Below are 72089 nucleotides of genomic sequence, written 5' to 3' on the forward strand. Positions count from 1 at the left end.
TGTAAAAATATTTCTATTTACGGAGTATGTAGGATTAAAGAAAGTTCTTATAAAATTTCTTTTTGTGCCAGACACTAATGACAAGGAACTATGAGAGAAAGGGGTGTTGGTGGTGAGAGGGAGAAAAAGAGAGGAATTTAAGATTTAGTAGAGTTTGATAAGGCCTTTCAAATGTGTGAAGGAATGGTATCCAGCGCAAAGTGAAGCAACACTACAATTATAACAGAAAGGAAGGAGGAACATTGGATGGAAATTAGGCATGTTTTCATTTTTGTGAGAGGTGTTTGATAGTATGTCCTCTGATGTTTCTTTTCTCAGTGTTAGGAGGACATGTTAAGAGGAAGGTCATCTTTAAGAAACTGAGGGATGAGACAGAAAAATTGGACTCTAAAGGTGTGAGAAAAAGTTTTGATATATTAACATGTAGAAGGTGAGCAAGAACAAACCACGAAAACGAAGACAAATTAATTAGCAGCACTGAGGACTCAATCGAAGTCATAAAGACATTGGTGTACTTTCTTTTATCATTTTTTTCATTAGAATTCTGCAACCTGGATATAGCCATGAGTATGGCACAGAGTTGGCTTAATCTATTACTATGCAGCCATGACTGGGGTAAATTCTACAATGTCACATGATTTGCTTTAGAATAGATGTAATTGGAAAAAACGTCAAAATTTCAAGTTAAAGGTCAATCAAAGAAAGAGGGCTTGTGCCTCCTGATCTTTCCTTCAACCCAAGTAAAGTGTTCCGGGATCCATTTGCTGGACAAACACAGTTGGTTTGCATGCCAGGGTAGCGACCCTGAGTCCCTCCCAGGTGTTCTCTCTTCTAACGATTTTACCAAGAACTTTCCTGACCCTAACATTTACTGGGTCTTCAACAAGAGTAGTAATGGAGGCCTACATACAATATGTCAGATATTTAAAAGTTGTAAGTCAATCTAACGATTGTTAAATGAAATATATGCTATTCTTTTACTGTACTGAAATGCCTTTGTAATAGCAAATTGAAAAATACGTGCAAAATTATAGTGTTCATGACTCAAGTCAACAAAATGTCAAAGATGTCTGATAAAAACAATGAATATCAACAAAAAATTTTTTCCGATAAAATCCACAACTCAAGAAGGTGAGATTAAATCCTATTTTTAATCAGTGATTATTCTTTGCCATAAATGACTTTTAAATGTATTAACAAATTTCATCATGGAAATCTTTCACAGATACCTGAAATTACTTCCTATTTTTAAAAATGTGAGCATACTGGAGCCAGCCTGGTGGTGCAGGGGTTAAATTTCTACACCCAGCTTCAGCAGCCTGGGATTCGCTGGCCCGGATGCTGGGTGCAGACCTACACACGGATTGGCGAGCCATGCTGTGACAGGAGTCCCACATATAGAGTGGAGGAGGATGGGCACAGATATTACTGCATGGCCACTCTTCCTCAGCAAAAAGAGGAGGATTGGCAGTGGATGTTAGCTCAGGGCTAATCTTCCTCAAAAAAATAAAGTAAGCATATTATCTCCATAAATATTATCTATATTTTCTTGTCTTTTTCCAGAGCTCCATCTTTACATATTTTATTTCTATCATCATCTCAGTGATGTTCCAGTTATTCCATCCGAGGAAAAAAGTGATGAGGTAGCGGTCCGGCACAGGTGCATGGCGTCAAGCTCACTGACCCTGAAGCTGGCGCCTGCGTCCTTCACGAAGTCTTCCACGACGAGGCACAGGAGGGCGAAGCCTGGTGCCCTGATGAGCTCATACTCCGAAGGCTCCGTCATGCTGTTAGCCTTGGAACACCCAGGCTCTGTCCTCATTGGTGGCACAGCTAGGGGCGGTGACGCGGCGGCCAGCAGCGCAGATGGGCTCGCTCTCAGAGTGGCAGTGCCGCCCGACTCGCGCCAGGTCAGCCAGGCCCTGGGACAGCTGGGACTCAGGAGGGCGAGGTCTCCGGCACCGGAGATGGACTTCAACTTGGTGGGGCTGGTGGAGGCCTTGAGGCACAAGTCCTGAGCCCAGCGCGCATTGCTTCCGTTCAGGTCCGCGAAGACCACGGTCTTACCACGAGGCTGGCCATGTGCAGGCTGCAGGCGGCGCACGTCAGTGGGAAGCAGGGCAGGAAGGACTGAGCAGACACACCTTCGGCTGCGCCACAGGCTGCGCGGAGGCGGGTGGGCCAGCTTCAGAGCGGGTGGGAAAGACGCCGTCATCCTCTGCCTGCAGCCGCTGAGAAAACCAATAAAGAAATTGAAAAACATGAGACAAGTCGTTAGAGAAACTAAGTGTGGATTTAGTCCTTCGTGTTGGGAGAAGGCAACTCCCCACTAAAAGCCATTTTGCTGTCCAGGTTCCCTGGGTCACTTTCAGACAGTCCTGCTCTTCCCACCACAACCATGATAGGACTTCATCCTTTAAGGGGCACAAGGAGAAAGGGACAAAGAGTACACATGTTAAAAGGCAAGGAAGACAAGAATTTGAGTGTGGTGGAAAGTGACTGAAAGAACTATAGCGGAAGCGGATGGTAGGGTGAATACAGGCGGGCAGGAGACTTCGATGAGGTAGGCAAAGAAATGCGTTTGGGCTTTCTGTGAGAGAGCTAAAAGGACTGATGGACATATGCGGAGAGTGAGAAATCTTTAGTTTGTCGGTGGAAGCGCCACTTTACGATTATTTTTTTTCCATCAGCTCCTTTCTATCTTCATTTCATTCTTGACCCAAGTTATGGATAAGGCTGGGAGGTGGAGAGAGAAACCTTATCAAGAGGCTGAGCATGTAAAGCAGTAAATTGTTGTAACTGAGTGGAAGTACACACAACATGGGAATGAAACTAGCGTGAGGACTGATACTACAGGGCTATACGTCTTGGGCAGTGAGCTTATGAACTATGGTGAGTTTAACTGGTCGAGTCTTTGGCAGCTTATTCCCTGTAGAACTTGCATCTCAAGATGCTCAGGCTCGCAAAAGCAGAGGACTCCAGGCCAAGGTTTCTAGACTGGAGGCTAGACAGGTTCCACTGGAATCATCAATTCATTTATTAAAAATGCTGTGTGTAGGCCACACTCACAGGCTACTGAAGCAGAACCATTAGCGTTGAGATCAGGAAATGCACGCTGAAAAAATATCTCAATGGACACCACACTCCTGATAGTAAGGCAACCTTTTATAAATCAAGATTTTGAAAAATTCTTCTGTAGATTTTCTGTGGTTTAGGAAGAGGTTATCAGATCAGACTTTAGACACAAGACAGGCTACAGCATAGGGAGAGACAGGGAGACAGACTGACTTACATTTAGTTTCCTAGACATTTCCACATGCATTTTAATTCGACACTCAAATGTAACTAGGATTTATTTTGTTGTGTGTGCTTCTGATGCTTTGGGGGAGAAATGAAACATTAAAAAAAATCAAGTTTATGTAAAACTTTTTTTTTCTGGTTAAGGCTATTAGATCATTGCCATGATTACTGAAGGATGATAAAACTGAAGATATGTCAGTTTTGAGCTGTATTATTTTAGTACACATTTCGCATGCAACCTATTTATAGACTTTAGATATATGGAATCTTTAAGAAAATTATGTCTATGCTATTAATTTCAGCATGATTTGTTTTCCCAAATTATGTTTTTAATGAAAAGGAACCAAAGAGTCAGGTTGCCTAGAGTTTGCCTTAATTGGTGATCATAGGGTCAGTAGTTATTTTTGTAATTGCTAATCAGCAACAAAGTAAAATTCAAAGAATATGCTTAGAACCCAAGAGCAAAGAGAAGTAAAATGTGCAAAAAGGAGAATGGTTTATTATAATTCTAAATATTTAGTTTAGATTTAAACATATAGTCTGTGCTGTTTCCCATTCTGACCTAGGTGGGTAACTGCAAGTTTATTAAGAAAATTTTTTCTATGAAATTCTGATATTAAATGTATTACATATTTGCTGATGTGTCTAGATAATATTAACTCTTGTATTATTCATCTTCATCACACTGGTGCCAATCCTAAGGAACAGCGAGGTTAAGTTGACAGCCCAGGGTGAAGAGAAAAACTATTAATAAAATTCACCTTTTCTGATCTTATTCTGGGTTCCTATATCACACCTCACACCCTGGATTCTCTGTGGATAGACAGACGTTATGTTCAATCATTTGAAATCATTCCATCTTGAAGTTAAGGGTTGCAGAAGTACCAACAGACATTTTCATCACTCATCTGAACAACACAAACACTGAGGAATAAACAACTGAAGAATGTCTCAGAACATCCTGATTTTTAAAAACTTATGTACAAAATGAGTATTAAAAATTATATATTTAAAAATACTTTTATGTTTGCATATTAGACTATATCTATAATTCAGCAGTAAAATCTGGAAGGACTGTGATGGAAATATAATTTTCAATTGAACATAGGCTACCTACATGAGTGTTCTAATTTTACCTAATATATGACAGAAAAATCAGATACTGTAATTACATCGCTATACAGACTTCATCTAAGATTTAAACAGAAAATTGAAGAGATATGATGAATGGCATCTATGTTAAAGTTTGGGTCATTTATTTTATTGTTTTCAAAACAAATGTATATTGGAGTAAACTGGTAAAATTTTTAAAAAAACTAATTGGTATCATGGTTTTGCTTTTTTATTTCAGTAGTTGGTTGTGTTTTTCAGACTCATTCAAGGGAACTGAGTTTCTTAGTCAGAGATGGTTGGGCAAAATTGATCTTCAACAAGTACGTGTGGATACTGGGTATTAAATTCTGGAAGCATTTCCATGGGTGTTGTTAATAGTCACTACTACAAATGCCCTGGGTGCCTCTCCCCTGCCCAGTTTTCCCAGGACTCCATGGCCTTCCCCATATTCCATCAAACAGAGGGATCTTACAGGGCTTTGGCACTGCAGGTGACTTGTAGGACTCTGCACCATATTGTGGCCCTGATCCATCTGACAGGTCAGTCTCCCTGAACTATGATTATAAATATCCATCACTCTAGGATTGAGGACTTAAGGGTAATTGGTACTGTGTGTTGAATAAGGGGAAAGCAGCCCCTGGTTGAGAAAGAAAAATTTAGCTTCCCTGAGACTAAGAAGGGAAGTTTTGGATTTAGGAAATTTGAGGCCCATTCTCATGGTACAACTGTGTGTTTTGTGTAAGGAGGCTGGATATATGGCAAAATACCTCCCAGGCAAGCTTAGAATGAAGGAGTAGAGCTACCCTTCTTTGAAAGGGCATGCAAAACGTTGAACAAGGAATCTCAGTAGTTAACAAGAAAAACAGAATAGCAGAATGACTTTCCCCAATTTTCTCTAGTCTCAACTAGATTTCAGAGACCAAAGTTCTCCCACATATGAACTGATATTGAACATCTTTCCACTCTGTGAATGAGAAATTTGATTTGGGAAATATTATCATTTTTTTACACCAAGTAGTATTGGACAAATTTATACCTACTGGATTTTTTTTTCTGATTTAAAAAGAGACATATGTTCATTACTAAAAATCTGGAAAGCACTAAAAATTAACACTAGAACAACAAAAACATTGACTGTATGTTACTTTATTGCAAGTAGTAAAGTGTCATTCCAAGTTGTGCCACGGTAAGACATGTGATTAGTTATTACACACACCCTTGTAACTGGCTTTTAATTTTTCTAAGCCTTCGTTTTGAGTCTTGGTATGATTCTCCACCTTTTTTCTTTTCTTTGAGGTTTTATTTATATGTGTAGGAAGAGTTAACTGACTCCTGAGTACTGAGATATCACCAGTGTATATTTATTTTAGTTGATATATTTGTTCATATTTCCAATAGCTTATTTTATGCCTTCTCTTCTTCATATTTCCATTATTTTCTCTCTCTCTGTCTCTTCTGTTTGTTTTCCTCTTTTTTTAGGGATTAGGAATTGTAAATCCTGTGGAGTTTTTGTGTGAAATAATGCTTAATATTTCTCAAATTGTCACTGTTTAGAGTAAAAGTGTGTCCAAATTCCAAACATGCAAAGGTGATATTATACCTTTATTTTCTATGAATATTATCTAATAAATTTCCCGGTTTATTTATATCATAACATACTGTTCCCTCTCTTCCTTCTCTTATCTACATTTTTTAAATAAATTCACTAATGCCAATAAATAGCCTTTTAAAACATTGATTTCGTTGATTATGCATAACAACTGATTTAACCACTCTTTATTTATTTATTTATTTGTGGTACATTTAGATGTTTTCCCAACACTGCGGGAACATTCTGGAATATAAATCCCTTTCAGTTTCTTTAAACAACTTTTAAAATCAATTATAGAATGGAAGATTGAACCAAAAAAATTATACCTAATTCAGGGTTCTTTATATACCATGTGTAATTGCTTTTCAGAATGTTATGTTTTAGAATCCTAGTGTCTGCATGTAAGAGTATGTGTTATATCATGCCTTCTGTAGCACAGAGTATTTTCATAAAAACAACAAAAAAAAGTCCCTAAAAAAAGTTACCTTTATTTTGTCTTACTTTGGAATGATTCTAATGCTAGCAACCTAATACTAGCTTGAATATTTCATGTTTGCTAGCAATTTGCATTCCTGTTCAGATTATCATCTAACCACGTTCTTTGCCTGTTTTTCTATGTCAAAGACTTTTATTGATTTTTTTGAATTTAAATAAATATGTTAAGTATAAAAACACTTTGTTGAATTTGAGACAAATACATGTGATTTTTTAACATCCAACTCTTCACCTTATGGAAGATGTTCTTACATTCTATGAAGAACTTAAAATATGGATGAAGACAAAAATCCTTCTTTCTCCTTGCCTGTTCACCTACTAAATGGCAAGGCACCATCTTTCCTTGGAAGGTAGAAAGTCCACAAGAAATCAGGAAGATTTATAGTGATATTTCTAGTTTTCAAAGCTATATCAATTTCCACCTCATTATGGCCTTTAAAAGCATTTCAATAGGAAGTGAAAGAATCTGTAACCTACAATCTTACCTGAAATTTGATTTACTTAATTTAAATGATCTTTGGAGGGGAAACTCTGAAGTATATTAGAGATTAAATAGGATATCAAGTGATAGAAAACTAAAAGTAAATTTTGAAATGCAGTTTTATCATTCAGTTATTTTTGTGATAATTCAAATAGAAGTATTTTGGAAACTGCTATATGTTAATTACTAAGAAGTTTAAAAATATAAGCAAATATGTACTTGTGGATTATTATTTTAAATAAAAAGGCTATAATAGAACATATTTAACTCCCAAAATATATACAACTCCACAAGTTACATCTATCTGTACATTGACAATTTTTTAAATAATCAGTGAAATTACTGGCTTTAAAATTTTATAAATTAACTTCAAAGAGTTAAATTAACTTTTAATAATCCATCTAAGACAAATATAAAGTTTTCCCAAAAAACTTAGATTTCTTTTGAATTTTATAAAGGTTCTAACCTATTCATGTTAAAATATAATGCTGTTACAACATTTATCTGTAATTCATATTTTATGAAATCTTGATATGTGTCCAAATTTCTGTCTATATTGCATGTAGCACTACTGAGAAGTATTATACGGTGCCTCCATTCATTCAATAAATATTTGTTAGGTAGCTTTTATTATGCATAATCTCTTTTTTCAATTTTGTGAATTCAAATAATGGTGGATCTTTAGAATTCAAAAGTGTTCAGTTTAGAATTTATGTGGTATCATTGTATATATAGTATGTACACGTACACATATATAATAATTTGAGTTATTTTGAAAATTAGTCTGTGGCATTATATTTGCATTACCAGTAACTAGGATATAATGGGGAAAATGGAACAATTATTAACTAAAACTCAAAAGACTCATTTCCAGACTTTCCACTCAGTAGCTGTGACCTTGATTTCTCACTAACCATTCAGAAGCTGTAGTTGCCTAATCTTGGGGGCTGCAGTTTTCTCATTTAAAATATGATAGTTTCAAATTATGTAGTCTCCAAAGTATCTGAATTCTTTAATACTTTTTTCTGCATGAGTCATTTGGAGTTAGAGCCAGCAAGAATCGCCGCGAATATCTTATTCCCTTTTTTATTCTTAGTGCATTTGATCAGATAAAAGGTACATTTTCTAGTTTCAGAGATAGAACCAAATCAATGTCTGCCACCTCCACAGATGTTTGCAGACATAAAAATCACAGAGTTTAGATGAAACACAACTGAACTCCTGCCCTCTCAAGTAGAAGAGAAGAAAAAAGGAGAAAAACAGGAATTCCAAAAGAGGGAGAAGTAAAGGCTTTGTTCCCATTTCAAGTAGGGTTATTTCTTTAATGATTTAGAGAAATTGACGAGAAGTAGAAAGTCTAGAAAATGGGCTTCTGACTTTTAGTTAGGTGTTGGTCCACTTTTGCAGTGTAGCACAGTGACTCTTGGTATGAACATGATTTTATAGGCTAAACTTAAAACTAATTATTCAAGCTTTCTTCCTTTTATGTCGGGCGGAGGTCTCAAAGACAATGAATAAGTTGTAAATGTTTACAGGGTCTTGTTTTTCCTAATAAGGCTCAGACAAGTCACCTGAGTGCTTCAGCTGGGTTGATGCTTTCAAGAATTAGGAACTTTAGGCAGAAAAAGTAAAGTGACTTGGACAGTGTTGCAGAAATAATATATGTCAGAGCTTTATTCAAACCTAGTCCTTCGTAATTCAAGAACCTATATTCTTAACATTGTATTAAGTTGGGTTCAGTGATACGCTTCCATCATAATAGTAGTTATTTTTTATCATTATTTTCATGAGCAGGATGATTGCTAGACATGCCAGGAATACTTGAGGCTGGATCTGGATCCCTGAGTTGACTGTAGTCCCTAATTCCTAGGCCCCTTTCCCACTGATCCGAATGCATATCTACTTTACACTGGGATTTTCATTGTTGAACTACAGAAAGAGGATTCTTTCTGTCCTTGACTAATTCCCTGGAATTTCTATTTTTATTTCCTTTTTATTCTTAACATGGTAAATATATTGCATGCCCAACCAGTGACTTATCAAAGCCGTACCCTTCAACGCCAGTGATCCAGAAAATAAGTACTTACTTAACAGGTAGCTATAGATTTATTTCCTTGCTTTTTATTGAAAAAAGAAATTTTATGTATTTCTAATCTTGTTAGTTTTTCTATTTAACTGAATTCCTATAGCACGCATTGAGCAGCAATTTGGTTTTTATTTTAGATATATCACATTCTCTCCATCAGTAAAATATGAATTAATTTGATAATTTCTAATACTATTTTTTGACTGACAGATTTGTTTTCTTCATAATTTAATTAGTTGGTGGGTAAAATCACCTCCACTGTGAACTCAGATTGTCCAAGTTTGACTTTTCACTCCAGTTCCATATTGGGAAGCTGACACTATCTGCTTCCCATGTCTAAGGCCTAGTTTCCTCATCTCGAAACCCATGATGATAATCATACCTTCCTTACAGTGGCATAAAAATAAATGATATAAAAAATTAATTTTGTCATTTTTGATAGATACTTCTTAGTAAATATAGGCTTTTTGCTATTAATAATAAAGGATTACCAAAATAAAGACATTTCAAATTAATTTAAGTAAAAGTTTATTTGTATTGTCAGGGGTGAGAGTCATTTTGAAAAGTGTTCTTTAGCCCTGGAAAATAAGGGATTTTCTTTTCCTGTGTATGTGCCGCTATTGCCGGGAGGTGTCTTTAGAAGTGACTGTCTCCTAGTAGCAGTCTTAGTGAAGGTTTTCTTGACTCTAATTTGCTCTGAAAGATTCATGTGGTTTTTAAAAGTTGCTGTAAGCGACTTTGCAACTGAAATTGAAAGTTTGGCTGACCATATGTCATTTCAGATTTAGTTCCAGAGAAAGATAAGATCATCAGGACGAACGAGGAGCTGGCTACTGAAATGTATGACAATAAACAAATGTGAAAATATAACCAAAGAAAAGAGCTACATTCTCTTTGCGCCAAAATTTGAAGTTCTCCTGAAACGGACACTAATTTCGTTAGTTCACTTAGTTAACTCGAAGACATTTTTAGTGACGAAAATTTCGGCCTCCAAATTGACCTAAACGTTTGTTGGAAAAAGAGAACTCTGGCTTAAGGCAAGACTGTACCTTTAACCTCACCTGCTTTTTTTGTACAGAATGCCATTGGTCTCAAAATATACGTAGAAAAAGCTCAGAGGTGATCTTTACTACATCTAACACATTCTGCCTTGTATTATCATAGTGATCTTTGTATATGCATTATTTCTCCAATTACCTAGCATGTCATTTTAAATATGTTAATTATCATGTTATAAACAGCTTTATATTTATGTGCATAGAAATGTGTATATAGGAAGGAGTGAAGTAATGAATAAGCCCAACTATTGGAGGAAAAAAGGACAAGACTCAGAATAAATGTCATCATTATTTGATAGGATACCTACAGGTTCAACTTCATATTTAAAACATTAGTCTATATAGTCCATTATATTTACATTGATCATCTTACAATAGGTTTTTCATTTGACATACATGTCTCTAGATTCTTTATTTCTCATTCTTTGAAATCAATTATTCTTTATTTGTAATATTTCCCTCTATGTTTTCCAATTTGTTCTAGTGGTTAACTTAGAGATTGCATCTGCATCCTTGCATTAGGACAATAAGACAAATTTTGAGAGTATTAAAAATGTAACGCAAGCATTTCTTTTCCCTTTTCCAAAAATGCTAGGAACTTAAAACACTTTATCCCCATGGGCTCTACTCTATTATACTCCTTCTTGCCATATATTTTAATTACATATATTTGAGACCGTATAAAACATTACTACTAATGTTATAAACAGTCAATATTCATTTATATTTACCCATTTATTTAAGCTTTACAATGCTCTTCATCCTTGACGCACTTCCATGTTTTTATCTGGAATCATTTTACTTCTGCTGAAGAATGTGCTGCATATTTCTTTCAACACTTTAAATATACCAATCCCCTGTTTTCTGGTTTCTTTCATATTGTTTCTCCAGTGAAGTTTTTTTCTATTTTCAAGATTTTCTCTTTGTCTTTGATTTTTGACAATTATTCCAAAGTGACTAATGCTTGATGTTATGAAATGAATGCATAGAGGCGAGATCCGTTCAAAGTGCAAGTTGGGTCAATGGATTTGAATGTACCACAACACAAAAAGTTTGGTGATATTCTTTCATATCCCATATTATGACTATCTTTATAAAACTACCATTTATCAATTTTTTTATATATCAAAGAAAAATAGCCCCAGTTATCTGAAAAGATTATCCTTATCCAATTCTCTTCCATTTTCTTACTACATAATTGTTAAAAATGTAAAGTTTGAAAAAAAACCTCTTTTATACGTATCTGCATGTGGTCTTTGTATTTATCTTGGTTGGGACCCACAGAACTTCTTGATATTCTTCATCTATTTTGGAAACTTCTCAGAAGTTAACTATTCTAATATTGTTCTGCTCAATTCTCTTTCATCTTCTTTCTGTGCTTCTAATTAAACATATGTTAGACCTTTTACTCTGTTGTACATGTCTTCCATGCTCTTTTCTGTATATTCTACTCTTTTTTGTCTCTGTACTTCAGTTTGTATTTTTTCTATTGACTTGTCTTCCATTTCAGTAACCCTATCATTGGCTGTCTATTCTATTTTTATATCCCTCTACTGAGTTCATAATCTTATGCATTACATTGTTCACTTTTAGAATTTCCATTTGAATCTTTTTTATATGCAGACATATCTCACTTTGGACAGTATTGTTCACTGAAACTCTTGCCTATTGTAACTGTGTCTTTGCTTTGTGCAGCTCTCTAGTCTCTGGAACTATGCAAAGCAGGGACATGGTTTCAACATGCACACGTTTCAGTTAGTACAGTGTCATGCAAGGTAAGGACTCCTAGTATTCTAACTATATACTGATATTCTACACCTTTTCCTTTCTTTTCTTTTTTTTTATTGAGTTCATAATAGTTTACATCAATGTGATTTTAGTTGTGCGTTGTTTTTTGTCTGTCACCACCTAAGTGCTCCCCTTCATCCCCTGTGCCCCCCAACCCCTTTCCCCTAGTAATCACTGAACTGTTTTCTTTGTCTATGTATTTGTTTAGATTCCACATATGAGTGAAATCATCTGTGTTTGTCTTTCTCAGAGGGACTTATTTCGCTTAGCATAATTCCCTCCAGGTCCTTCCATGTTATTGCAAATGGGATGAATTTGTTTTTTTCTGGCTGAGTAGTATTCCATCGTGTATATATACTACATCTTCTTTATCCATCATCAGTTGATGGGCACTTGGATTGTTTCCATGTCTTGGCTGTTGTGAATAGTGCTGCACCAAACATAGGGATGCATATGCTACTTTGGATAGTTGATTACAAATTGTTTGGGTAAATACCCAGTAGTGGGTTAGCTGGGTCATATGGTAGCTCTATTTTTAGTTTTTTGAGGAAGCTCCATACTGTTTTCCGTAGTGGCTGCACCAGTTTGCATTGCCACCAGCAGTGTATGAGGGTTCCCTTCTCTCCACATCCTCTCCAACATTTGTTATTTTTAGTCTTAGTCTTAGTGATTATAGCCATTTTAACAGGTGTTAGGTGGTATCTAGTGTAGTTTTGATTTGCATTTACCTGATGATTAGTGATGTTGAACATCTTTTCACGTGTTTATTGGCCATTTGTATATCTTTGGAAAAATGTCTGTTCATTTACTCTGACCATTTTTTGATCGGGTTCTTTTGTTTTTTATTGTTCATCTGTGTTAGTTCTTTATATATTATGGAGATTAACCCCTTGTCAGATAGATGATTTGCAAATATTTTCTCCCAATTGGTGGATTGTCTCTTTGTTTTGATCCTCATTTCTTTTGCCTTGCAGAAGCTCTTTGGTCTGATGAACTCTCACTTGTTTATTTTTTATTTTGTTTCCCTTGTCTGAGAAGACATGGTATTTGAAAAGATACTTTTCACTTCGATGTCAAAGAATCTACTACCTATATTATCTTCCAGGAGTTTTATAGTTTCCAGGCATATCTTCAAGTCTGTGATCCATTTTGAATTTATTTTTGTGTATGGTGTGAGATAGTGGTCTACCTTCATTCATTTGCATGTGACTGTCCAGTTTTCCCAATACCATTTATTGAAGAAACTGTATTTTCTCCATTGTATGTTCTTGGCAGCTTTGTTGAAGATTAGCTGTCCATATAGTGTGGTTTTATTTCTGGGCTTTCAGTTCTGTTCCATTGATCTATGTGCCTGTTTTTGTACCAGTACCATGCCATTTTGATCACTATGGCTTTGTAGTACATTTTATTTTGTATTGTGATGCATCCAGCTTTGTTCTTTTTTTCTCAGGATTGCCTTAGCAATTGGGGATCTTTGGTTGCCCCATACGAATTTAGGATTCTTTGTTCTGTTTCTGTGAAGCATGTCACTGGGATTCTGATTGGGATTGCATTGAATCTGTAGGTTACTTTGGGTAGTATGGACATTTTAACTATTTTTATTCTTCCAATCCATGAGCAAAGAATCTGTCTCCATCTGTTTATGTCATTATCTGTTTCTTTTAGTAGTGGCTTATAGTTTTCATTGCATAAGTCCTTCACCTCCTTGGTTAAATTTATTCCTGGGTACTTTATTCTTTTAGTTGTGATTGCAAATGGAATTGTATTCTTGAGTTCTCTTTCCGTAAGTTTGTTATTGAAGTACAGAAAAGCAACTGATTTTTTAACTTGATTCTGTACCCTGCAAATTTACTATAGTTGTTAATTATTTCTATTAGTTTTGTGATGGAGTTTTTGGGGTTTTATATATATTAGATCATATCATCTGCAAACAGTGAGAGTTTCACTTCTTCACTCCCTATTTAGATTCCTTTTATTCCTCTCTCTTCCTAACTGATCTGGCCAAAACCTCCGGTACTATGTTGAATAAGAGTGGTGATAGTTGCATCCTTGTCTTTTGTTGCATTCCTGTTCTCAGAGGGGTGGCATTCAGTTTTTGCCCATTGAGTATGATGTTGGCTGTGGGTTTGTCATATATAATCTTTATTATGTGGCGGTAACTTCCTTCTATACCCGTTTTGTTAAGAGTTTTTATCATAAATGGCTGTTGGATCTTGTCAAATGCTTTCTCTGCATCTATTGAGGTGATCATGTGGTTTTTATTCCTCAACTTGTTAATGTGGTGTATCACGTTGATTGATTTGCAGATGTTGAACCATCCCTGTGTCCCTGGTACGAATCCTTCTTGATCATGGTGTATAATCCTTTTGATGTATTGCTGAATTCAGGTTGCCCAAATTTTGTTGAGGATTTTTGCATCTATGTTCATAAGCGATGCTGGCCTGTAGTTTTCCTTTTTTGTGCAGTCCTTACCAGGCTTTGGTATCAGTGTGATGTTGGCCTCATAGAATGTGTTAGGAAGTTTACCATCTTCCCTAATTTTTTGGAATAGCTTGAGAAGAATAGGTATTAAACCCACTCTGAAAGTTTGGTAAAATTCCCCAGGAAAGCCATCTGGTCCTGGAGTTTTATTCTTTGGGATGCTTTTGATTAATGTTTCAATCTCTTTCCTTGTGATTGGTCTGTTCAGATTGTCTGTTTCTTCTTGACTTAGCTTTGGAAGGTTGTAAGAGTCTAAGAATTTATCCATTTCCTCTAGGTTATCTATTTTGTTGGCATATGGTTTTTCATAGTATTCTCTTATAATTCATTGTATTTCTGTGGAGTCTGTTGTTTTTTCTCCTCTTTCATTTCTGATTTGGTTTATCTGAGCTTTCTCTCTTTTCTTCTTTGTAAGTCTTGCTAGGGGTTTATCAATTTTGTTTATTTTCTCAAAGAAACAGCTCTTTGTTTCATTGATCCTTTCTACTGCCTTTTTTGTTTCAATAGCATTTATTTCTGCTCTGATTTTTATTATTTCTCTCCTTCTGACTTTGGGCTTTGTTTGTTCTTCCTTTTCTTATTCAGTTAGGTGTAGTTTGAGATTGCTTATTTGGTATTTTTCTTGGTTGTTAAGGTGAGCCTGTATTGGGATGAATTTTCCTCTTACTACCGCTTTTGCTGCGTCCCATATGAGTTGGTATGGTATTTTTAAATTTTCATTTGTCTCCAGATATTTTTTGATTTCTCCTTTAATTTCTTCAATGATCCATTGCTTGTTCAGTAGCACGTTTTTTAGTCTCCACATCTTTGTCCCTTTCTCAGCTTTTTTCTTGTAGTTAATGTCTAGCTTTATAGCATTATGATAGGAAACTATGGTTGCTATTATTTCAATTTTCTTAAATTTATTGAAGCTTGCCTTTTTCCCAACATATGGTCTATCCTTGAGAATGTTCCATGCACACTTGAGAAGAATGTGTATTCTGCTGTTTTTGGATGGAGTGTTCTATATTTGTCTCTAAGTCCAACTGGTTTAGCTTTTCACTTAATTCCACTGTTTCCTTGTTGATTTTCTGTCTGGATGATCTGTCCATTGATGTGAGCGGGGTGTTGATGTCCCCTAGTATTATTGTGTTATTATTAATATCTTCTTTTTAGGTTTGTTAATAGTTGCTTTAGAAATTTTAGTGCTCCTGTGTTGGGTGCATAGATATTTATAAGTGTTATTTCTTCCTGATGGAGTGTCCCTTTAATCATTATATACTACCCCTCTTTGTCTCGCTTTACCTGTTTTATCTTGAAGTCTACTTTGTCTGATATAAGTATTGTGACACCAGCTTTCTTTTGTCTGCCATTAGCTTGACGTATTGTCTTCCACCCTTTCACTCTGGGCCTGTGGTTGTCATTGTAGCTGAGATGTGTTTCCTGGAGGCAGCAAATTGTTGGGTCTTATTCTTTAATCCATCTCAGCACTCTCTGTCTTTTTATTGGAGAATTCAATCCATTTACGTTTAGGGTGATTATTGATGTATGAGGGCTTAATGCTCTCATTATCGCTTGTTTTCCTGCATTTCCTTTTTTTCTCATCCTGTGTGTTTTGCTCTACACATTGAATTGCATGGTTTTTTATGATGTGTTCCTTTGTATTTTCCTTATTTATTTTTTGCGTCTCTGTTCTGCTTTTGTTTAGTGGTTACCCTGGGGTTTGTATTCAGAATCTTGTGTGTAAGATAGTCTGTTTTCTGATGACCTCTTATGTCCTAGTCTAAACTGATTCGGTCCATTTCCTCCTCACCTCCTAAAGTGTTTTTCTCATATGTTATTCCAACTTGTATTGTGAGTTCATGGTTAAAGTGACAAGATTTTCTTTGTTTTTGGTGTTTTCTTTCCCTTTAGCCTAATGCTGTAGTTGAATATTTTCTATCTTATTCTGATTCTGTCTACCTATTTATCTCCTTACTCTGTGTTTTGTGATCCCTTTCTCACTTTTTTTCTTTTTTCAGGTATGAGGGCCTTCTTGAGGATTTCTTGTGGGGGGGTCTCATGGCTACAAAGTCCCTTAGCATTTTGTTTATCTGGGAAAGATTTAATTTCTCCCTCATATCTGAAGGATTTTTTTGCTGGATAGAGTATTCTTGGTGAAGATTCTTGTCCTTTAAAGTTTTGAATATGTCATTCCATTCTCTCCTAGCTTGTAAGGTTTCTGCCAAGAAATCTGCTGAAAGCCCGATGGGGGTTCCTTTGTAGGTTATTTCCTTCTGCATTGCTGCCCTTAGTATTCTTTCTTTATCATTCATTTTTGCCAGTTTTACTACTATATGCCTTGTGGTAGGTCTTTTTACATTGACAAATCTAGGAGATCTGGAAGACTCTTCCACACGTATTTCCCTCTTTGCTTAGATTTGGGAGTTCTCTGCTATCATATCTTTGTGCACACCTTCTGCTCCATTCTGCTTCTCTTCACCTTCTTGAATACTTATAATTCTTACATTGCATTTCCTAATTGAGTTGGATATTTCTCAGAGACTTTCTTCATTTCTCCCTAGTCTTAATTCTCTCTCCTCCTCTGTCTGGAGCATTTCACCGTGTCTATCTTCAATTATGCTGATTCATTCCTCTATGATATCCACTTGAGCATTCAGGGAATTTATATTTTGTTTTATCTCTTCCATTGTGCGTTTCATCTCTAATATTTCTGATGGATTCTTCTTTATAGTTTCAATCTCTTTTGTGAAGTAGCTCCTGAAGTCTTTGAATTGTTTCTCTATGTTCTCTTTTACCTCATTGAATTTTTTGATGATAGCTATTTTGAATTCATTGGTGTTTGGCTTACATATTTCTGTGTCCTCCGGACTGAGTTCTGGGTGCTTGTCGTTTTCTCTCATCTGGAGATTTGATGTAGTGTCTGATGTTGGAAGATCAGGTCTTTCTCATTCTGTTATTATTCAGTTGCAGTTAGAGCTTATGGCCACTGGGTGGGGGTGAAGAGCCTTGTATTCTGAGCCCTCTGCCCCTAGCTGATATCCCAGGCAGTGGAGCGGTGGGGTGTGGGGCGGGTATGGGCAGGTATGGGCAGGGTGCTTTCTCCTGCATGCAGTCTGGCATTTCTTGATCAGCTCTTGCTATCTGGTCTCCTGGGGCCTTGGCTTGATGAGGTCACCCCCCGCAAAAGCTTTTGCCTAGTTAGAGGGCTTCCCTCTGGGCTGCAAGGTCCCTAGGGAGTCCTTAGTGATCCTGCGAATGAGCAACCCCTCCCCTGCTCCTCCCAGATCCTCCCACAGTCGTGGATCACAGACTTTAAGGGAGGGAGTGAAGTTTTCTCTTACCCCATTCCAGCTCCTCCAAGGGGGGCTCCAGCCTCTCCACCCTCCATCATGTGGCTGTGTGTCTCTCTGAGGTTTTTGTGTTGTTAGGAGGTCTTCTGTTGGAGTATGGATGCCCCTTTTGATTGTATGTTGGAGGGAAGAGAGTCCTAGGCAAGTTCACTCTGCCATGACGCTGACGGCACTGACGGCCTCTTTATTTTCTTGAACACATTAATTATACTTATTTAAAATTCCTTCTTTTTAACTCTATTAATTATGACAGTAATACTTGAAATGCTAGCATGTGATGAGATAAGGAGTTGCTCTATAAAGTAAATTTACTACATCACTGCTTAATCCAGTTGATTTTTTTTCATATCAAGAATTTCAGTGACATAAGCAGTTATTAATTTACACTCCAGTAGCAGCTTTTTATCTTCTTGACCTTATCAATTTTAGTTTCAAGTGATATTATGCCATTTCATATTTAGTATAAGAACCTTACAAGTGTACACTTTCATTTCTTCCATCCTGACTTTTGTGTTATAGCTATCATACAATTTACTTCTATAAATCTTTAATGTGTAGTTATTATTTTTGCTTTTAATAGTAATTAGCTATAAACTGATGTAAATAATACGAACAAACATATTTTGTATTTTGTCAGGTAGTTACCAATTCAAGTATCATATGTCTTTTGCCTGAAGAGCTTCATTCAACATTTCTTAATGCAGGTCTTCTGGTAATTAACTCTTTCAGCTTTTGTGTGTCTGAAAGCTTTTAATTCACTTTCAGTTTGAAGGATATTTTCATTTGTTTTAGAAGTTTAGATTGGTAGTTCCTTTCCTTTCTAATTTTTCAGGAGGTTTAAAGATATTTCTCCGCTGTATTCTGGATTGTAGTTTTTTCAACGAGAACTCTGCTGTCACGCTTACTTCAGTTCCTCTCTGCAGATGTATCACCTTTATGTGGGTGCTTTTAAGATTTGACTCTTTATCACAGTTTTTAAATAATTTGATTATGATGTGCCTTGTTGTAATTATTTTCATATTTAATATGCTGTTTCATTGAGCCTCCTGGGTCTATGGACTAATAGTTTCCATTAAATTTGTTTTTTCAAAAACAATTTTTTAAATAAATAAAATCTTTTGTATTTCAAAATTGGTTTTTCAAAGTTTTTATAAGCCCCCTGTCTTCAAGGACTCCAATTACATGGATATTATGCTTCTAGAAACAGGTCCTAGTGCTGTCATTTTTTTTCACTCTTTATTTATCCATGTGTTTCATTTTGTTAGTTTTTATTGCTATGTCTTCAAGCTCATTAATTTTGTCTCACTTGCTCTTAATCTTAATTTTTTAAAATCACATGTCATTTTCATCTCTGAAATTTGATATGTGTCTTTTTTATACCTTCCATCTGTGTATTTAACATAATCAACCTTTCCTCCAGCTTTCTGAAATTACAGAATAAGCTTATAATAACCGTTCAAAAATCTTTTCTACTAATTCTATCCTCTGTGTAATTTCTGGATTGGTTTCAATTGATTTATTTTTGTCATTATGAGTCAGCCTTTGCTGTTGCCTTACAAGCCTGACAATTTTGGATTGGATATCAGATATTTTATTTTTACATTCTTTGGGATCGAATGTTTCATATTCTTATAAATATTCTTGTGCTTTGCTCTAGAAAACTGGATATTTTTGTAATCCTATGAGTGTCCTTGAACTTTGATTTTTTCATGTTTGATTTTAAATTTTATTAGATGGAACCAAAGCAACATTGTTTCTAGGACTATTTTCCCCTGCTGTTGAGGCATAATCTTTTGAGCACAATTCCCTATGAATTATGAGGTTTTCCACTATGGTGGTTGGGAACAGGAACTATTCTTGATTCTATGTGAGATCTATAATTGTTCCCTCTAATCATTCAGGTGGTTCTTTACCCAGTGATGTGTAGTTTTCTTCTATTCATGCACTAGTATTATTTGGCTGGTGCCTTGAGGAAGACTCTCATGAGATATTGGGAGTTCTCTTTCTGTGCCGTTCTCTTCTCTTTGGTACCTTGCCCTGTGAACATGTGTCACCTTGACCTCCCTGAACTCATAGCTACCTCTCCTTAACTCTTGAGATCATTGAGCTTCATTTGAGTTCTCTCACTCTGCACTGGGAACTGGAAACTCTTTCTAAGCAATGAGTTGAGATAATTTTAGGACTCTTCTTGTTAGTTTTTGTCTCTCTAAGATCATTGTCCTTCATTGTTTAATGTCCAATGTGTTGAAAGCCCTTGTTTCATATATAAATGGTCTCATTTTTACTTTCTTCAGACGGGAGGGTAAGTGTAGTTCTTACTTTACCTAAATCCAAAAGCAGAAGTCCAAAACCTTTTTGTTTTTCTTTCTAGAGTTTTGAAGTAGATGTCACATCTATATATTCAATATGAATGAGCAAAGCTGTGATTTGAAATAAAAAATAAAACTACAGAATACTTTCTCAGTATATCAGTATTTCATTTTGTAATGAATTATTGTAATTTCTTAAATGATATCTCTATTTGCGAGAGGAATTTGATAACAGAATAAACTGTCTTCATTTAAGTGGAACTTCATTGAAGATTCATTTGCCATCATACTTTAGAATTTTGTTTATGGTAATTTTATGTAAAGAAATGATCAAACCTAATGACAATCCATGCTCCTATATATTTACTGTATATGTTGCTTTTCTTAAGGCAGTTTTAAAATTCTCATCTTGCTTTACATATAAGACGTGTAATCATTACAGTTATTGAATAAAAATACATCCATCAGTAAGAACTAGCAATTATTTGTTCACTGATTAGTAGCAGCTATTAAATAAAAACTGAAACAACAACAATAAAAAAGCTAAAGATATTGAGAAGACTCTGCATGGGTAGAGATGCTTTTATTCATTGGAAATTGAAATGTGAAAATAGCTACTTAAGAGGAAGATTTGGATAATATCCTTAAGGTTGAACACAAAATAAGTTATAAAGCAGTTTTCATTTGCTCTTCATGCATCTATGAGTAAAAAATTATGAAAAAAGGTGAAATAAACCCAACAGATTATACATTTACTTCCAAACCATTAGTCCTTATCCATCTGTTGAAATATGAAAACAGAAAGGTTTCTAGAAGATTAGCATATATTTTCAGTATTTTTGACTAATACACATCTGAAAATCAAGTCATTTTTGGCATCCACAAGAAATACAGTCAGTAAATATTTTCCTTGTATATCACTTACAGTGTATTTACATTTTAACATTGTATAAAAGACAAATGAACTGCAGTTCATTAAAAAGTAGGTTATACATACATACCAGTTTTGAAAGTTGTATCTGATCACTATTCTAGTTTTGCATGTTTAACAGAACTCCATTAGCAAGATAATAGTTTATTAAACACATGGGCCTTGAATATAAACTGTAGTTTTGACTAATTTTATAGAACAACATACATTCTAATAACAGGAAAAATTTAATCCTTTTAGAGCATTCTTTAAGCAGTTAGTTTTTTCATTCATTGTTGTTCAAAACAATCCCTGGTGTTTGCAAATTTATACCAAATATTTTCTATTTACATCCGACTTAAAGAATAGTACTTTAAAAATATATGAAAGATATAATACTATTATGGTTATTAGCTTACGAAAGATACTCTGACCCTTCCCCATTTTTCTTTGCTTTTTCCATAGTCTGTGGGAATTAGAGCCTAAACTAGCTGAATAGGCTAATAAAAATAACAAATCAAACCCAATATCAACCCCAGGATAGACAGGAAGGGCGTCCCGAGTGGATGTGAGGTATCATCAACTCCCTTTCCCTCACAAAACTTGTTCAAAAGAACAGAGTCCAATTGATGCAAACGGACAGCAAATATATCACCCTTGCAATTGTTCCTTCCATTTCTAACCGTTGCCAATCACCTTTTCTGGAACAATGTATTGTTATTGTCTTTATTATTTGAAGTACTTCTCAAACTTCCCTATTCTTCTCTTTTTCTGTAAATCCTAAAAAAGAAAATCTCTTTAAAAAAAAGAAATAATTTTTTAAAAACATGAAAAGGCTAAAGAGAACTTTCACTTTTAATTCAATGTATGTCATTTTTTTCTTTAGAAATAATAGAATATAATTTGCTTCCGCAAAAATTATTTATTTGAAAGGAAAAAATTTCAAAAACACTTAAAAACATTAAGTATAATACAAAGTTTGAGAAATGGGTAAATATATTATGAAGGTAAAGGAGAAAGTATGGACTCCAGCTGGTGTATTTCAAAGATGTTCTTACGGTAGTCATTAAAGTAGGCCTTAAAGGCAACGCTTTTGGATTCTGTGTCACTTCTCCCTCACTTTCCATCTCCTCCTCTTTCCCTTTTTATTTCATTCTTTACCACTTCATCTGATCCCTAAAGCTCTGTTCCGAGTGAAGATGGAAAACAAACAAGAACGTTCAGACCACATGGTGTTAGAATGACTGCTCCTCCTTGAATAAGCCAGTGTTACTTCTCCCAATGAACTAATTCATTCTATTCTCTTAGAGAATATAGAATTCAATTACAAATCACATCTTTTTTTTCCTGAAAATAACAATGTTTTTAATGCTCTCTTTTCTGAAGAGGGTCTTATTTGGCATCATAATCCTAGCAAACTTATAGTCTCAGATTGGTTTCTCAATCTGACTATTTTAGATGCAACAAACAAAGTGTATAAACATAGGCTGATGTTCAGCAACTTAATTCTCAAATTATGACCTTTATTATAGGAGCGAGATAGAGTAACAAACAGAAAAAATAATGTACAATAATGAACACAAGGAGACCAAATTTTGTATTGCTTTATTCTATTTTCTGATATTTTAAATTTGAGTCAATTACAATTTCATAAGAAGTTTCCAGGAACTGTATTCCCTGGCTTAAAATCAGTACTCCAAAGAAATTCTTTCTTTTTAAAAAATTCCTACCATTAAACGAACAATTTCATAAGATTGATATCAGCTTGGTTTTTCTGCATCTACAAAGCAACTACTGTCAACCTTTCACCGTTTACTGAAAATAACCCTTCATCAGAGCACCTCGATTCATACACAATACTATTTCACCATTAAGTTTGAAGACTTGATTCATGTGCCTGTGCAACTCTGAAATTTCCTACTATTTCCAACCTTTTAGTGATTTCGGAGAAACTGAAGGAAGTAGAGTAGCAACTAAAAAGTCTCACTCAAAATGAATGCTTTTCTTTCTTTTTCTTTTGAGAGGTGATGAGAATTCCACTACGTTAAAAAAAAGTGAGAGGCCTTTCTCCTTAGTTGCATGAAGATGGCAGAGAACCAGTGGAACCTCCGATAAAAGCATTTTACAGGATTGCCAGGAAAAAAAGATATTGCGAGGATAATTTTAAAATGATCTTAAGAAAATGAAACTGTAAGTTAAGGTAGATTTGCCTTCTTATAGCTTTGTTTAGCATATTACTCTTTGGGATATATAAAAATATCCTTGAAGATGGGCTCATCTTTATTTTATGGTACATACTTTGCAATTTCCCAACAAAACTTGAAATCAGGGCTGGTATAACCTATTATTAAAATATGACAGTAGGGTTGCAAACATGTTAAATTGTGTAGAAAATAATTTTTAAAAATCATATTTAAAAATATTTGGAATAGGAGAGAAAAATATATATAGCAAACAAGTCTTAAAATCTAAGTGTTCGAAATTAAAGGATCTTTAAAAATAAAAAGTTTTCACAACGAAAAAAAAATCTTGATCCAAGTCTTTCATTATTATTCACTAGACTCACTTAATAAAGAAAACAAAGATACTCCAAACTTATTTTCTAGAATTGGGAATTAGTATAGTATATTTATTCTAGAGATTTTTCAGTTAAAAGGATCTACTTGATAAAATCATATGAGAAGTCACTGATTCATATTTGAATTTGGCAACTGAAAATCATGTATTTATTTCTTAGAACTTAATTTTTTAGATTGCAAAAATGAGTATAGAATTATCAAGTAATACTCCAGTTATATTCTCTATTTGGGGAGGTAAAATACTCATGATAGCTTTGTAGGTGGTGCATGTTTTATCCGTGACCCCTCCACTTTCTCTGTGCCAAATTTAAAAAGGATGGTCCTCTGCCATTTCTTTAATTTGTTCTATTTCTACTGCCCTGATGCAGTTTACTGTCATGGTAGTATTCAAAGCTATACAGATTTAAAAAAATACTTTTATTTTAGATATTACAATGAACATTACATAAACATTAGGTAGTTAAATGCAAATTATGTTGTTAGAACCTAGAGCCCTTCTTTAAGTCAAGCCTGCCTCCTTCCTGAGAAATAAGGTTTCTTTACCAAGTTCTGTATCTTATCTGTCTCCCTTGTTTTTGGTGACACAAAGCATTTATTTGATTCCCTTCGAAGAATCCATTATGTTTGCAGGTAAGGAGAATATCAAGTAAACGTGTACCATATCAAGTATCTGACTTTCTCCAGATTGTGTATGTTTTTCGCATGTGAATGTTTAAATGACCTCAGGACTCCCCAGACATTCTCTCCTGTCCTTACTCAATTTAATTTTTACTTTAAAATTTCTTTAATATCTTCTCCCTCCTAAAGTGTCTGAGACAAAAGCTTCCATTTGTTTAATAGCTATCTCAAAATATTTCTTAGGTTCACAAGAATGAATGTGTACAAGATCACTGGATATATAAAGGATAACTCTTTGGCAGGACAGAATGTGGAAAATATAATTTCTGTTTTGTTGCAAGATGTGATTTCATCACACACTATTACAATAAGAAAAATGTAAAATATTATCATCTTTTAATTCTTAAAATGTATATATTTCAGATTGGTAAACTGATTCAGACCCTTTTTCATACTCAAAAATGGTTTACCGGAAAGACACTTATTTTGTCAATGCTGTATATTACATCACCAAGCTTTATCATAGGCGTTTAAGACACACACCCAGAGCTTTATACTCCAGCAAATTTGCACAACAAAATAAAACACTTGATGCTAATTAACTATGTAAAGAGGATTAAACTGCTAAGAAATAACCTTTGCCTTAATCAGTAGCAAATTTATTTAAAATGTTAAAAAAATGGAAGCATAATGATAAAATCATTTTTGCTAAAAGGGTTATTAAGAAAAATATTTTGATTCTCTAAATTCTATGGGTTATATGCTCACCGGTAGTCATTTAATTATTGGAGAGGAAGCTGTGAAAATGGCCCCCAGCAGGAGTGCGGATTTATCTTTATGCATATAGAACAGAAAACTTCGTTCAGGCTCTTAAGATATATTCCTGTATGAAAAAAAAAGACCTGGTAAGCTGTGCTAGTTTGGCATAGATTGCTCTGGAACATGGTCAAATGCTAAGCGAGACATTATGTATTGCATGCACAGGAGACCTGTGTAGCTGAGGGGAGGAGGCAAGAAGCTGTAGACACTGCCAAGTGGAAGGAAATTTCTTGAGCTTTTTTGTTTTTTGTTTTTTTTTTGGTGAGGAAGATTGTCCCTGAGCTAATATCTGTGCCAATCTTCCTCCATTTTGTCTGTGGGACACTGCCAAATCATGAGCAGCGTGTATGTCCATGTCTGGGATCTGAACCTATGAACCTTGGGCCACGGAAGCAGAGCACTTGAACTTAACCACTACACCACTGGGTCATCCCTCTTGAGAATTTCAATGAGTGATAAAAATCTCATTGGATAATTATCCACATTTATTTTTGAGGAGTCCAAAAGATTCATTGGTAAACACTCTTCATTTCAACAGAAACTTTACAAAGCCTGCAGTATAGATTGAGGTAACTACAGAGACAGTTGGTATTCTAATATAAACTTAGTCCATATGGACTTATGAGATAGTTTTAAGTTTTATTAAGCTTTTATTAGAATTATGACAACTGTCCCAGTCTATTTTCAGAAGCTTGTCCATCCAGTTGTCCATGAATTTTATCAGGGGAAAAGTGCTGATAATGTTCAAAATGACCAAAGGCTATTATTTTGTAGAAGATTGTGGATACCAAAAGCGATAACTTTCTACCGTGCCTATTCAGGTAAACTTTGTTATCTTCTTCTAATTGAATGCAATGTGTTCCACAATGCATTGTACCTCATTTGCACATATTTGTGTATTTTTTAAATCGCTCTTGTTATTCTCAGGATACTCTTTCTCCCCACAAAACCCCCAAAATTGCTTAATTTCTCATACTCCATAATAATGATTTTGACATAAATTTGATCAATTCCAAAATCCTTAGACCTGATAATATCTCATAATCTAAACATCGCGAAATATTTCTGTACCATCAGAAAGAAATAGTGGCTTTGTCTTAATGGGTAAGCAATTGTTTAGAATGTATTCTTTAATATGTGTTCAATAAGTCAGCCTAAGTTTTGAAAAATTGTTGAATATTAATGGCTCGGTTTCCTCACATTTAAAATCAGAAAAAATTTTGCTGTGGTTAAATGTGGTTTAAATGGTGTTGAACTTGATGAAAAGTGAAGGAGAATTTTCTGATAAGAAGATAGTGGGTAACTTTTTTTCTCAGAGAGAAAATTTTCATGGCCATGTAAATTAACAGCTTCGTTTTCTGACATTAATATTGCTTTACTCAGCTTTTAACAATAAAAACAAAATTACTGCTTTGAGTCTTGACATATTTGAAATAGATTAACAAAATTTACTAAGATTTAATACTTATTCCTTAGATTGTCAAGATATAATAAAAGCAAATTTAACAAAATTTTTACAGTTTGAAAACTATGTTGAAGTATCAAGCTGTTCCTAGAAAAGGAAATATTTTCATTTCAGCGTGATGAATGCAATGCTATGATTTGGGGCTGAATTTGGAGTCTATGATTTACATAGAAACATAATTGCATTAGTAATATTATTTACTGCCTAAACAGTAAAAAGAGGGAAACCGTACACTATTACAACATTCTACCAGCATCATATAGAGTTCTGACACTCATCTGTGATACTTCAGCAGACATCCTAATATTCTGGTACCGAATTGCTTTATTAGCATCACAGTCTGTGTCCTATTACTGACTTCCATGAACAGCGTGAGACAATTGGGTCCTTGTAATGCCGTCGTAGATCAAAGGGGTTTTCATATAAATTGCTATCCATAGGAGTAGATAATTCTGATGAGATTTACCTCATTTATTTTTAAGAAATAAAAAACTCACTAAACTTCACGAAGCATAATTAAAATATTATTTGAAAATACTGTGCTACATGTGTACTGCCTGTCGTCTCACTTTTTCAGGGTTCTGCCAGTATTTTAAATATATCTTGCCAAAGACACAACAATAGAGAGATAATGCCTTTGTGATCTTTATACCCAATGTTGTAGATCAAATGTTTGTAAATTCCCCTCCTTGTATTATAAAAATAATTAATAGTGAGTGAGTGTAGAGTTGGTTTATTATGAAAATTGATAAAGGCATTAGCTTAAAATTGACAGAGATGTTAAAGTACATAATTAAGCTTTTCTACGTGATTTTATAGGTTGAATGAACTGTATCTGTTAACTTTCTTTCTAGCTCTATTCACTGTGTTAATCTTCTAATATACACACTAGTTTCTGGTCGTCTGAATTAATGCAACTTAATATGAACTAAAGATTAGTTTGGACAGTGAAATAATCATATTTCTTACAATTTTTGTTTTTAAATCTTAGTTTTCTGTCAGAAAAAATAAATAAAATAAATCTAAGATATAATGTTTGTAGTCAAAGAAATTGAAACCAGTCAAAATTGGTAAACTATTTTAAAATATACAAAATTAATTGTGCTTAATCAAAAACCATAATACCGCTAGTCCCTTTTAGAGCTGTATTCAGTAACGTGACTTTAGATTTTACTTATAATACCAGGACATTGCAATTTTATATTAGAGTTATAAATCAAAGGGAAATGTTGCCCTATAGCACCAAGAGAACGACAGATTTGTTTGGCTGGTAAAAGAATCACCTGAATTTACTATCAACCAAATATGTAATATTTCATTATAAATGTCATCAAATTAAAGGGAACAGAAAGTTAGTCCAGTAACCAAGACATTTTATCTTTACTTAAAATTGTTACTTTAATCAGGACATTATATGTTACAAAATGTGTACTCAATTTTCAGGTTTATGATGAAGAATAGACAAAAACTCACAGAATGTAAAGTACAAAACTACGTATATATGGCTGAAATTTGTCCTTAATGCCATTTTCCATACCATATTTTTATTTTTTTGTTTAATTTTGTTTTCATAGCAAGCTATAAAATGGTCATGCATTTGTATTCTCTAAGCTGATGCTAGCACCCTTCCTTTTCCCTCTTAAGAGTTTGCCCACAAAAAATGTTGTCAACAGACCAGTTGTGGACTTGCAGTTTTCAGAACATGTAGATGAGTTCTAATGTGTGTATATTTTTCTTTGTAATTTATAATTGAAGCTTTCATAGGTACCAAGTATGGACCTAACGTAAACAATATTACCAGTTCTTAGTAGTTTAATATTCTGGTATATTATTGAAATACAGATAATGCAAACAGTAAATTTTAATGTTTTATCTTCAAAATATGTTTCTTTTCTTTTTTTTGGAGCAAGATTAGCCATGAGCTAACTGCTGCCAGTCCTCCTCTTTTCGCTGAGAAAGACTGGCTGGCCCTGAGCTAACATCCATGCTCAGCTTCCTCTACTTTATATGTGGGAAGCCTGAAACAGCATGGCTTGCCAAGTGGTGCCACGTCCGCACCCAGGATCCGAAGCTTCTAACCTGGGTCGCCAAAGCGGAACGTGAGAACTTTACCTCTGCGCAACCAGGCCGGCCCCACGTTTCTCTTTTGCATTTGAATTCATGATCAGATGGTTTACTTAAAAGCAAATGTCAAAGCTCGCTGAGAGGACAGGCGTTGCTTTTAGCCCCTCTGCAATCCTTCCGCAGCCCATTGAAAGCCAGGGTGGAGGAAATGAGCTCAATCTGATACGGATCAGCTGAAGCTGAATTTCCCCTTATCAAACTTTATTGGGGAACAACAGCAGGTAATTTTTTTTCTTTAAATTTAAGATTTAAAACAACTTTGAAAAGCTAATAAGTGGTTAGGCAAAGATGGGTTTTATTGAATAAACATGAAAGAAAATGCACCAAAATGACTCTTTAGTGTTGATATTTGAATAAGTAATATATTGAAGAGATTTATTAAAATCTTGTGTCAAATTTCGTATTTTAAGATGAGATGAAAGATACCTCCATTGCCTCTTGAAGGATTAATTTTTTACTTTATTTGGTGAATAATCATGCTTTCACCTTTATATAAAATTCAAATAAAACATTAAATATATGGGACACTGTTTTTTATTTAATGAAAGAACAAGAATCAAAGTGTTTCTTAAAAATGTGATGGTCAATCTCATTTAAAATGAGATAAATGGAAATGTGGTAAGCAAAATACGGCCTCGTGCCCCAAACAGGTCCATATCCTAATCCCAAGACTCTGAATATATTCAGTTTTACGACAAAGGGGTATTAAGGTTTCATACAGAATTAAGGTTGCTACTCAGCTGACTTTAACATAGGCAGAGCACCCAGGGTTATCCAGGTGGATCCAATTTCATTGCAAGAGTACTTAAAAGTAGAAGAAGACAGAAGAGTGAGTCAAAGAAGGATGTGAGCACTGAAGAAAGGCACAGAGAGATGCAACACTGCTGTTATTGAAAATGGAGGAAGGGAGCTGTGAGTCAAGGTGTGTGGGCATTATCTGGAAGCTGGAAAGGGCAGGGAAAGAGCTTATCCCCTAGAGACTACAGAAAGGAGGGCAGCATCTGCTGATACCTTCAGTTTCTTTTAGCCCAGTGAGACCAGCGTTGGACTTTTTTGTAAAGAACTATAAGGTAATAAATTTTTGTTGGTTTATGCCACTAAGTTTGTTGATATTTGTTAAAGCATCAATAGAAAATGAATACAGTACATCATACTTTTTGTATGACAGCAGGAAAAAAGTGGACAAAACACTGTGTAAGCCTATATATAGTATATGCATATGTGTATATATATATATGTTATATATATATAACAATGTGAATTGACAAAAACTTTAGTTGAGCCAATTTGACAATACTGTTCAAAATTTAAAATATGCAGTTTGTCTCTCTCTAATCCCATTTCTGGGAGTTTATCCCAAAGTTATATTTACACGTACAGAAGATGATATATGTACAAAAATATTGATTTGAGAAATTTTTTAAACTTAAAAAATTTGAAATAACCAAATATAAATCGAGATAATTGCATTATGTGCCTTTGTGTTTCTGTGAGTATAGTGCTTTCACAGACTATAACAGCTATAGCTTCAGAGAAAGACATCTTGGCAGATGAAGATAGAGTTGCAGGTTAATTACTTTCAAAAGTGTAAATTTTTGAAAATTTGAATATTGTACCATGTATACCATTATACATACATACGTTCATTATACTATCATATCATGCATAACACCTTATTAGAAATCAGTTGGTGAATTTAAGAGTTGACATCACATAAATTTCAGGACTAACGGATTGAGATTTTTTTAAAAAGGATACAGACGTGTGGGTGAGTCGGAAACTTAAAGTATACTTGCTCTTCTAACTCTGGCCATTCTAGCTCTGGCTCTTCTAACTTTTTATTGGGGCTAAACAGCTTTTCTGACCGGGAGATGAAATTGCAACAACAGTTTTCTTTGTTACGAGATTAGTGAAAAAACATAAGTTGAGTAAACAGCAAATAGAAGACTTTGTAAAACAGTTGATGACAAACTTGTTTGAAACATACAGAAGTCACTGGTACTCTGGTTACCTTTCTAATGGGCAAGGCTTCAGGTATATCGGGATAAACCATTAGAATAAAGATCACATCCTAGAAAGGGCTCATGCTGAAAGTGAAGTGGATTTTTCTCACCCTAGACTTCCGAAGGAGAGGAGCATTTAGGTAGATCACTTTGAAGTTTGCTATAGGTATGGTGAGAAAAATCATCTATTTACAGTTCTTCTTTTAAAGGCAGATGGGAGGAATGAGGACTCTCCCAGCAAATCAGTTATGTTCTTGGTAGAGCCAGATTAGACTGCTCCTCTGCCACTTCCTTCAGTGAAGAAAGTTGTAACAAAGAACCTCAGATAATTCCTGAAGTCAGCAATCCAAAGAGTATTTGTCAGATTGAAAACTTGAAACGACTCTTTTAATATTGGTTCCAAATCACCCACAAAAAGAATATGGTGATGGCCATATGGGCATCCTAGGGAATGTTTATCAAGTGTTGTATAAGAACCCTGAGGGTCATAGGCCTGTTGCTATACACAGGGTGGGCAGGTACCACTGGGTCAAGACAAACTGGTAATATACAGCGGCTGGGCATTTGGTAGGATAGAGCTCAGAGGAGCTGCTTTATTTTCTCTAAAATGAAACAGAAAATGTAACCACAATAGGGACAAGGGTACATGATGGTGAGTCCTCTCAGAGATCTTGACTATGTTCTTAGCTGTACTTTTAATTCTTATTTAATTTTATATGACGTTTTCATGTTAACACTAATGAATCTACTCAATAAAGTAATAACAGAGTGAAGATATTGACCTGTGATAAGATTCAATGAATTGTGAAAAGTAACAGTTTAAATAAACATACTATGTTTTAAAATTAAATTTTAAAAAAAGGACACAATATAGTATTAAGAGTTTCGAATGATTTAGAAATGCTTGGACAAAGCATAAACATCCCTATATACTTCAATTAATAAGGATTGAGATTCATTAACACAAATATACCTTCTAAGTCAAAGTACTCTTACAGCTCTTGAAATTCTTGCCACATGATCACAAATGCTATGATTGAATAGTGCTCTGAAAAAAACTGACCACCACAACAGGCAAGATCTATATAAAATCTTTTATATTATATTTAAGCCCAATTCTGGTAAAATTTTTCTCTGAAAACTAAAGCGGAGATTTTTTTAAAGCAATAAATTTTTCGCATAAAGAGTTAGAGTTAGGAGAGCTGAACCCTTTCCTTGTCCATGCCTCCTCCATGCTTTCAGAGAAAGCAATTTTAAGTGTGTCACAAGGTCAACTGTGGGCTATAAAGTAGAAAATCCACATTTTTCCATCTTAGTTTCATTGCAGAATTATATGATTTCATAGGAGAAAAGGAGATGAAAAGGAGAAATGGCATGTGCTCAGCTTTAGGCCTGATTAAAGGAATTAAGTTCTAGCAACATATAAAAATGACAATTACTTACCATTAGACCTAAGAGCATCTGAGAGCTGGAAGGAAGCATAAATGTCTGCTTGCACAAACTTGTCTTTGTATTATGGGTTAGCTACTGTCATCCCCAGTGGTTTAGTCACAATCAACCAAACAACTACAGGCAAAACTGGAGCTTGAATACATTTTTCTTTCTTCCCTAGTGGACTAAGCATCTCTCATATTTGCCTGCCCAGCATCAATTAGTTTGAGGAACTGTCTCTATTCTACTGCACATGTTTCTGATGTCTACCTGTTACAGACCCTCAGAAGCAAAGAATGGACTTATGACCTAAGTTTTCATTGGGGCAGTTTTCTTTGGGGAAATTTTATCGCGGTAGTGACTTATTGGGATAGTAGTCTGTTTGAATTTAATCATGTTGGCAGTATCTTCAAGAAATTTCTCATGAGTCACAGCTTTTGAAAACTGAAATTGCTATCCTTTCACGCTAGTAGTGAAACAATTAATCAAGTTTTACCCTAGGTTACCTGAAAACGTGGGGCTCTGAGAATGTAACTTTGGAGTCTAAGAAACAGCTCTTGAAAATCAATTTAAAGGAAATTAGAAATCAGATCTGGAGGTGGGGTGGTGGTTTAGGGCAGCACTGTGATAGATAGATAGACAGGCAGACAGACAGACTATGGATGAGTGGATGAACAGATGGCCAAAGAATGAAAGAATGACTGAGAGAATTCTTGGCACTGTATCAAAATTTTAACCTCAAATAATTAATAAATAATCAGGATTTTTCTTGATCATGGACTAAATATTTTTTATTCTTGTATGAATAAATGATAAAATTAAAATCAAAGATTGACTCTACAGATTACAACCACCCATAATCTCTCATGTGACATTAAAATTTTGATCAGGACAGATATAACATTAACAATTGGAATGACTTCTGACCCTTCTGAAACAGACCTGAATTTACCTGCTGAAGAAGGTATTTGTCCTTTCTAGAGGAAGGGCAGTAATCCCCTTACAAGGAAGCCCATACTGTTTTTCTGCTGAAATGTAAGGTCTGTCAAAATGCAGAATCAGAGGAGAAAGAAGAGAGGAATAACACATGGAATCGTAGGAACTTGATTTCATCAAATATATGGGGAATATGTGTATATGTGATTTTAAGGGTGCTCATCAAAGAAAACTGAAACATGTCTTTTGTTCTAGCTGAGATTTCTTTGTGGTTCTCTTGCTAATTTCTACATTTAACTTGCAAGCTCAGAGTCAGATGCTACTCTAGTAGTTTGGTGGGTTGGCCAGCACAAAATCTAAAATGGGCCAGTTTAATAAAAACAAATTAACGTAAGGCATTTTTAACAACATAGAGTATGGAAGTCAATGAATTGAGGAACAGAAATTGATTTTACTCTATCAGGTATTATTGGCCTCTCCCTGCCATTGCTATACCCTCTGAAGTGGCCCAGAAGAAATCTCTTCAACTTCGCCATAAGAAGTAGACCAGTGTGATAACGGCCAAAAGTAGTTTAATGTAAATATAACAACTGCAGTTTAAATACGCAGTTTATAATGTATTACAACATAAATGCTTGTAAAGTCCCAACTCGGGTTAGCATGTTTAATATTGCCAACATCCCAGATGCTGTCTGTCTCGTACACCAATCTGATTTCTCCACCACTCTCCACTTAAACGAAATCGGTGTCTTATATTTATGGTAATCATTTCCCTGATCTTCTTTCTACTTTACCTGCGTAAGCACTTGTACCTCAATACTATACAATAGTTTATCTGTTTCTGAACTTTAAGTCAAATCACAGCATTTATTATTTTGTGTCCAGCTTCTTTCACTTAAATTTTCCTCTTTGAAATCTATTTTTGAACATGTAGTTGCACACTTTCCCTTAGCATATACACTTCCCTTAGCGTATATACATTGTAAGCATATACACGATATTGTTGACTATTGGGTTCTTTCAATGTTTTGGTTGATAGAAATGATGTTACTACAGCAATAGTCGAGGCCGTTGTTCCTCTCCCTGACAGCACTGGGTGTCATCAGACTTTTCAATTTTAGCTTTCTTGATGGATGTGAAGCTATATTTCATTTTTATATTAATTAGCATTTCCCCAATTGCTAAGAGATGTATTCATTTGGACATTTTACTGTAATTATTATCTTACTTTGTTGTTGCATCATAAATATTTAAAGCATTATGGGTACCAGCATTGTGTCAGATCTGTTTGTTGCAAATATCTTCTCCGACTCTGGGGGTTACATTTTCAGTCAATTAGTCATATTTGGTAGTGTATAGAATTTCTTAATTTGAGTGTTGTCACATTTCTTCTTCTTTTCCTTATGGCTTGTGCTTTTTATAGCTTGTTTAACGAGCACTTTCTATTCCAAGTTCGTGAACATAATCTCATCTATTAAATTCTAGAAGTTTGAAAGCTTTGCATTTTAAATGTAGTTCTATATTCTACTTGGGATTGAATTTTTGTATGTGGCATAGGGTAGTGTTTGAGGCACATTTTTTCCCCATATGGATGTCTAATTGCTTCATTACCATTTACTTAAAAACAATGTAGAATGCCACTTTCACCTCAAATCAAGGACCAATTTATGCAGAGGTGTGTTTTGTGATCTCTGGTCTGTTCCATTGGTCTGTATGTTTATCTCTCTGTCAATATGATGTCTCCTTAATTACTATAGATATAATGACCTACACTGTTTCATTAAAAAATAAACCATCCTTGTTTCTCTTCTTTAAGAGTGTTTTGGCTATTACTGGTTCTTATTTTATATAATTTTTAAGGAATAGCTTGTCAGTTTACACACAGATACAAACAAATGAGCTGTGGTTTTGATTGTGTTATATTGAATCTATACTATGTTTATAGTGATGCCCATCTCTATATTTCTAACTCTCCTAATGCGTGAAAATGTTATGCCTCTCCACTTAGTTGTGTCCTTAGTTCACCACAATAATTGTTTAGACATTGTTAAAAGCAATATTAAAATTTTGGTATATTTACTCCCAAGTGACATTTTTGTTACTATTGTGAATAGTCTTCTTAACATTTCATTTTCTAAAATTTTGTTGCTGAAAACAAAAAATGTTTTATAGTTTTGGAATTTATGTTCAGTAAAGAACATATATTTAAAGTATATAATTTGAGTTATGTAGATTAAGCCAATTTTATTCTAACATTTATATAGAAACTTAAAAAACAGACAGCTCTCCCTGTCTTCGGGTTCCACATCTGTGTATTCAACCAACTCATATTGAAAGGCCTATGATGGTTGCATCTGCACTGAACGTGCACAAACTTTTTTTGTCATTATTCCCTAAACAATACAGTATAAGAACTATTTACATAGGATTTACATTGTATTAGGAATTATAAGTACTAGAGATCATTTAAAATATACCAGAGGATGTATATAGGTTATATGAAAATACTATGCCATTTTATATAAGGGACTTGAACATCCATGGATTTTGGTACCTGCAGGGGTCCTGGAACCAATCCCCTGCGGGTACTGTGGGATGATTGTATATGTAAATGACATAATACACACATTGAGTTTTCCCATCAAAGAGCGGGATGTCTCTTTAGTGATTTGTCTTTTTAAAATTCTCTTAGCAGTGTTTTGTAGATTTCAGGGAATAGATCATCTGTATTGTCTATAAAATTACTGATGCTATTTTAAATCATTTTCTTTCTCTATTTTTCAATTTTTAATTTTTGAATATAGAAATAGAATTAATGTTTCTATATTGACTTGATCCTGCAAAATTGTTAAATCAAATATCTTAGCGTTTTTTGGTGGATGCCTTGGAATTATCTACATAGGCAATTTTGTTTTCTGATAATAAAGTTAGTATTACTGCTTCTTTCCTAATTTGTACTTATTTTTCTCACCTTATTGCACAGGCTAAGGCCTCTGGTGAAATGTTGAATAAAAGATGTGAGTCCACACCTTTGCCTTTTTCTTGGTCTTTGGGTGAGAGCAGTGTTTTGCCATTGATAAAAGTTTGATAAGAGGTGTGGAGTTTTCATAAATGCCTTTTGTCAGCTTGAGGAAGTTGTCTTTATTCCTATTTTTCCTAGTGCTTTTTATTATTAGATGTTGAATTTTGCTAAAACCTTTATCTGTACCTACGGAGATGATCACGTTTTTCTATTTTTTTTTTCAGTTTGTTGATAGAGTGAATGAAAGTAATTGATTTTAAAATGTTGTATCAAGTTCGCATATCCAGGATAAAATCCACTTGGTCACAATATATTAATTATCTATATATTGAAATTTGACTTACTAATATTTTGTTAGGAATTTCTAAATATGTTCGTGAAGGATATTGGTCTATAGTTTACTCGTAATGCCTTTGTCTGGTTTTGGTATTATGATAATTCTGGTCTCAAAGAAGTGTTAGAAAATGTTTACTTTCTTTTATTTCCTGAAAAGAGTATGTTACAAATTTATTTCTCTCTACATGTTTTGTATAATTTCCCCATGAAACCATCTAGGCCTAGAATATTCCTTCTGGAAAGTTTTAAACTACGAATTCAATTTGTGTAACATATTCATGACTATTCAAGCTATCTGTTTGTTCTTGAGAAAACTTTAGTAGTTTATGTCTTCAAGTGATTTTTCCATTTCATTTAACTGTGGAATATATTACCATAAAATTTTTAATAATATTTCTTTATTATCCTTTATATGCCCTTCGGATGTCGAGTGACATCTCGCTCTGTCATTTTTGATAGGATTAGCTTGTTATTTCTCTTCTTGATAATTCTGGCAAGACATTTATCAAATGTATTGATCTTTTCAAACAATGAGCTTTTGTTTTTCTTCTATTGTGATTGTTTTCTATTTCACTGATTTTTGCATTTTAAATATTTCTTTTTTCTGGTAGCATAAGGCTTAGTCTGTTCTTTCATCTCTTATTGTGAGAAGCTTATGTCATGAATTTGAAATTGTTCTTTTTTTCTAACACAAATATTTAGAAGCTTTAGCTACATTCCACTACTTTGAACATATCACATTTTTTTTAATTTTGTTAAAAATATTTTGTAGTTTCTCTTGTGATTCCTTCTTTGACCCATTGATGACCTAGGAATATATTGTTTAGTTTTCAAATACTATGTTAATTTCTTTGTCACTTTCTCTTACTAATATCTAATTTATTCCTGTTGTCAGTGGACATGCTTTGTATTATTTTAATAATTGTAAATTTATTTGTGACTTGTTTTATGGGAACGAATGTGGTCTATCTTGGTAAATGTTCTGCGTGCACTTGGAAAGAGCACCCTTTATGTTGGCATGGGGTAAAGTGTTCTATCATTGCAGTTAAGTCATAGTGATTGACATTCTTTAAGTCTTCTATATTTTTACTGATTTTCTGCCTTATTTATCAAACGTGGTCTTGGAATCTTCAACTATCATTGCAAATTTGCTTATTTCTCCTTTCAGTTCTATTAGTTTTTGTTTTATATTGTTTTATGTAAGGTTTATACACATTTACACATTTAGTTTTGTTGCGTTTTCTTGTTGAATTGACCTCTTTATTAATTGAAGTTACCATCTTTATTTCTTGTAACATTTTATGCTCTCAAATCTATTTTGTTTTGCCTTAATATGCTAGTCCAGATTTCTCTTCATTAGTGTTAGCCTGGCATATTTTTTTCCGTTCTCTTTTATTTAACCTGAGTTTGTTATATTTAAAGTGAGTTTCTTGTAGACTCACTTTTCTAGGATTTCTAGACACCAAGGCCTCCCTGACTCTCTTATAAAATCAGTTGCTTGCCAGACTCTTGAGCTCCCACTCACTCTCCTTGGCCTGAAACTCTTTCCAGGCAAAGTGCTGTGTTAGTCACAGGGCTCTTCTCCTTCGTTCCCCTTTGCTCATGAGTCACTGCCTTGTGCTTCCTGTTGACCAATGCCAAAAAACTGTGTTTTCCTATCTTTTGGCTGTTTATCATGCGAGGCTGAATATGTTTTCTGTTATCTTATATGGTATGATAAGATATAACAGATTATAATCCTGTTGCTATATTTTAATCTTGGGATATTTGAAAGATTCAGATTTTCAATCAGACTCACACAATCCAGAGATCTTACCCTGTATTCAAACTTACTACTTGTTTTAAGAGTATAAGCAATTGCAATGTATGGGAGAAGATGTCAAGGAGGAGCAACACAGCTCGCCATTTAATTTTGGGCTGTCGTGAGAGTGTTTTTGACCAGGTTAACATGTGAAGTCTCTAAGGAATATATGCAATTACACAGTTTTCATAGAGGAGTCATTTTGGACATGAAAAAATTCCACTTTCTTCTTAATTCACATCTGGGATTGAAAAATTATGGCCCACTGTGTGGCCAAATGTGACCTGCAGCTTGAACTAAGAATAGCTTTTATATTTTTAAACTATTGTTAAAAAAAAAAGGAGAATATGTAAGAGACCATATGTGGCCTGCAAAGCCTAATATGTTTACTATCTGATCCCTTTAAGAAAGAAGTTTTGTGTCAGTTTATGTGATAATCTATAGATTCCATAAGGAATATGGCAGACTAGATATATACTGTCACAAGGATTCTCCCACTAGAAAACACCATTTGTTTGTTTGCCGGGGGGTCTGTCAGTATTTTTAGATTTGTCTAGGTTACCTTCTTTATTTCCTGAGAACATAATCTCTGTACTGTAAGGAGAAGCAATGGACAGATTACAAACTTGCTGAGTAACTGTGTCTTTCTTGTAAACATGACTATATTAATTTACTAATTTGAATAATTGATCTATGGGTTATTTTATATTATGTAAACAGCATATAAATCATAAACATTTGTTTCCAATCTTCACATATTTTTTCAATTTCTCATTTTACTGTACTGGTTAGAACCCTCAGTAGGGTATTGAATAGAAGTAGCAGGAAAGGGAAAAAAAATTGTGTTTTCTGATATTTTCCTGAAGAGATTTCCCAAGAGTTAATTTTTTAATCTATTCATAGAAGCAAATTTTTCTTTTGTCTCATTAATAGAAAAGTAGAAAATTACATTGAAAATGTCCTTTTTAAAGTTTCTATTCATTTACCTCTTTTGGCTTAATTTGCAATTTCATATGTAACATTGAGAGGGAAAATTAGAGCATTATTTTCAGCCTTCTTTCTTTTTTGAGTATATGCATTAAAGGATAGAAATTTCCTTTTAAGCGTGACTTTGCTTGCATGCTTCATATTCTTATGTGTAGCATTATTGCTGCTACTGAAGTCAACTCATTTAAATATTGATAGCTTTTTTGCAAATTCATTAGGATTTTATACATATATGATCACTTTTCTGCAAATAAAAATTGTCTTTATTTATTCATTAAAAATTTTATACTTTTTTTATCTCTTTTCCCCGCCCTCCCTCCTTTCCTTCTTTTATGCTTTATTGCATTCTCTAGAACCTACAGAAGAATATTAAAGTGATTAGAGTTGAAAACTTGCTTTGTTCTCAATTTCCAATGGTAAGGAAAAGTAGCATCTTGCTATTAACATGTGTGCTTGAGTCCTTTATTATTGATATTGGTAATTTCTGCTACATCTATTTTTATCTTAAGCTTTCCTTTTAATAGCTTATTAATTTCAATTATCTTTTGAAAGGACCTGTGTTTTTTGTTGATTATTTTGTTTTGTTTTACTATTCTTTGCCCTGTTCTATTTCATTGGTTCTTTTTTTGTTATTTATTCTGTTAAATTTGGATCTCTCTCTTTATTAAGGTGGAGGTTTAAAAAAAATTCAAACATGCTTTTAATGATAAGCTTTAATACTATGAATATCCCTTTGAAGCAGCTTTAGCTGTGTTCCACACATTTTGATATACTTTATCTTAATCTTCATTGTAATATCTTTTATTTTCCTTGTGATTTCTTCTTTGACCCATGGATATTAAGTGATGTACTGTTAAACATTCGAATATTTTGGAATTTTAATTGTGATCAGAAAATTTACTCTGCATGATTTAAATTGTTTTAAATTTATTAAGACTTTACTAAGACTTAAAAAAAAGAAGCCAGGCTATGATCTGTATCAGTGTGTGCTACTTTTGCACTTGTAAGGATGGGTATTGTGATGATGTTGAGCGAAGCATTCCATATGTGTCTGTTTGGGTCTGTTAATTGATGATATTGATTAAGTTTCCTATATCTTTACTGATTTTTTTAAAATCTACTAGTTATTTTTGAGAGAGAAGTTTTTAAATCACCAACTATATTTATGGATTTTTCTGTTTCTCCAATAAGTTTTGTGAGATTTCACACATATGATTTGTACATATCTGTATATACATATTTGTACAAATCTGTACATATTTGTGATTGTTATGTATTCTTAATGTATTCACTTTATCATTAACTATTCCTCTTATCACTATACTATTCTTTGATCTTGAGTCTAAACTACATAATATTAATATAGCCACTCTAGCTTCCTTTTGACTAGTGGTGGCATGGTATACATATTTTCCCCTATTCTTTTACTTTTTACATGTCCGTGACTTTGTAGTTAATGAGAGTTTATTTTAGGCAGTATAAATTAGGTATCAATTTATGTTCTTATTTAGATGCTTTGTCTTTAATTGGATGTTTATACCATTTAGTTCATAAAATGGTTATGTTTAAGCATATCACTGGCTATTTGTTTTCTATTTGTCCCATTTGGCATCTGGTTTTGCTTACTTTTTTCTCTTTTCCTTGTATCAATTTATTTTTTAAAATTCCTTTGTATCCTCACTATTGAGTTATGAAATAGAATAATATGTGTGTGTATAGGTGGTTGCTCTAGGGTTTTCATTACACATTTTTATCTTTTAATAATCTACCTTAAAATAATATTGTACCACTTCATGTATACTTTAGTGCTTTACAACTATATAATTCATTTCTTCATGTATTTGTGCAATTGTTATATTTTCACTTCTACATACTTATGAACCCCACAATTTATTGTTATAGTCTCAGTTTAACATTCCGTGTTCTTTAAATGATAAATGCCTTATTTTTACCCAAATATTTATTTTCACCTGTGTTCCACATTTACTTTTTGTAAGTAGAAATTTTTATATGTTATATGTACTGGTTAATTTTATGTGTCAACTTGTTTAGGCTATGGTGCCAGCTGTGTCATGAAACACTAGTCTAGATGTTGCTGTGAAAGTATTTTTTAGACGTGATTAACACTTATAATCAGTAGACTTTGAGTAAAGAGGATTACCCTCCATACGTTGATAGGCCTCATCCAATCTATTTAAGGCTGTAAGAACAAAGACTGAGGTTTCCCTAAGAAGAAGGAACTGTGCCTGAAGCCTACAACTTAGAAACTATGCCTGAGTTGACAACCTAATGGCCTGACCTGTGGATTTCAAATTTAATTATGGACTCAAGACTGTAACATTAATTCTTATCTGCATTTCAAGCCTGCCGAATTTCTCTATGGATTTCAGACTTCCCAGTCCACATAGGAAACTATGTGAGCCAATTACTTAAATGAATCTCTTTCTCTCTCTCCCTCTCAGGAGAACCCCACTGATGCAGTATCATTTTCTTTCTGTGTGAAAAGCTGTCTTTAACATTTTCCGGAGTTCATCTGTGTTGCCAATGATTCTCTCAACCTTTTCATTCCCAGAAAAGACTTTATTTTACTTTGATAAGATATTTCCACTCTGTCAAGAATTCTGTTTTGACAGTTTTTATTTTTTCTTTTAGTACTTTAAGTTTGTCTTTCAATTGTCTTCTGGATTGCATAGTTTTTGATGAGAAGTCTGTTGTAATGATGATGCATATTCTTCTATACCCAATTCTTATTTTTTTGTTTTGGGCTGCTCTTAAGATTTTCCCTTTGTCTCTGTTTCTCAGCAATTCATTTATTATGTTCCTCAGCAGGTTTTTCTTATAATCATTCTGGTTGGGATTAGATTCTGCTTAGGATTCAGTTTCTAGGATGTGTGTTTTCATAGTTTATAACATTTTCCACCATTATTTCTTCCAATAACATTCTTGTATATGGTCCTCCCCACCTCCCACAGCTTCCCTTGTCCTCTGAGTCTGAGAATCTAATCAAATATGTTATACTGCTTACAGCTTAATTTCCTGATACCTTCCCTCAAGCCACTGATGCTCTGTTCAGTTATTTTTCAATGTTTTTTCTCTATGCTTTATTTTTAATTTCTATTGCTATTAGATTCAAGATCACTGATATTTCTTCTTCCTTGTCTTATCAGCTGTAATCTTGTCCAGTGGAGATTTGTTTTTGTATTATATATTGTACTTATGATCTTTAACGATTCAATTTGGGTCTTGTTATATTTTTTCCTTATCATATTTATATATACTTTTACATCTTTGTGCAAGGAGTATATCTGTCATTGCTTTCAATTTCTTTCTGCTGATTCCATCATCCCTTTCATTCCTTGGTTCTTTTTTTATTGGCTGCTTTTTTTTCCTCCTGACTTTTGTTCTCTCTTCTTCAAACATGTAGTGATTATTATTAGATTTTAATTGTTGAGTGCTGTAACTGGTTTTATATCTTTAAGGAGTGTTGGCCTCTTCTTTCAGGCAGTTAGATTGTTTGGTAACCAGTTGGATCACTTCAAAGTTTGTTTTAAAGCTCTTTTTTGTGTGGTTCTATAGTTGGCTTTATTCTAGGGCTGAGGTCTTCTAAAGCATAGCACTTTTAGTTTTCTAATGAATGTCTTGTTTATTAATGTCTCTCCAGTTTGGTTGGTGAAAACTAATAATTTCCAGCCCTGTATGAAGTCTGAGAATTGTTAATCTTATGATTATTAGGTAATTGTTTCTTTTTCTGAACTTTTTCTTGTCTACCGTTGATTGCTTTCATTCTATCTTTTCACAGACTGGTCTTCAGCCAAAGATTCAGTGGGACCCCATACAGATTTCTGGAGTTCTTTCTTTGTTTAGCTCCCTCAACTTGGCTAATCTGTCATACAGGTTCTAGCCATTTGTCTTTCCTGAACTCCATTCTCTGTATTCTATTTCAAGAGACACTTCTATGTTCTGTTTTTAATTTCTCGCCATGTGCCATTGAGAATTGTTTCACGTCCCAAAAGTGTATACAATGATAAGGCTGACTGAATTTGTTTCCCTTTTCTCGGGCATCACAGTCTTTTGTTGCCTATTGTTTAATGACTGAAAATTGTTCTTTCCTAAATTTTGTCCAGATTTCTTTTTGTTTATGGTGGGATGGTAATTAGGGATCATTTCATTCCTTCATTGCTGGAAAAGTCGCATGCATTGTTTAAAAAATGCTTTGCTTATTTTCCAAAGTGGCTTAGTCTGTTCAAGCTGGCAGAACAAAATATCACAGACTTGGTGGCTTAAATAACAGAAATGTATTTTCTCACAGTTCTGGAGGCTGGAAGTCCAAGATCATGGTTCTAGCAGCTTTCAGATGGCCACCTTCTCACTGTGTCCTCACATGGCCTTTGCTCTATGGGAACATACTCCTAGAGTCTCTTCCTCTTCTTATAAGGACACCAGTCCTACTGGATTAGCGCCCCACTCTTTTGACTTCATGTAACCTTAATTATCTTATGAAAGCCTTATCTCCAAATATAGTCACATTGGGGATTAGGGCTTTAAGGTATGAATTTGGGAGGGATACAATTCAGTCCATAACACAAACATATAAGAATATTCTAATTATGTATCTATGTAATTAAATACTAGCTTAATTCGCAGAATCTTTATGATATCAATTTTTGAAATTTTTCAGGAATTGCCTCATAGCTCAGGATATGGTCCTTTTCTAATCTCTTCTGATTCTGCACAAAAAATAAAGTTTATCCTGTAGTTTTTATGTCTACTGATTTGCCAACTCCATAAGAGTCAGGAGAGGCTAAAGTCTCTGGGGCACAAATGGCCCCAGAAGATGAGATCAGTATCCAAAATTTCTCTTTTCTCCTTGATCTTGGCATTGTAATTCTTCACTGCATTGTTAGCTCTCTGATTCCTTCAAATGCCAGCCCCCTAGTTTTTCTGATTGTCCTCAGTGGAGCAACTGGTCTGAATTACCTTGTCATCTGTTACAAAAGCATTAAAAGGACTCCTTACTCGCTCGTCTTTTCTGGTTGGAGATGCTGATGAAAAAGTCAAATTGAAAGGGGCTTTCTTATCTCAATACCTATAAAAGGAGGGAGAAATGCATAATATCCTCTTAGCTTTACCCTAAAATACATGTGTCTAATTTCCCTGGGTAACTCTATATTGAAGGAGAAACACTGCAGTAATATGGATTTCTAAAACCATGTTAATATCACGACCTTTTTAATCTGTCAGTCAGTGTGAAGACATATGAGACAGGCAATTATATAAATCCTGATCCGTTTGCTTCTGGTTTTTAAAATGAGTCTTGAATTTATCCCATGCTTGTTTCCCCTCATGCTTACAATATTTCTGTTCCATATACTATTGCTACACAGCAAATTATGGTACCAAAAAACATTTTATTATCTTCATGGATTTTGTAAGTCAAGCATTTGCATGCAGCACATAGGGATGGCGTTTCTTAGCTCTACAATGTTTGGAGCTTCTACTAGAAAGAATCAATAGCTGGCTTATTTTACTCATCTCAAGCTACTGAAAAGCTGTACTTATGAAACCTGGGTTCCCATTTGTCCCTGAGGAGTTGGGGCAAATATGTATTGAAAAGTCATAGTCTGTTAAAGGCCATGAAGAATTATGGTCTTTGTGATCAGACAATGATTTTCAGAAGGCTAATCCAGTAATGCGTTTAACCAAACCCTTTCCTTTAATGACACTTCAATTTTATATTTTCAAGTTTTACATCATGGATGCATTGCCTTCTCCTTCAGAGGGGAGAGATGCATTATCCTATAAGCTCCACTACGTAGTGTTGTGAACAAGGAGTATTATTGATGGACCACTGGTTCTGCTATCTTACTGTTGCCAGGAAGACATTGAACCAACTATTCCAAAAGTAATCTGAATATAGTTAATGTAGTCTTGAAGACTGAAGGCTAAAACTCTTTAGCTAAAAACTCTTAAAACAACTCAATTGCTTATCAGGAAAGTTTTTTGTAATTACAGAGCCTTTGATAGTTTACCAGGAGTTCACAGTACTCAAAGTTATACTTTACCTGAATGCGTTATTAAGGTTTGTTGGTGTGTTTTTTTATGTTATGCATTAGTCAATCCAAAATTTTCTCCAACAGAAAAATTTTATAGCCACACTCAGTGACAAATACATGTGTTTGTCTTTTCTGCATTTTGAAACAAACACAGAATAATTTTATGATAAATATCTTCTGTTCATGGATATTTCATTAGTTTTATACCTTGCACAGGCAGGTTCTTATTAGATTTCTAAACTTTCACAGGGAAATTTCATTCCTTATTAACCTCAAATTACTATTAAAATATGAATCTACCTACAATATATAGCTGGGTACTTTTCAGAGAATATAACTTCAAATTTTCTATATTATGCTTCTCGATGTCAAGATAACCCTTCCTTAGCAATATAGAAGGAACCATGTAGCTTCCATTTGGAGATGGTTCACGACACAGCTACTGAGGAAAGCCATATCCCTGATTAAAACTCTTCTGACCATGACTGCGTAGACTATGAAGAAATTTGAAAAAGGAGATTGGTAGATGACCTAAAATGAAAGAGAGTATTTCAGTTTGCGCCATTCAACATTCCATAGGAGTTTGCTATTGTTCAAAATTTGTCATTTTTCAATTTCTGGTTTTATGTTTATCTTATAAACTTCTATACATCGAATAATTTATTTGGGTGTAATTTGAGATAGATAGTAAATTAGAGTGATTATAGACTTAATCTTTTAAGTTGGTATATTTAAAGCCAGATTTTGACCCATTTTGTATGCTTTGAGAAGCAATATCTGGACTACCCAAGTGTTTGTGTCAAGTTTTCCAAAACTGTAGTAACAAGTGTCTAGAAGGTGGCCAACCCAAAATTTGGGCAGCTTTCCCTGTTATGCAATTCATCTCTTCTTTCACAAAAGACCTCTTTTAGATCATTCATAGATTTAACCAAATCCAAAATGTCTTGCTGAGCTCCAGCTTCCTTAGCTCATCCTCTTGCCTCCTAACAGTTTCTTTCATGTGGCCAAAATGAAATATAATTAAAAAAAAAATTCAAGTTTAGTTATCAGGTATAAGGGAGAAAGAAGTATGAATATTTTGCTATGGAGTTTAGCCTAATTATATTGGTAAAAATTGGGGCTTTACTTCTCTACTCAAGCTCACTGGTGACATCAACTGTCAGCTGTGTGGTCACAACATATTTCCATTCAAAAATTTTATTGTGATTTTATGTGTTATTCCTTGCGAATATCCCTTAAGGATCAAAAGTTAGAGAGGGGGGGATATTATTACAGGCAAGACTCAGGTATTCCTGGTTCTCTGAACATGTTAATTGTCTAATACTTCATTTATCTGTACATTTTAAGGCATATTAAGTACGTCCAAATTAGTGTTTTTCTTTTTCCACTTCCTAGAGGTGTAATGAAGTGAGCACTGAATAGATTATCTCAGCTTCTAATTTTTTTCTATAGTCTGGATGAGCTAGAGTTTACATCTAGACTAGTACTATTATAAATCCAGGGGAAAAAAGCACCCAGAAACATAAGGGATAAAAAGAAAGGTAAAAGACATGGAATTATACATCCCCCGACTTCCCTAATAGGTTGAATAGAAAAGCTTCTAAAAAACATATCCAAACTGTTATCAACTGTTATCTCTTATGAGAAAACTGAAGTTAAGGGTTGGTGACCAAGCGTTTACGGTAGGATTTGGTTTTGATTTTCAACTTTGCTGTTTGAATACTTTTACACTGAATGTATTTATATATTCCTCCTTAGTTAAAAAAAAAAAAAGTAGGGGGCTGGCCTGGTGGCACAGTGGTTAAGTTTGCACATTCCGCTTCGGTGGCCCGGGTTTGCTGGTTCGGATCTCAGGTGTGGCCATGGCACCGCTTGGCAAGCCATGCTGTGGCAAGCATCCCACATAGAAAGTAGAGGAAGACGGGCACGGATGTTAGCTCAGGGCCAGTCTTCCTCAGCAAAAAGAGGAGGATTGGAGGCAGATGTTAGCTCAGGGCTAATCTTCCTCAAAAAAAAAAAGGAGAAAAAAGTAAAGTATGAAATATAAATATCTAGGGAAATAGCAGCAATCATAACAATGAAAAGGATAGCGATCAGGTTATTTTGCTTTAATTTCATACATTTTTGTGTTTACTTTCCTTTTACAGCTAGAGTGTATTCATTCATATTCGCAGCACTTACTTTTTAATACTTTTTAACTTGACATTGGCAGGTCAAGTTTCTTTCCTTTCCTCTCTTTCTGGCTTTTTCAGATTGAATTACTCACCTCTGTTTCAGACAGTGAAGTCCTCTGTTGTTGCCTATCTGACACATTAATAATGTCAATTGAATCCAAGATGTAAGCTATATTTTTAGAGTATGGTAGAAAATACTGCGGTAAGCTACTAATCTGTAAAAATGCGTTTGACATAGCAGCCCTATGGAAGGTATCCGTGTCATTATTGAGTTCATTCATGGATTGGCTCATGTTCCTGCCTCCTGAAAATTGCCAATGAAATAGGGCTTTATTCATCAGACAGCCTTATTTTTTTTAATGAGGAAATGTTGGTAGGTGTTAATGTATTTTAGAATGTACAATGGTAAAAACAGTTTGTTTATCGATATTACGTAGGCCTAAAGATTTTCATATCTTTTGCTAATGTAAGATGTTTCTAGCATTTAGGAACATGAGTTTAGCAGAAGAAACATAGCAGCTTAATGTGTATTAATACATTTCGAGATAACTCAACAGCGTGCAACTTTCCATCTTTTTCATGAACAATTAGGAATTCTCGCATTTATAAATATATCTGAGGAACCAGTATAAAGGGAAGAGGAGTTAGTCCTTCTTAATAATTAGTTAAAAATTTAACAAGAATTTACTTTTGTATTTACCCAATGAAAATATATTTTGAATGCAAATATAATCACAATTTTTGTTTTCAGAATTTTTACTTGCTATTCTGCTTGAAAACACCTCTGCACAAATGAGCTCATTGACAGGCCATTCGTATTCAGATCTCAGCTAAATTGCCAACTCTTCAGAGAATTCTTCCTTTTAGAAATATCCCTTTCTTCTCCTTCCCCAATCCACAGCACCATTTAGCAAATTTTCTTCTAAATCTTTAAAAACTTTTACCACTCTTCCATTATCTCCTTGGTATCTTTTATTTACTTGAGTATTTTTTGTCTCTTAAAATAATATTTAAGCACTATAATAGTAAAAAATATACTCTTCTTTGTTTATTCCTGTATCTCCATTATCTAGAAGAACATGTAATATCAAGTAGCTACCCTAAGGATATTCTTGAATGAATATATTTTAATTATTGAATAAATACCAGCAAATAGGTAGCAAGTCCAATATCACTCTACTGATGTGCCCTGCCCTCACCTTGTCTAGATTGTATTTCATCACAAACAAAACATTAGGCTTTTTTGCGGTGCCAACAGAGATGGTCAAACTATAACCATCACTGAGAGTTTTCTCAGTTGTATGGTTGGCAGATGCTGGCTTCCACAACCATGCAAGTGCTGCTGCTCTGTGTTTTACTGAAGTTATGTTTATCTAGCTCCCTGCCTGGTCTATCAAAATCCTTCTGGGAGGGAATTTCTGCATTCACTTCCCCCTGCACTGAGGAAACATTGAAAACAGGTGAGAAAATTTCAGTATCTCAAGTAGCCAGCATTTATTTTGAGAAACTAAATGTTAAGCTTCTAAATTTAGATTCTGACTAATCTAAACTCGAGATTCTAAATCAATTTTCTATTTTCAGTATTATTAGCTGACATATGTTTATATTTCACACTGAGCAAGGATGTTGGGCCAGCAAGTTTTCTAAATATTTATGTTCTTATTGAGGTACTTCCCGTCAAGATTGCATAATAAATAAATGCTATGAAGCACTTACTCTTCCCTAAATAAATTTGGATAAACAAACATAGATGTACATGTACGTGTAGATACAGAAACAGTAAGCGTAGACAGGATACTAATTTTTAAGATGTATAAAATAGATAGCAGGGCTCAAAAACAATAATCATATAGAAAGGAACAGAAATTGAAACATAGCAAACAATAGAGAGAACATGAGCTTGCCGTGCTCTAGGTGTGGCAGTAGGCAGTGGCATCTAAAAGTTCAGTTCCGGACAAACAAAGGGAACTAGAAACACTGTACAGGAGATGGGAAACTAAATCCAGTCTTATTGCTTGAAGCCTGTGTCCAATCAGAGTCTATGTCAATGAGTGAAAAAGTATAATTGATTTTATCTCAAATTAAAAAAAAAATTTAAGATACGGATTCTCTTGCAGTTGTAAAAAATAATAGAGATCCCATACATTCTTTCCCCAAGTGATACCATCTTGCAAAACTATCATATCACAATTAGGCTGTTAGCATGAATACAGTTAGAATACAAAATATTTCCATCACTCCAAGGATCCGTCATGTTGCTCTTTTACAGCCACATCAGGCAACCACTAATCTGATCTTCATCTCTATAATTTTGTCACTTCAACAATGCTAAAAAAGTTAAATCACATGCTATCTTTTTAGGATTGACTTTTTTCACATAGTATAATTCTCCGGAGATTCATCCAATTTTTTGGGCATCTCAATAATCTATTCTTTTTTATCGCTGAAAAGTGTATTATGGTATGGATGTACCAGTTAGTTTAAACATTCATTGTTCCATTGAAGGGCATCTGAGTTGTTTCCAGTTTTGGGATCTTATAACAAAGCTGCTAAAAACATTTGGGTGCAGGTTTTATGCTAACACAATTCTTTGTTTCTCTGGGATAAATGCCCAAGAGTGAGATTACTGGTTTTATGGTCATTGTATGTTTTGATTTAAGAAACAGGCAAACTCTTTAAGAGTGGATCTACCATTTACCTTCTGGCCATGTAATGTGATCTGCTTTTCTCCACACCTTTGTCTGCATTTGGTGTTGTCATTGTTTTTGTTTTGTAAAAAAGGTTTAGTCATTCAGATATGTGTATATTGACATCTCATTGTGACATTTACTTGCATTTCTCTAATGGCTATGATGTTGAATATTTTTTCATGTGCTTGTCACCTGTATATCTTTTTCTGTGAAAAATCTCTTCATATAATTTGCCCACTTTCTAATTGGATTTTTTTGTCCTTTTATTATTGAGTTCTGTCGATATACTATTGACATAATCTAGATACTAGTCTTTGTAAAACATGTAGTTTGAAATATGTTCTTCCACTTTGTAGCGTGTTTTTTTCATCTTTACACCATCTTTCACAGAACAAAAGTTATTAATTTTTGAAATACAATTTATCAGTTTTTCCTTTTATATGTTATACTTTGGTACCAAGTCTAAGAACTTTTTCCTAGCCCTAGATTTCAAATATGTTCTCCTAAAATTTTTATAGTCTCATGTTTTACCTTTTAGTCCATGATCAATTTTGAGTGATTTTTCTAGGGTGGGAGACTTCATTTCTTTTTAACCTGTAGAGATCCAGTTCTTCCAGCACCATTTTTTTTTAAAGCCTGTATTTTCTCTGCTGAATTGCCTTTACATAGTTGGACATATTTGTTTCACTGTATTTCTAGGCTCTTTGCTCAGTTCCATTGATCTAGATGTCTATCCTTTCACCAATACCACACAATCTTGATTATTGTGGCCATGTAGATTTATATGAATTTGCATAGTCTTGGATGAGTTATTCTAGTTCTGTTGCTATTCCATATAGTTTTAGAATAATCTTGTGTATAAAAAAAAAGTGTGATTTTTGAGAGCAACTGTGTTAAAACTTTATATTAATTTGGAGAAAATGGATATCTTTAATATATTCCATTTTCCCATCTGTAAAAATGGTGTGTCTCTTCATTTATTTAGATGTTTGGACTCATTCATCAGCATCGTGATTTTTCAGCATACAAGTCCTGTACATGTTTTGCTATATTTACACCAAAGTATTTCATTTTCTTAAGCGGCTGACATTGTAGATTTAATTTTGGTATATTTGTGGTTGTTGGTAGAGTTTTAAAATAAAATCTTTTGTTTATCATGTATCATTTATCCTGTGACCTGAATGAACTTGCTAATTAGTTATGCATGCATGTTAAATTTCTTAAGATTTTGTGTTTAGATAATCATGTCATCTGCAAATGGGGGTAGGTTTATTATTTCTTTTCTAATATATATGACTTTTATCTCCTTTATTTGCTTTATTAGACTTCTAGAACTTCCAGCTCTATGTCGAATAAGAGTGCTGACAGTGGACATCTTTGACTGTTAATATTTCGGATTATATTGATTTTCAAATATTGCACCAGTCTTACATTTCTAGAATTAGCTCCACTTGGCCATGGTGTATTATTCTTTTTATATACAGTCATGTGCTGCATAGCAAGGTTGGGGTCTCTGACAGCCCACATATATGATGGTGGTCTCATAAGATTCTAATGGAGCTGAAAAATTTCTATTGCCTGGTGATGTCATAGCATTGCTCAAGTTTGTGATGATGCTGGTGACAGCTCCACACTTGTTACTGTCGCTGAAGACCTTCTGGTGGGACAAGATGTGGAGATGGACGACAGTGATATTGATGATCCTGACCCTGTGTAGGCCTAGGCTAGTGTGTGTGTTTTGTGTATTAGTTTTTAACCAAAAAGTTCAAAAAGTAAAAAAAAAAATCTTAATGGAAAAAACTTATAAAATAAGGATATAAAGAAACTGTGTTTGTATGACTGTACAGTATGTTTTAAACTGTGTTATTACAAAAGAGACAAAAAGTTAAAAAAACTAGTTTATAAAGTAAAAGTTACAGTAAGGTAAGGTTAATCTATTGTTGTATGAAGACAAATTTTTTTAATAAATGTCTTATAACCTAAGTGTACAGTGTTTCCAAGGTCTGCAGTAGTGTACAGTAATGTCCTAGGCCTTCGCATTCACTCACCACTCAATCTGACTCACCCCGAATCTTCCACCTTCTAGTCCTGCAAGCTCCAGTCATGGTAAGTACCCTATACAGGAGTACCATTATTTTTAATCTAATTTACCGTATATTTACTGTACCTTTTCCATGTTTAGATATGTTTAGATATACAAATACTTACCATTGTTACAATTGCCTACAGTATTCAGTACAGTAACATGCTGTATAGGTTTGTAGCCTAGGAACAACAGGATATATGATATAGCCTAGGTGCGTAGTAGGCTGTACCATCTAGGTTTGTATAAGTGCACTCTGTGATGTTGCCACAACACTGAAATTGCCTAATGACACATTTCTCAGAATGTTTCCCTGTCGTTAAGTGATGTGTGACTGTACTGCTGAATTTTATTTGATATCTTGCTAAGGAATTTTGTGCCTATATTTATTATGGATATTGGCTTGTATTCTTTTTGTATTAATTTTGTCTGGTTTGGAATCAGGAAAATAATAGATTCTTAAAATAAATTGGAAGTGTTTCCTCCTGTTTTATTTTCTAGAGGATATTATATAAAATTGGTGTTAATTCTTCCTTTAACATTTGATCGACTTCTTCAGTGAAATTATGTAGGCCTGAGAATTTATTTGGAGGAACTTTTAAATTACGAATTCAAATTTCTTAGAGTTGTAGGCTAATCACATTATCTAATTTGTATTAGAAATGTTGTGGGAGTTTTATATTTTCAAGGAAGTCGTTCATTTCATCTAAGTTGTCAAATTTAAATGTGTAGAGTTGTTCATAATATTCCCTTATACTTTTGATATCAGCAGGGTCTATGGTAATATTTCCTGCCTCAGATCTGATATTGGTAATTTGTGTCTTTATCAGTCTTGCTAGAAGTTTATTAGTTTGTTGTTCTTTCAAAGAACCAAATTTTTGTTTCATTGATTTTTCTAAATCTTTGTTCTCTTTCAAATTCCATTTATTTCTGCTCCTCTCTTCATTTCCTTCCTTCCTCTTTGTTCTGTGCCTGTTTTGCTCTTCTTATTCTAGGTTCTTGATTTGGAACCTGAGATTAATATTGTGAGATTTTTCCTCTACTCTAATGTATACTTTCATATGTGATCAATCCAAAAGAGGGAATGAAATGGAAAAAAAAAAAGAAACAAATTCGTGTTAGAAAAATAATTAGTTTTATGGTGGACATAACCCAACTGTATTAGAAATTATATGTAAGTAAACAAAACCTCTATGCAAATTAGTAAGATTATCATAATAGACTTTTAAAAATATGCTGTTTACAAGAGACGCAACTTGAAGATAAGGATATAGAACATTGAAAGTCAAAGAACAGAAAATATGTAACATACAAAACTAATCACAATAAAGGGGATTTTTAAAATATGGACATAATATATCCGTCATGTCATGTGATGAGAATGGCACATTACCTCAGTGGTTTACCTACCAAAAAACATAACCTCAGTTTAATCGTGGAAAAAACATCATACAAACTCAAAGAAACACCTACAAAATAATTACACAGTACACCTCAAAAATGGTCAGGGTCAGCAGAAACAGTCTGAGAAACTGTCACAGCCAAAAAGTGACTAAGGAGATGTAGTGGCTACATATAATTTGGTACCTGGATGGGATCATGAAAGAAGGAAAAGGATATTAGGTAAAACTGAAAATTAGTTAATTTATCAATATTGGTTTAATTGTAACAAAACAACAATACTAATGTAAGATGTTAATCATAGGGGGAAATTGATGTAGGGTTCATGGGAACTCTGTACTATTTTTGCAACTTTTCTGTAAAAAAAAATATTCTAACATTAAAAGTTTATTTAAAAAAAAAGAAAGCTGGTATATCTATACAAATTACTGAACAAAGCAGACTCTGAGCAAAACTCATTATCATATATAAAGGAATCCTGCTACTAAAACTTTGTGCATATTTTTAAGACTTATGAGATCTAGAAAAAGAAAGAGAAGAATAAGAAGAATAGGGAGAGGAGAAGAAAGGAAATAAACAATGTCAGAACCATTCTCAGTAACATAGGACAAACACAATAATATAAATTAGTATGAATGTAGAAGATGCATACAAAATTGACAGGTATATCCTTATTGACAAAGGGAATTTCTCATGTTAGTGAGTCTCAACAAATTCCCAGTAAGGAGATTATGAACATATTCTCAGACCACACCAGTATATGGCTAGAAATACTCAAATTCTTAAAAATTTGGAAATTAAATACAATACTAAAAGATAAACACATTATAAGAAAGAAATTATAATGTAAATTAGAAAATATTCTAACTGAAGTTATATTAATAAAATGATGCTATAAAAATTTGTAGAATTCAATTTAACATATGCTTATGGTGCAATTTACATTCTCAAATGTATATATTGGAAAGAAAAAAGACATTATCAATGATCTAATTAGAAAATAAGCATATAATAAACTTACAAAGGTAGAATAGAGGAAATAATGAAAATAAAAACAGATAAAAAAATCAGTAAAATAGAAAACAAATGAACAATAGAGAAAAATTAGCAAGCCAAAAGTTGGTTTTTAGAATAATACGTTGAATAATGGAGAGAGAGAACAAATTACCAGTATCAATGATTTATAACAATGTAACATTATTGATGCCAACTTAGCTTCGCTAGCATACAGAGATTCTGTTCTTGCACAGCTCTGCCCACCACTTTATGCTGATATTGTGACAAATTACATCTTTATAATCATGTGCGCAATAACAGATTTTTAATTATTTAATGAGTTTTTCTTTTAAATCAGGTAAGAAATACAAAGTAGAGTTACAAACCAAAAATACAATAATACTCGGTTTTATTTTTGCCTACATATTTACCTTACCAGCACATTTGTTTCTTTATACAGCTTTGAGTTTTTATCTAGTGTCTTCCCATTTTGACACAAAACATTCCCCTTAATATTTCTTGTAGGGAAATTTTCATGGTAACAAACTCCCCCTGCTTTTGTTTATCTGGGAAGGCCTTAACTTATTTCTCATTTTGAAGGACACCTTTGCCACATATAGAAATCTTGATTAGCAGGGTTTTTTTCATTCTTACTGCTTTCAAGATTCTTTCTTTGCCTTTCAAGCAGTTTGATTATACTGTGTCTTGGTGTGGATCTCTTTGAGTTTTTACCTTACTTGGAGTTTTTGAACTTTTGGACATGTAGCTTCATGTCTGTCATGAAATTTGAGACTTTTGGGCCATTATTTCTGCCAATGTTCTCTCTGTTACTTTCTCTCTGTCTTCTCCTTCTAGGACTCCCATTCTGTACGTTGGTCTTCTTGATCATGTCTCTTAGATCTCTTAGGCTCTGTTCTCTGTTCACTTTTCATTTTTTTCTCTTTCTTTTCCTCAGACTAGATAATTTCAATTGTCCTATATTGAAGTTTACTGACTCTTTCTTATGCCTGTTTAAATCTACTCTTGAAGTCCTTAGTGAATTTTTCATTTCAATTATTGCACTTTTCAGTTCCCCTTTATGATTTTTATTTCTTTATTGATATTTTCATTTTGTGCATACATTGTTTTCCTGGTTTACTTTAGTTCTTTGCCCATGGTTTCCTTTAGCTCTTTGAGAATATTTGAGACACTTGCTTTAAAGTCTTTGCTGTTAAATTCAATGCCTAAGATTCCTCAGGGTTAGTTGCTATAAAGTTTGTTGTTTCTTTTAAGGGGCCATATTGTCCTGATTCTTTGAATTCGTGTGCTTTTTCTATTGTTGAAAACTGGACATTTTAATTTTATATATATATATATATATTATATGGTATTATATGGTAAATCTGAAAATCAGATTTTTCCCATTTTAATTAATAAATTACTATGGTCACTGGTTACAAGGTCCATATAGAGAAAACAATTATAGCCTTTTAAGAAGAAATAAACAGCTAGAAAATTACATTTAACAAATGATTCCATTTAAAATAGCATCAGTACAATTAAAAACCTATGAATAAAGCTAACAATGATATGAAAGATATCTATCCCAAACTACAAAACAGTACTGAGAGAATTTTTTTAAAATATATAAATGATTAGATGACTCTACCATTTTCTTAAATTCAAGGCAATCCTGATCACAACCCAGTACTTTTTGTTTACTTGCTAAAAAACAACAAAAAAAAACCTTACCACATCAAAATTGATCCAAAGAGAGAAAGAAGACATGAATAGTCATATATTTTCTATGTAGAATAACCATAATTCTCAAAGTCTCCACAAAGAAATCTAGGAATAAAGTCTTGGATTTGACCACTTGATTTTAATCTTGTTGAAGAAATGTTAGGGGCTGGCCCAGTTGCATAGTGGTTGGATTCATGCACTCTGCTTCAGCAGCCCAGTATTTGCGAGTTTGGATCCCAGGCACAGACCTACACACTACTCACCAAACCATGCTGTGGTGGTGTCCCACATACAAAATAGAGGAAGATTAGCACAGACGTTAGCTCAGGGACAATCTTCCTCAAGCAAAAAGAGGAAGATTGACAACAGATGTTAGCTCAGGGCAATCTTCCTCAGCAAAATAAAAGAGAAACATTAAATATAATACTTCAGTAATTAAGACAGTGTGATATTGACACAACAACAAATACATCAATGAAACAGAGTATAATAACAAACCTATATACACATACAAACTCACTTAATTACAACCAAGTTGACACCACAGTACAGTAGAAATATGAAGGCTTTTTCAAATAATGATGCTTAGTGAATTGTGTATCCATATGGAAAAATGTGAACCTTGACCTCTGCATTTGTATGACAATTTTCATACTACCTTCCAAAACGAGAAGGCTTCCATATTTATGAAATCACCATGTCAGTCTTCCAATTTACTTGTCTGAGTAGCTGAAAAAGAGAGGGAAAACCATTATGCTTCATTTATTTTAGTATTTTTTGGTAACTATCATCCAAATGGGTCTAAAGAATAATCACAGGAATAATAAGTAGATGAATAAATAAGTCAGTATTCAAAACTATAGCATTAAGTTAACTTTTTCTTTACAAAATGAGCTTTATGCACCTAATTCCAAAAGAATGCACATAGAAATTATCTGTTAGCACTCTGATGGCACATTATATATGAATGAGATTTACCAGTTTATTTAACTTTCAGGACTGTTAAGATGAACTTAGTAATGCTATTTTCAGTATGGCTGTAGAAACGAAGACTTCAAAAAGTGCCAATCATTCTCTGTACAAAATACCATTTTAGCTGTGCATCTTCAGCATTAACTCGTGAACATTCAAAGACAGGAGCATCTTGACTCCTTGTGCTTTCTATAGTTCAGCCTTCACTGTAGGTTGTCCTTGTGGTGTGTTTCTCTGTCTTCCTGACGTGATTCCATGTGATATAAAAAAGAACCTACTGCTTCAGGAAGAATCTACATGAGGAATAATCTGTGTCACCTAACTGCTTTCTGTTTGATGTGGGTTTATTTATCCCTAGGCTTCTCATTTAAGCTGGTTTTGAACTGTATGAAAAAACGCTATAAAGTATTCTCTCTCCCTCTCTCTCATGACCTAGCCTAGTTTCCAACTCTCGTTTCTTCAAATCAGAGTATAGAAAGATTCTACTAATATCTCCATTGCTTAATTCCCATAATTGATTTTCAGGAATGGAATGTACGATTTAGTTCTCTCTGTCCTAATGAAAATATATTGAATATCTAACTGATCTGGCAGAAGTATATTGAAGTTTCTTAGGTATTTATAACACTCTTCCCTGGCTCTTAATATTGAAGCACATTTTAAATGATTTTTTCCCCTTGGCCATTGGCAGAGAGATTAGTTTGTGTAGGGAGAGGAGGGAGAATACATTCTATAAACGTGCACTCATCTGAATGGAAAGGAACACGAATGAAATACTGTTATGTTTTTAATTTAAGCAGATAATATATTTTAATGCAATCATTTAACCTTTGATTGGAATATTGATTGCTGTCTTTCTTTTAATAAAGCCACAAATGTACATGCAATGTATTTGCCAAAAAAATCAGGAAATTTAATTTCTTACAAATAAAAGCTCCAATTGAAATTTTGGTGGACAAAACATTTAAATTTTAAGATAAGTTTTGCTTTTGTATTATCAGTATCAAAATTTTATACTTTATTCATTGTCAGAGATATTTGGAAATTTTATACTTGCCCATTTCAGTCATAGAAAATCATATTGTTCTAATTTAGAAATAATTAATACTTCGATAATTTGCAATTTTAATTTGGTCACCTTCTTCAGTAAAACATAATGTCGCTTAATTCAGGCCTGTATAGTTAACAACTTTCATGAGTCATTTATATTTTATACAGCAATTCAAGGCTATGTGTGGCAATCTGTGGAAGCAGAATTAGCATATCATCTGCATCTCATGTTGAAGGGACCTTAATTCTTTTCTTTTGAAATACCTACTGTTTGGCCAGCTTTAAAGAATGTAATTATTATATATATTATGCAGACATTCTATTTCCTTGGCTAGAGATGTGATATGAAAATTTAAATAACTAATTAAGACTTTCAAGTTCACACTAAGTTAATATATTGCTAAGGAAAGTGGGAGGGGGGGCACTTCAGCTGTTGATCAGAGTGATAGCTGATCTACCAGTAAGTGCAAGTTTCCCCAAATACTGATTTTTGTGAATAAAAAATGTGTACAAACTGATATAAAGAAAAAATGAGTGAACTAGTGTCCAGACACTAGAGATGATCACCCCAATCCCAGAGTCACCTTAAACTGTGGTCCAAATAAAGGAGTTCAAGTCAAAAAGCCTCAAGGAGAATTTCCTTTAACTTACCTACGCAAATTTCTGCTTGCTACGCAGTCGTTCGTTTTTTTAATGACACTTTTAAATATACAAAAGGGTAACATATCATGTGTCTTTTATTCCTTGCTTTGATGGCAAAAAAATATGTGCACATTTCTTCTTTTTAGAATTAAGGCAGTTTTAAGGTTAGCTACTCGTGTTTTTCTTTATTACACTCCTTTACGAGTAGCAGCATGCATTAGTGCTTATGGAGCTAATGATCTCGAAGTCATTTTGAGGAATTTTAAAACACAGAATGAAGCCCATTAGAGCACAGTAGCTGTTCATTTTACACAACAATATAAGTACTGATGTTCCTAAGTGCACAGACTGTACAGCATAGCATAGAAGCGTGTCATTAAACCAGAAGGAACAAATGCATAATTATACTACCTAATTATATTTTTTCATTCTTCCTGAATTTGGAGTTTTTGTATTTCCTTTAAGATGTATAATATGAATGTAACTGAATTATTAGAGACAATAAAATAATATCATGGTAAGACTTATTCTTTTTGTTTTATAGTGATTAGCTAAACTGTGGTTAGAAAACCATTCAAGAATAGTCTATTAAATGAAATGAATGATTGATTTTTATGTTAGGGGTCCGTGATAGCTAATGACGCTTTCCTTTTTAAACACTGCCACAATAGAGGAGTTCTCATTGTAGGCATGTTTGATAAGCAATGAACTATTAACTGCACCACTTCATTTTTTCTCAGGTGCCAGTCTGCTTGTTATATACCAAATCAATAACTTGCTGACATCAACATGTTTCACTTCTCACTTCAATGTAGATTTTAAAAGAATTATTTCTCTATATTATACTCTATCAGATGAATAAACTAGTGGCTGAATTATTTTTTTCTTATATGTGTGGTTTTATGTTTGGTTAAAATCCTTTTCTTGAACTTAGTATATTGAGGAAATATATGCTTTGCAGTATGTTAAGCCTCAAAATAAAAAAATCATCAATTCTTTTCTAACTTAAAGCATTCAAATTTAATTTTGCATATATTTTAAATTTAGACCTTTAACATCAGCCATTTGAGCTATATTTTCTGGAATTTCTTTGAAATGTTAAATTTAGCTCTTGGAAAATGTAATATGAGGAGGCATTTGCGTAATCACTAAGTCATCAATATTATTTCTTTTTTCAGAGAAAGATTTGCACTGAGCTAACATCTGTTGCCAATCTTCTTTTTTTTGGAGGAAGATTAGCCCTGAGCTAATATCTGTGTCAATCTTCCTCTATTTTTCATGTGGGTCGCTGCCATAGCATGGCTGACAAGTGGTATAGGTCCATGACTGGGATCCGAACCCATCAACCCAGGCTGCCAAAGTGGAGTGTGCCTAAGTTAACTACTACCCATGGGGCTGGCCCCTAAAATTCATCAGTATTAATTTTTAAGTCTTTCTTCTAAAGAGTAAAACTTCGAGAACTTGATGAAATTGTTTTTAGATTTTCTGAGGTTTATACCCCTTGGTTCAGTGTCACTGAAGGATGTTCATTTTCAGGTTTTGCAGAATAGTTTATGATGCCATTGATATTACATATGCTCAACAATGAAATCGTTTTCTGGTGCTCCATGAGAGTGTAATGTCCCTTAATATCTGAATTCTACCTAGAATCATCAGAGTATCTCATTTAATAGACAATCAAACACATCTTAATAAAGTCAGGTTTTTAGACAGCTGATGTTCTTAAGGATGAAAAGGACATCTCTGACAATGATGATGCATATAGCACCAAATCCTATGTAATTAGGAAAATATTAGCTTAAGATCTACTTAGGTTAAGCTGTAAACTTCTGAGATGTCACAAATAAATTATAAAGCAGAATTACCAAGTGACTATTGAGACTTTAATCCATATGGTAATTAAATGAGGAGAGCAAGAACCCGTATTTTATAACAACATTAAGTTTTTATATATGTTTTTAGACTATGGGGAATAAGTGAAGCAAATAATAGAATTTGTATATATATGAGCTTTTCGTGGTAGATGGTATAATTAATACATTTACGATTTTTATACTTCTCTTTAATTTTCTGTAATATTTGAATCAAATCAAAGTCTGAATTTTAAAATGAAATGTATTTTTAAAATAAAATGCTCTGTAATATCAGTTAATTAGCAATCAGTTATAGGCTCGGCAGTAATAATTTTCTAATTTGGAATCAACAGAAATAGAAATATTTTCTCAATCAGGAATTTGGGATCCAAATAGATAAATTTGAGTGCTATATCTGCATCCTGATTAATGTGGCATCTTTGATCTGAGTCAAGAATAATTTAATGTAAATATCAATAGTAGGTTACCTTTGTTATCTGTATTTCATTAGATCTAAAATGTTATCTGTTGTAAAATGCATCATTATCTTTTGTTGTAAACTGCCTCATCATCTTCTGTGCCACCAAAGGAAGAAAAAGAGAAAAACTGCTAATCAAACTAGGATGTGATGATTTCTTACTACATCAATGGTAAGGTGAATCCGCAGGTCAGAGAAAATCAAATGCAGAAAAATGAACATCTTGGAATCAAAGAAATTAACTGAAAACAGGTTAATGAAGGGGATTTTCTAAATTTTACAAAGAAATATTGTAGGCTTGTTATTTTTATTTGGGGGGTAGCAGAATCAAATGTTGTCGTCTTGCGTCTGACATAAGGAAAAGTAAAGGTCACTGGAATGTTCAGAGGCACGCTGCTTTTTAGTTCTCCCTTGAATCTTTTCTGGTTTGTGTGTGTTCAGTATTTATTTTACCTGTGCCTCTGATTTTCTCTCCCTGTAAAGACATTGTCTATGTTCTTTTCTTCACTAGAACTCTACGACTCACCTATACCTCTTCTAAAGCACAAAGACCACTTTTAACGTATTTTTTCTTCTTACTCAGAAATGAAGCATTTTCCACTTTACCATTTGTTCCTATCATTCGTTCCTTTCCTCTTTTGAATTTTGAGACAGTGTATTTATGATTCTCTCTTTACCTCTCTCATTCCGTCGTCTTCACACTCCTTAAGTATTCTATTTAATATTATTTTTCTCTTCTTAATTGCTTTATTTGCTCTCATCAATTCAACAATAGTCTATACCCAAATCTACATTTCATTCCCAGACCCATATTTCCTGGTTGTTTAAAATCTCTATTCAGGGACTCAGACTCCTTCTATTTAATGCAAGAGGAAAATGCACACTTTCCTTCCTTTGGAGCTTGTCCAGTCTTCCAAGCTGGAAATCTTGAAGTGATTCTCAATTCATTCTTCTCCATCACCATTTACATTTATTTGTAAGAAATTCTATTTTATAAATTTTTGAAAACTGACCATTTCCCTAAATCCCTAATACAACTTACTGTTCAAATCCTGATGTTCACCTAGGCCTATGTAAACCAAATGTCTAAAAAACTTTATTCTTTCTTCATCATAGAGCTCATTTTCCCTATGCCAAATCTCAAGTATCTTCTGTATTTTCTATCTTTTTCTCTCTCTCCAATGCATTTTCAAGAATTTCTTCTGATATCTTCCAGATCACTAAGCTTCTGCTCTGCCTCTTCTGCTCTTAAACACATTCATCTAATTTTTATTTCAAAGTATTTTAGTGTTTTATACATTCTCTTTGTAGAATTGTTAGAAATGGAGTGTATCTCTGGTGTTAGTTTTGGCCGACTCTTGGTTTCAGAGTCTAGTTTCCTCCTCTGCTTGTTGTTTTTGGCTGTTTGCTTAACATATTATTTAAAAAATAATATATTTATATGGCTACTTGGAGGAATACATTAAAGTTATTTCCATTCAAAGAGGATTTGCTTCTGTGAGGCATCTGGTGCCTTTTCCAATTAAGCCAATTACAAGAGTTGAAATCTTTTGCATTACCTGGGGAATTTGAACTGGGTTATGATTTTACATGGGCTGTCTTTACTCCGAAGTTGCTGATCTTGTATGTTTGAGGGGAAAGGTCTTGTCTTTTATTCATCCCCTTGGATGTAACCTGAATTCTGATGTTTTCCTTGTCCTGGAACTCCATCAAAACAAATTTTGCATGTGTGGACAAGAGAAATACCCTATGACGAGAGTGGTTCTCATGCATGTCTGGATTCTTGTTTCACCAAACATTAGGAATTGATGACTTTTTGATTCTTCTATGATTAAAAAAAAATACGAAAACATTTTATCATTGTGTAGAATATGGGGGACTAATGTAGAAAATTTAGCTGACCAGAAACAGGAAACTGCTCATAGTATACTCTGTTGATATTGATATTCTTTCTAGAACATAACTTGTTTGAGGGCAAGTGCTTTGTCCTTTTTCATACTTTCTTATCCTGCTGGACCCAGATGAATGCCACTAATCTTGTTAACTGTTTGTTGAGTGAGTACTTCCTTCATGTAATTATGACCAGTATCCCAAGATAATATAGGTAGAATTCTATCTACTGTAGACAAAGTATTATTTCCATAGCTCATTGACTGAACTTGGGAATCAAATACCACTTGATCATTAGATTTACTATCATATATTCTACATGTTGTATTGGAGTTAACATTTAACCTAAGTCTCAGGTTATTCATCTGTAAAATGGAATAGTAGTGACAATCTATAGTAAAATGAGACACCCCCCCCCCCGAATGGTTAATATTAATAAGACTTTAAAAAATAGATACCATTCATTGAGGATTTATAATATGCCATAGATTATGCTAAACGCTTTACTTGGATTATCAAATTTAATTATAGACATCCCTTAGGCTGGGTATAAGTACGTTCCCCATTTTAGACATCAGGAAATTGAGTTTTAATATAGATAATTTATTTGTCCATGGCGCCACAGCTAGTAAGTGGCACAGCACTGGAACAATGATCCAGATATTCCATAACCTCATTCCACAGTCAGTACTTGGTACTGGACTCAGTATATAATAGAAGGTCTTGTTTATATATGTATGCATATATTATTATTTAGTAAGATTTAATTTTTATTTATATTTTATTACTAAATTTTGTTTCATGAATCTATCCTTTGAAAAATAATTCACAGCATACATTTTAGAATTGAGTTCCCTAGTCCAAAATATTTTTACCGTTTTTTATGAAGAAAATTAGGTAACATGAACATTCTTCAATTTATTCCCCACTCGCATTTCCTGACTTCTCTTACAGTTTCTAATATATGTGCCCTCCTTCTTTGGATTTAACAATGTCTGATGTTATCCTCTACTCTTGGCTCTTTGCAATCCTAGGTGATCTCATTTACTGTGTTCCTTAGCAGTTTTCATATTCCTAAAATTAGAAAGAAATTACAATGCATATTTTAGATGTATTTGTGTATAAGTCACAGCGATTGTCAATTTTTTTCTAAGCTTTCCACTCTAAATCAACTTTCTCCATTATGGAATAACCACCAGATAATGAACGTCATTAAAATAAATAGGGATGATTCATTTGTATGAATAACTAATATGAGAAATTATCTAAAAGAACATATGATTTCCGTCTGCTGTAGGGAGAAAAAGGTCAATTGCATTATTTAAGAACATCATTGAGCCATAAGAAGAATCTGAATCTGTATCACCATATAACGTAACAAATTTTTGTTTCTAGAGCTATTTAAAAATAACATTATTTCCTAACTGATAATTAATGCATTTCATCTTTTTCAAAATAGCTTCTACATAGAAATGAAGAAACTAAACATGTCAATAACTGTAGAATGGTTCACATAGATGGTTATTCTTCCTTCCCAAATCTATTAAAATCACATTAAATATAGTTAAGAAAGATTACATTCCGAAGAGCATTGACGGAGAAGTGAGATATATCAGCATAATAACAGGAACATTAGAAGAGGAGGAATTACATCTCACATTACAAGAAAGGAAGATGGACAGTGGCAGGAAGCATTGCAGAAACCTGGAATCTTCAGGTGTCAAGCAGAAATGAGGAAGGAGACTACAATTTAGATGGCCGGTTAAAATACTGTCAGCAAAACTGTGGCTCAGGTTTGCACTCCTCCCCTACTTCCCAGTATCACATTCGTAGCGGAGGTGTTTACCACAATTGGATGCTGGAGAACCAGCCCTGAAAGCTGACTGTGCTTGGCTAGGTGGGGCTGAGGCTTCCTGAGTAAGGACTGTTGCAGTAGAGTTGAGCATTCTTGTATTGGTTTTGCTAAAGGTAATTGAAAGTGGAGTAGGCATAACTTCCTGATTGTTTTCCTTAAGCACACAAAAGAGAAAGCTGCCAGTAGATATATCCATCCCTCAAAAGAAGTAAATATTTCGGTATCCTTATATTAGAGAGGAAAATAACTTACATTATTTAATTAACCCTGCCTTTGATTCAAAACGATAAACAAGCAAGAATCTCAAGGCAAATGAGAAAAATGATCAACACTAAAAGGAGGTGCATGAATGCTAACAGAATAACTCAGCATTGAGGAAATGTATAATTTAGAGAACAGAAGAGAACCTAAATAATATGTTTAGTGTACAGTGATATTTGAGAAAATAGGGAATCCAAATTTTGTACAAATTTTGCCACAAAATTTTGCCTGAAGAAAAATACACTAAAACATCTGTAAGAAAATGATTGATAAAATATAATATAAAGAAAACAAATTAAACACTACAGAATGATGGAGTTAAGGGCTATGAGGAGGATGAGATTTGATAAAAATCTTGTACATACTATATCAATCCACACAGACTAAAGCGTATTTCATAAGAATACCAAAAAGGAAGACTAGAGGAAACAAAAAAACCAATTAAAGAAATGCTAAAACATATCCCAGATAAAAAAACTATACATTTCAGTTAAGTGTTACTGTTGTGGGAAAATTATTAAATACGCACACAACTCTGACACTTAGACAAATTTTTGTGAGATTTCTGGATACCAAGATTAAATAAAAGCTCCTAAAATTTCCATGGAGAATAAATTTGTTAGTAATAAAAAAAATCAAACTAATAACAGCAATATTATCAGCATCACTGTTAGTGGACAGACGACAGAGCAAAGCCAGCCTTCAAATTTCAAGGACGAATGCTTTGAAACTGAGGATGTATAACCAGTCAGTTATCAAGCAAATGTTAGAGCAGAAAGCACAATAAAGACATTTTCAGAATGTCAAAGATTGACATACTTTCCACCAAATTATTAAGTCAAATAAATACTTAAGAATTCAAGAAAAAAGAAGGCATAGCATTCAACACAAATGGCAGTGCAGTGCAAATAAATCCCAACATGATAAATTTGTAGGAAAAAAGAGGTTAATATGAACTAGAATATTTAAGTGATATAGACGCAAGATCAATGTTCCTACTGTCATCAAGTAAAAAGACAAAAATACATTTGAAAAGAGGATCTGACAAGAAGTATAGCATCCAGCTTTGAAAGTAAATTTGGCATGAACCCTTGATGTAAAGAAAACAAAGAATGTTTAACTGCATTCGATCTGTAATTGATGACTGTGCATAATATAGTTATATTACTTTATAATTTAATAAGTTATGTAAAGTCAATTTATAATGATATAAAATATAATTATGTTAATTCATAATATAAAACTGGGTAGTTAATGAGATACAAATAAAATATATTTTATCCTATATTACAAACCTTGTCCCAGGGACAGAAAATTCACTAAGTATTCTTTTTTTTATTTTTTATTTATTTTTTATTTTTTTTTAAAGATTTTATTTTTCTCCTTTTTCTCCCCAAAGCTCCCCGGTACATAGTTGTATATTTCGTTGCGGGTCCTTCTAGTTGTGGTATGTGGGATGCTGCCTCAGCGTGGTTTGATGAGCAGTGCCATGTCCGCGCCCAGGATTCGAACCAACGAAACACTGGGCCGCCTGCAGCGGAGCGCGCGAACTTAACCACTCGGCCACGGGGCCAGCCCCTCACTAAGTATTCTTAAAAGTTGATGTATAAAACATTTCCAGTAAGCATTAGAGTGATATTCAGCCAGAAACCAATGGCACACAGTCATTCATTCTGATTGATCAGTCCCTGTGACCTATACCTTAATAAATATGGTCAGTATCACCCAAGTATACAGACATAGTATTTAGAGCTTTGATGGTAAGCATCAGAAAGAAAAATTAAAGAAATAGTTCAAAATTGATATGACAGGAATGAGCTTTGGGAAGAATGCAGAAGAAGAGATGCTTTAGTAAATCGCCCAGATTGTCCTATGTCTAGCGATGGGATCCGCTTGAATTTGACATTTGCTATTTTGTACCCATAAAGTGATTATGCTGAAAAGCAAGAGGAAGGCACCACATTGACATTGAGGGAAAAGATACAGAGCCTTTTAAAAGTCTATATTGGGGCCAGCCCAGTGGTGCAGCGGTCAAGTTCGCACGTTCTGCTTCTGCGGCCCAGGGTTCACCAGTTTGGACTCCAGGTACAGACCTACAGACTGCTTATCCAGCCATGCTGTGGCAGGCGTCCCACATATAAAAAGTAGAGGAAGATGGGCATGGATGTTAGCTCAGGGCCAGTCTTCCTCAGCAGAAAAGAGGAGGATTGGTGGCAGGTGTTAGCTCAGGGCTAATCTTCCTCAAAAAAAAAAAGTCTATGTTGATGACTTGGACTCCAAGGTACTTGATGATTTCTGTATTTTCTGTTTGTCAGGATTGAGCAGGAACAGCTATGCTGGCTGGACCGTGAGTTATTTTGTTTTAGTGACTGTTAATGATTGCATTGGCCAAATCCACCACATACAACAACCTAACAGAGGCTAGTTTTACATTTTTTATAGAGAAGAAAAACGCAATTAATAGGTTTCTGGTAAGTCTGTTTAACATAAATTCATGATTTAATATAAACTAACATCATCAACAAAATTAGCAAAGACCAGATATTGACCCATATTTTTCTTTTTAATTATACAAATAACTCTTGAGGTTGGGGTAAATTTCACATTGCTCCTGTTATTTCATTAAGTCCTTGAATCACTTAAGCTAATTTGCTCTACTGAACTTTATTTATTTATCTTTACTACGTGACCAGATTGTGGGTCCCAAACTATGTAACGTCGATTAATTTCAGTGAGAATTTTGTGAGGATGTATGTAGTCTCCTAACAATTTTCCTATATATCCTGGTAAAGGAAGTAACAAAAAAGTGTTCTTCTATCCTGAAAACTACTTTTCTTTGAGATGGGAGGAGGGAGGTTAGGAATACATGTAGAAGTTCAATGAATTATTAGGTCCATACATTGGTAACACTAATGAAGTTGATTTGGGGGAGAGGTCACTGCAATTTGATTAGGCCAAGTTAGACTTCATAATGAAAAGACTTTAAATGTGTGAAGAGAGAGAAAATTCCAATAAGTTATTCAGTTATCCGTCTTGAATTTGATCTATTTGGAAACAATGCAAGTAAATAAAAAGTGAAATTTCCATTATTAGGGGCTGACCCAGTGGCACAGCTGTTAAGTTCGTATGTTCCACTTCAGCGGCCTGGGGTTCACTAATTTGGATCCTGGATGTGGACATGGTACTGCTTGTCAAGCCTTGCTGTGATAGGCGTCCCACATAGAAAGTAGAGGAAGATGGGCACGGATGTTAGCTCAGGGCCAGTCTTCCTCAGGAAAAAGAAGAGGATTGGTGGCAGATGTTAGCTCAGGGCTAATCTTCCTCAAAAAAAAAAGTGAAATTTCCATTATTAGATAAATCATGAAATGATAAATGACCTAATGCTGAAAATCATCTAAAAATTTAAACTTAAAAAAATAAAATTATATAAATGTATTTTTTCTTATCACCATTACCACTAAACCTTTATAATATTTTGGCATAGCTTTAACATTTTGTAAAACAATAAGCCAGGTGTAATTAATTTCAGTAGAAGTTAAATTCTGTAACCTGGCAATCTAAAATTGTTTCTGAATTTTTGCTTTTTTTTTTTGATATGAGTGTCTGCAAAATCTGCAGAGTGCTATAATATACTATGTGTAATGTTATGTGGTGGATGATGGGGGACACAAAATTAAATAAAGATAAGCTTTTTATTCTGTAACCAATTTTTATGATTTCTATATTCCTTGGATACATGGTACAAAATATAAGTAACAATTATATTGTAGCTTTGTAAGTTTTGAAATCAGGAAATGCGAGTTCTCCAGTTTGTTGTTCTTTTTCAAGATTGTTTTGGCTGTTCAGGGTCCCTTGAGATTCCATATGAATTTTACATGGGCTTTTCCATGTCTGAAAAAAAACATCATTGGGATTTTGAATAGGGATCATGTTGAATCTGTAGTATTTGGATACTACTGACGTCTTAACAATGTTAAGTTTTCCAATCCATGGACATGGGATGTGTTTCCATTTATTTATTCCTTAATTTGTTTCAGAAATGATTTGTAATTTTCATGGTATAAATCTTTCACTCCCTTGGTTAAGTTAATTCTTAAGTATTTTATTCTTTTTGATGCTATTTTAAGTGAAATTGTTTCTTTAATTTCCTTTTCAGATTGTTCACAGTGTACATAAATGCAACAGATTTTTGAGTATTGACTTTGTATCCTGCTACTTTGCTGAATTCATTTATTTCTAACTTTTTTTCATGGAATCTTTAGGATTTTCTGCATATAAGATCATATCATCTGCAGACAGAGATAGTTTTACTACTTCTTTCCAATTTGGATGCTTCTTTATTTCTTTTTCTTGCTTAATTGCTCTGGCTAGAATATCTAGTACTATGTTCAACAGAAGTGGCAAAAGCAGGCATTCTTGCCTTATTCCTGGTCTTAGAGGAAAAGTTTTCAGTCTTTTACCATTGAGTGTGATGTGATCAAAACAGTGTGGTTCTGGCATAAAGACAGATGTGTAGACCAAGAGAATAGACCGGATAGCCCAGAAAAGAATGGTCACATATACGATCAAATGGTTTTTGACAAGGGTGCCAAAATGGGTAAAGAACAGTCTTTTCAACAAATGGTGCTGGGAAAACTAGCTATCCACATGAGAAAGAATGAAGTTAGGCCCTTCCTTAATTCTGAATACAAAAATTGACTCAAAACGGACCAAAACTTAAATGTATAGCTAACACTGTAAGACTCTTAAGAGAGAACATAGGGGTAAATCTTCATGATGAAAATTCAGAAGAATCCTAGTTCCTTAATTTTGAAATATCTACAATTTACATTTTAACATGTTGGCATCAACCAAGTTAATCAAAATAAATTATTGATTTGCAGGGGGAAAATGAAGAATAATATGAGAACAATCAGAAATTGATATATAGGTTTTTCCCAGTTCATTTGGTCAAGATATTTGCACTAAAAGGATGCCAAAGCATATTTTCCCAACATTTTAGTGTGCGCTCTGAAGATACAGCTAGTATTTACTTGTAAATGCAACTTTACAAAAACTCTTTGACATTACAATACTAATATCATAATACTATTTCATACAATTTTTTTAAAATAAGGAATTAAGATCTATCTTTTACTTTCTATTTTTTCCATGCCTTTATTTATTAATCCACCAAAGACTGTTATTTTATCTGGTCTACCAGTCTCCTCTGCCTTTTTTTTCCACTCCACTGTCCTTCAGCAGAATTTCCTGTTCCACTGTGGTGAATATGTCTCATATACACTTTTCCTCACAGTGCATAATCCAGACAGTGTCACGTCAGAGATGGGAAAATGCTTTAACCACATTTAACACTTGCTTCCCTACTGACATTTAATGAAACTTATTTTGATGAATATTTTCTTTTTTTTAACTGTTTAGTAGCCATTAAAATGTTTTATAATTTAATAGAATAAAGGTTCAAATGTAAAAAGAGAATTAATTTAGAAATTATATACTATAAACATTATAGATGAAATGTGCACTTTTCAAAATTATTTACTTAAATACTGTTTGTCCTCTGTATCTTCAGGTTCCGCATCTGTAGATTCCATGAACCTCAGGTAGGAAGGACTAGGATGGTTTGTCTGGACTGAACAGTACAGAGGTTTTTTCTTGTCATAATTCCCTAAACAATACAGTCTAATGACTATTTACATAGCTTTTACATTGTATTAGATATTATAAGTAATCTAGAGATAATTTAAAGTATATGGGAGGATATGCGTGAGTTATATGCAAATACCATACCACGTTATAATAAATACAACTATGTTTTAGACATATTGTAAATTCACAATTACTGAAATTCAGTCTTAGAATTATCTTTAAAAATCTACAAAACCAACCTGCTCATTTGATAGAAGGAGAAAGAAAGTTCCAGATATACCAAAAGCCTTAAATCAAGGCAAATGACGTAGGCAGGTCTAGAACGAAGTCTTTCTTCCAACTCCTGTCACTGCCCCTCCTCCAATTTGCCAGGTGAAGTACTATACGATGCAAATTCTAAAGATGGTTAATCCCGGCACAAGATGTGTCTCTCATTGACTCATGTATTCATTAAAATATTTTTAATATATTTCCTGATGAAAGCAAATACATTCTAGCTAATTACAAAAGTATACAGCAGGTCTATATGATGTTGCTTCTCATTTGTTTCTTTATATAGCTGTCCAAAGATGTTCAAAATGTGTGCTAAATTCCTGCTTCAGTAAGATATTTTACAGGAACTGTTACAATTGTGAAGTTTGAAAGGTTTTCTATAACCTGATATGGAGAATTACTTGGATTACTGTATATTTATTTGGCTCCTTTCTCTGTCTCTCTCTCTGTCTCTCTCTCTCTCATACATACATAGACACACACACACACACACACACAAATATACTCAGAAGGAGAAAGATTGTGAGAAGATGAGAAAGGGATTGAGAGAGGGAGGAAAGAGAAACTGAACTTATTGCTGGTACCAAGATTTTGATATATCACAATATTTCCTTCTATCTTTTGTTTGACATATCTTTATTGACCCAATTGAAGTGCCAAATGCCAGTCACAGGGACTTTTATGTATCACAAAGGATTTGGGGCTCACTCTAAACATTTATGTAACGTTAAAGTTAGTTCCATTCTGGACTTAGCTATGTGGCCAAATTGTGGTGTGCCCATGAGCATGTAGTATTGGTATTACACTATTTCCATAAGTGTAAAAACAAGAGATTTCTTTCCACATTCATTCAACTGCAGTAGTTTTTTTTAAAGCATAATGTTGAATGGATTCTGAAGCTGCTGTCAATCTCAAAGCATCATGATCAAGTAGTGACGTCTGCTTGGCTGTTAGAAAAGAGAAAGATGACACGTACAGTTTG

The 72089-nt window shown here is 33.8% G+C and overlaps 2 pseudogenes; one reads left to right on the forward strand and one right to left on the reverse strand.

Annotated features, from left to right (window-relative positions):
* Nucleotides 1-1594: 1594 nt before the first annotated feature.
* On the reverse strand, nt 1595-17763 carry LOC100073203 (glutamine amidotransferase-like class 1 domain-containing protein 1 pseudogene; annotated as a pseudogene).
* An 11682-nt stretch (nt 17764-29445) lies between these two features.
* On the forward strand, nt 29446-51699 carry LOC100073204 (protein BTG4 pseudogene; annotated as a pseudogene).
* Nucleotides 51700-72089: the final 20390 nt, after the last annotated feature.

Source organism: Equus caballus, chromosome 14 (genome assembly GCF_041296265.1).
Source record: "Equus caballus isolate H_3958 breed thoroughbred chromosome 14, TB-T2T, whole genome shotgun sequence".
NCBI classification, from domain to species: Eukaryota; Metazoa; Chordata; class Mammalia; order Perissodactyla; family Equidae; genus Equus; species Equus caballus.